Raw genomic sequence first — 72089 nt, forward strand, 5'->3', positions numbered from 1 at the left:
CCTGTCTTGTGGTGTTTGTCTTGTGGCCAGAATTTCTGTGTTTAATTTTTCATAGGACAGTTTAGTTTAAAACTAAATAGAAGGGTTAAATCAAAATGCAGATACTTGTTTTATTCCACTTGGAATACAAAATGTTTGGATAATATCAAAAAATGTGATATACTAAAGTTTAATACATTTGCTTAAGTTAAAAAAAAATTTTCATTGGCCAGATCTTTTAATTAAAAAAAATTGTTGTTAAAATTTGCACACCAACATTCTTTGGAAGCAAGGACATGAAAGGTTAACCCACTCCCCATATTATACATGAGATCCTTCTGGCTACCTCACATTTCTAGCCAGAGGGCTGGGGAGGGAGGAAAGCTATTGGACACCAGAGGTTGTACCAAGTGGACTCCTCGAAAGTGGGTGTGCTTGTCCTGGCTTGTTGCTCCAAAGCTCTGTAATAAAGTCATTTTCCTAGAAGGATGTATGTGGCATACATTAAACAATAAGAACTAAAGTGCTGTATAATGGGCAATGTACATGTGTTCCTTTTTAAACAAAGGTGTATGAGTAAAAAGTGAAAGTTTCCTTTGCAGGTTAATAAAAGCCAAGAAGGGGAAAAGAAATAAAATGGAGGACGAGCTAATTCAACGCTGCAGCTGGCAGGCTCGGTCCAAAGATAAGACACTAGCCTGCCCAAGGACACTACTCACAGCTAGGATTTGGCTAATAGCCAAGAAAGAGGGGGGCTTGAATGTGCCCAAGCAGCTGTGAGATCTGCAACACACTGCCAGACATTAATGAAATGTGTTAGGTCTCTGTATTTACAGGTAAAAGAAGTCCTGCTTCAAGAATCCTGAGCAAACCTGCCATTTGTTAAAACCAGGTGACTGGGTCTAAATAAAGGTCCATCAACAAAAGACTACTCTGGCCCCATGCTGGAAAGGCTCTTATTAAGTCCTGCTAACTAACAACACCGCTGTGAAGTGCCAAAGACTGACTTCCTGGACCCATGCTTCTTACTGCAAAAAGACCCCTCCACCTCGAGATGACTTCACTTCGACTATTGATCAGCCTGTCCCTCCTTCTGGGTTTTTTTTCTTTCCTCCTTTTAAACAGGAAAAAAAAAAAAAAAAAACCAAGGTGAAGTGCTAGTAACCTCTCCCTTGTCCACTGACAAAGCTAACCTGCATTCAGTATTTGCTAAAGAAACCAAAGCACTACAGGGTGACGTGCTAGTAACCTCTCCCCTGTATAATGCAAAACCATGACTGTTCCAAGAAAAAAGAAAAAACACCTGCTCTGCTAAAACCACCAAAATCCAAGGATTCCTGACTGCAAGAGACACTGAGAATTGGCCTTAATGGCAAAAACGGAGCATTGTACATTGGCAGGGAGGAAGTTGCGGGATGTATTCTTGGGAATGCGAAGTGAAGTGGTGGGGTGGGTTTATTCCAGAGGCTGGAACCTGTGCTTGTAGGCAAGTATAAATACCAAAAACGCCTTACAGCCACAAACATTACTCCCACCATCTGCCACCACTCCTTTGCAGGTAAAGATTCCTGGATCCATCATAGCTATGTTAAGTTGGCGCTGGGACCCCCACCTGACCCTGACAAGCCATTGGACGAGCCACTTCACGAATGAACACTACAACCAACCCATGGACTGAGCTTTCCAGCTACTGGGACCTTCACAGCCCACCAGGACTTTTTGTGTTCCTGTTTATTGGACTTACATTGGGGGTAGTGTTTTTTGTATGGTACAGGGGAGGATGTCGACATTGGTATGGTTTGCCTGGGGGGTCCTCTCCCTATTCCCAAGTCCAGTACAAGGATGGGAGGGCAATAGCTTCTTGAATTTAACCCGTGCTATCAAACAGGGTGTAAATCGAACGCAGTGTTGGATTGGTATTCATACCCCCACATATTTAGGTCAGGGGGTCCCGTTGGTAGGGGTACCTATCCCCCTTAATCGAACACTCCAAGCTAAGCTATGGGCAAACACTACATTTAACTGGAATGTTACAATCCAAATATGGTCTATTGATATGGTGGCTCAGGGTAATTATGCTTTATGTGTGTCACGACGTAAGGGCATAGAAAATACAGTTTTTGTGGGGAATTTTGTGGGGTGCAAGGACACCACCCAAATCAGCTCTGGTGCAGGAGGTCCCTTTACCTACTCCAGAACCCTGTGGCCAGTCCCCGAGGGGTCTGGCTGGTATTGGTTATGCAATCACACAGCCTATAAGGTTCTCCCGGCAGGATGGTGTGGTACATGTACCTTAGGGGCTATAGTACCCGCCGTGACAGTACACCAGAACCTGACCCGGGGAGAGATCCGCAATCTAGTATGGAGGGACCGACGAAGTATTCCTTTAAACCCCCTTTCTCAACGGTCCAAAGGCTTTCACTCCTTTGTGCGTTGGTTTCTGCCATGGTTGAAAGTAAGCGAGCTGGAAAAAGCTATAGTTAATATTTCAGCTGCTTTGGAACTAATGGCAAATGCTACTGCAGATGCTCTATCTGCCCTTCAAATTGAAGTCACCCAGCTATCCCAAACTACATTGCAAAACCGCCTAGCCCTGGATTATCTCCTTGCAAATCAAGGCGGGGTTTGTGCTCTGGTCAACTCAAGCTGTTGTGTTTTTGTAAATCAGCACCATAGGGTGGAAACTGACATCCACATCCTCAAGCAACAGGCAGCCCTATTCCACCACATCAGCCTCGACACTACCAGCGCCGGATTCCAGGAGGTCTGGGACTAGCTCACCTCATGGCTTCCGGATGTGTGGACTTGGGGACAGCGTATTTTGTATTTACTTTTTTTTGACTGTTATTGTTTTGCGTTATTTTTTGTATGCCTACAATGCTGCAGTATGTGCTGTCGGCAGTTGCTAACCCTGCAGCGCGGTTACTCAGCCCCGATATAGCTTACTGACGTACAAAAAAAAAGGGAGGACTGTTAAGGAAAAGTTAGCACATGTGACTCCATTTTGGTTTGGGGCCCACCATTGTTTAAATGCCAGCACATCATACACCAGGAGGAGTAATCCTTAGATACTGAATCCATGTGAAAATCCTCCTCCTTGTCTCCAGCCTGCCTTGATTCCCAGTATCTGGTTTTTGTCAGTCTCTAACTCCCTGTCTCTTGGCCTTGATGTGAGGCCTCCCATCCTGATAATAAAAGTTACTGATGCATGGCTTTAGAACCATGCTGTGTAATTAACATACTGGTATAGCACGAGGAATGCACCAAGCAGGGATAGGTGGTAGATAAGACAAAGGTTTGTTTATTGGCTAAGGTTTCCGATGCACGAGGGCAACATGCTTTGTTCAAAAGTATATAACCTTTGTATAATCTGTATTCAGGGTCCCCTCCTGGCTAGCAGGGGGGCACCACGCTCGAGCGTAATAAACTTAGTGTCTTTTGGGAACTCTGCAGTTGTGGACTTTATTTCTGTGCCTCAGCCTAGATTCGAACTGTGCGTGACCTATCAGGTATAATTCGCAGCATTGGTGTGCGTGTCCTATCAGGTGTAATTCGTAGCACTTGTGTGCGTGTCCTACCAGGTGTAATTCGTAGCACTTGTGTGCGTGTCCTACCAGGTATAATTCGTAACAGTTAATCTCTCTCAGTGTTAAACACGTGTGCTTTATTTCTAATTTAAATTATGGTGGCTTTAGTTTCCTGCCATTGATTCTTGTTATCCTTTTAACTGTTAAAGAGCCCTATGTTATAATTTGGCCCTGTATGACCCTAAATGGCAACCTGTGTATTACAAATAGACACAACCAGTGGATCCCATGTGCTTCTAAGTTAACTGGGTCTGGGTGGAGTCTGGTCACTGTTCCTGTTCCATACTCCCAGGTTCAGACCCCTGATATCCAGCTGCCTCTTGATTCTGGAATCGGTATCCCAGACTCCCTGAGCTACCCTAGTTGCTTACACGTACGCCCCAAGAGTCCCATCCCACCATGGTCTCTCTGAGATTCTAGTTTAACCCCATCAGGGACAGCATGGCAAGAAAGCAAGGCCAGGCAGAGGGATTTCTTAACCAGACTCACTTTACTCTTAAAAGCACTCAAGAGTTTTAATAAAAAACGATCCTTGTCTGACCTCACCCCTTCTGGGAGTCTGAGGTTTGTGAGCAACTGAGCCCAAGCACTGTCCTTCTTGTTTTATCTCTCCTTCTCTTCCTGCTTAGATTATGTGATAGTCAACTCCCCAATCAGAGTAGTGTGCTGCTCCTACGTAGGTGTGAGTATCCTCAAAAAAACTGATTACATTCTGTTTAAGTCTCTTTGGCATCCATTGCATTAAATACAAAGGTGATGGGTTATTGTGAGCCTTGGAAAGTATTATGAACTTCAGTGGACTGTACTGAACAATGGGACAGGCAAGAATGAACTTTTGAACAAACAGTGTCAAGTGATTTGCCTGGGGAATCTGTAGGGGGAGGTGACTGCAAATTTCCTCTTCTGGTTGTACAAAACCCCCAGCCTTTTGAAGCTACTCCCTGACGAAATGACCGTTATCTGATGATTACATCTTCCCAGACTCTGAAGATCAAAGGCCCACGCTGTATAAAGGAAAGACTGACCTATGCATGCAGGTTCTTGTTCTGAGCTAAAGCTGCTATGAACTTGTAACCACAGAAAACCCCCTAGATGGAGTTTGAAGGACTGACTCATACCAGACTCTGAGGTTGGAGGTTGTGTGATTGCTTGTTGGCTCATTAGCATCTGTGTAGGTTCTTTTATTGTTATAAGATGTTTCCTCTGTAATGCTTTCACCTGAACAATAAATGTGCCTGCTTAGAAAGGGTTGTGTGGTAATTTATGACTATGGACATTTACAGGCCTTTTAGGGCTTGCTGGGAATAACACAGGATAGTCAGGGAATTGTGCAGCCTGGAAAAACCCTGGTCAGGAGGGATGGAGATGCAGGTCTCTGCCCAAGAGAGGTGACAGCTGAGGAGCCAGAAGCCTAAAGGCGAGTGCCCTTGCTGAACCACAGAGGGGGAATACGGGCACAGTTGCTGTTAGATCCCTGTCTTCCAGCCATGTGCTCAACCTGCCATATGCTCCATCCCTCAGTCCTGCTCACCCAACCTGTTGGCCGCTGAGTAGGAAAACCATTGTCCAGGAGGGTGGGCCAGCTGGTGTGAGAGGTGTCCTTCAGCGTGGTATCAAGCGTCTTTAATGGTCAGGGCAGCTGTCTGAAATGCAACTCAATAGGTTCACCTTGGGCATATTTTGACATGTATTTACCACACAGTACCAAATGGAGGTCATAATTTGATACAGATATATCCCACTCTGTCACACATTTTAGGTTTGTGACTTTTCTTAATGTGACTTTACTTTTCTTAATGCGACTTGTTTTACTTACACATAAACACCAGACTTGGAACAGAGGTGGTCACACACAGTGTGCAGGCTATCACCCAAAGCGAGTACAACTTCTGTCCCCAATCTTGCAAATACACATATGCTTAACTTTACTTCTGTGAGTAATCCCATTGATTTTGCAACCAGTCACGGTAGAAAAGTCAATCTTATGTTTAAGTGTTTGCAGGACTGAGACCTTACTTTATCACTTTTCTTTGAATACTATTGAGCCCAATTTCTTTGAGTGCATATATAACCTGCACTACATTTGTTTTTTTCTCCCTCTCTTCCTTTCATAGCCTTCAGTGGTGGTCTTGGGCATTTTTTGTTTCCATCTGAATTTTCCAGGTTCTTCTTTATGTTATTGGTGGGATCTTTTCGTGTTTGTACAAAAAACAGAATACCAACACCTGGAAAAAATATTCCAGAGCAGTACCTTTTACTGACAAGTTAGCTTTATCTTTAACCAAAGTAAAAATAAAATAAAATACTGATTTTTAAGAGGGGTGGCTTTCCATTGAATAAGTGGTAAATTTCTATCAATTATTATTAAAAGTTTTAATCTCTTAATAACAATGGAAGATAAATATCTTTTTTTTTTAGCTTTAGTACTATATGAACTTGGTTTCATTATGGTACTTAGCTGCTGGAGTGGTATTTATGTGAAAAACAGCTGTCCAATAAGGGCTTTGTCTAACATCTGGGTAGTTACACTATTGGGTGGACAGTTTCTTATGGGATTTTCACAAGTGTCTGAGCAGGCTGGGCACCTGGGGCCAGAGTTTGAAACATGAGTTAAGCACTTAGGGCCATATTTTGTATATAAGCACTCAATGAGATATTCAAAAGTATCTAGGGACTAGATTTACAAGAGGATTTAGGCATCTAACTGCCACTTTAGGCACCTAAATCCCAGAATCAGGTCTCACTGGGATTCACAAAACTCCTGATCAGCTACCTTCAAACATTATAGGCACCTTTGCCTGGCACCTAAGTTTTTGCACTGTAACCCTTCTGCCAGGTGGAGTCAGCAGTAACCAGGGCTGTGTTCAATATCCAGTGTCCCACTCACAAGTATAACACAAACCCCACACCCAGTAATCAGGGAATATTCAACACCCTCCCTTGGTGTCTCTAGGAGGCAACACTTTCCCACTCACAGGCACTGAGTCTGTGTACAGCAGAGAAAACATTTCATGAAAAGAGGAAAGAAACCTGGCACCAATTTAGGAAAACACCACACCCATAATTTGAATATATCTGACCATGAGCAAAACTCCCTCTCCAAGGATTTTGGGCAGTGTCATCTGCCTCCATTTCTCACCTTACGGTGTGAAAATCCAACAAACAAATCCCTTTAAGACACCACTCCCCTCTCCCTCCACTGCCCCCCACACACAGCTGCTGTGCTTGACCAGCGGAGACCCAGAGTTCACCTCCCAGCTGGGGAGGGGAGGGGAGAAATGTCCAGCAATGTCTTAGCTGCCGCTGCCACTGACTCACAATTGATGCTAGGCATTCTGCCTCGCTGCCTGCTGCCGCCACTGCACCCTCATTCATGCCGCCGCTGTCGTTCATCGTGCCACCATTCGCTCCGTCGCGCCGTCGTATGCTCCGTCCCCGCTGTCTCTATGCCCTCACCTTCCGCTGACACCTGCCTGTCTACTGTGACCTCTGCGAGTCGGTCTCTTGGGGTGTCACCCAGCTCTCAGTGATTTCAGCTCTCAGTGGGGGAACCTCCCTGCTAGTGCAAGCTGGGCTGTCTCCTCCACAGAAATGCTGTCCTACAGCAGATCTAAGCACTTAGACCTGATTATCAGTGATTTCAGCTCTAGTGGTCATTCAACAAAACAAAAAACTCTCAGTGGAGCCTAATCAGCTCTACCTTTAGACAAGGGAGAGGGGCAGGTCAAATGGTGCTTATAACTCTTAGGCAGAGCCCACACCACCATGCAGAAAGACCTGTCCCCACCTCTCTCTCCCTTTGTCCACTGAGATCTGGCATCCGAGCCCCCTGCTTAGCGAGTTCAGTCCAGTTTAGGGTAACCCCCTCAATCTGGACAGGCTAAGCAAAGTTCTGCCTCCCTTTACTTGTAGAATCAGAATAACAACATTTACTGAACCCTGCATTCAACACTAAAGTGATTTGTAACCCAACACCAGCCAACATTGATTACTTTGGCAACACAGCTCTCTCTGTTGGCTCAAAAGGAACAAGGCAGGTGATAATCACGTTCATGCTTGGAAAAATTATTTTTTTGTGGTGAATGGAAGGATTTTCTTCATGGCCACTTTGACCTTCTTATTACCCAGACTGTAGATCAGAGGGTTCAGGGTAGGAGTGACTTGGGTGTAAATTCTGGCCACCTTCCTGTCTTTATCCAGCGAGTAACTGGATGTTGGCCAGATGTAGGTGTAGATGATGGCTCCATGTCTAGTTGGCAGCCGGTGTCAAGTGGAGTGCCCCAGGGGTCGGTCCTGGGGCCGGTTTTGTTCAATATCTTCATAAATGATCTGGAGGATGGTGTGGATTGCACTCTCAGCAAATTTGCGGATGATACTAAACTGGGAGGAGTGGTAGATACGCTGGAGGGGAGGGATAGGATACAGAAGGACCTAGACAAATTGGAGGATTGGGCCAAAAGAAATCTGATGAGGTTCAGTAAGGATAAGTGCAGGGTCCTGCACTTAGGACGGAAGAATCCAATGCACCGCTACAGACTAGGGGCTGAATGGCTAGGCAGCAGTTCTGTGGAAAAGGACCTAGGGGTGACAGTGGACGAGAAGCTGGATATGAGTCAGCAGTGTGCCCTTGTTGCCAAGAAGGCCAATGGCATTTTGGGATGTATAAGTAGGGGCATAGCGAGCAGATCAAGGGACGGTGATCGTTCCCCTTTATTCGACACTGGTGAGGCCTCATCTGGAGTACTGTGTCCAGTTTTGGGCCCCACACTACAAGAAGGATGTGGATAAATTGGAGAGAGTCCAGCGAAGGGCAACAAAAATGATTAGGAGTCTAGAGCACATGACTTATGAGGAGAGGCTGAGGGAGCTGGGATTGTTTAGTCTGCAGAAGAGAAGAATGAGGGGGGATTTGATAGCTGCTTTCAACTACCTGAAAGGGGGTTCCAAAGAGGATGGCTCTAGACTGTTCTCAATGGTAGCAGATGACAGAACGAGGAGTAATGGTCTCAAGTTGCAATGGGGGAGGTTTAGATTGGATATTAGGAAAAACTTTTTCACTAAGAGGGTGGTGAAACACTGGAATGCGTTACCTAGGGAGGTGGTAGAATCTCCTTCCTTAGAGGTTTTTAAGGTCAGGCTTGACAAAGCCCTGGCTGGGATGATTTAACTGGGAATTGGTCCTGCTTCGAGCAGGGGGTTGGACTAGATGACCTTCTGGGGTCCCTTCCAACCCTGATATTCTATGATTCTATGATTCTATGATTCTATGGTGGAGTACTACAAGGTGACCACAAGCAGGTGGGAGGAGCAGGTGGAGAAGGCTCTTTGCTTCCCTTTGGGGCTCTGGATTTTCAAGATGGTGATAATGATGAAGCTATAGGACATGGTGGTCAGCAGGAAGTTCCCCATGGCCAGGAAGATGTCAGCCATGAAGATCATAATTTCGCTGAGATAGGTGGAGCTGCAGGACAGTGCCAGTATTGTTGGGAACTCACAAAAGAAATGCTGGATGAGGTTGGGCCCGCAAAAATCCAGGTGTAGCACAAGCAATATGTTGACAAATGAATTGATGGTACCAACAGACGAGACACTGACTGCTAAACAGATGCAAATTTCTTTGCTCATGAGTTTTACATAATGCAAGGGGTGGCAAATGGCTACATACCGGTCATATGACATGACAGTGAGCAGCAGAAGCTCTGTTAGCAGTGACGATGTAAAGACAAAGTGCTGGGTGATGCAGCCTCCAAAGGAGATGGTTTTCTTCTCCTGCATCATGTTTTCCAGCATTTTAGGTAGAACCGAGGAAGTGCACAAAATGTCAACCTGGACTAAATTGGCGATGAAGAAGTACATGGGAGTATGTAGAGGTGGGTGGATGACAATAGCCGCAATGATCAGGGAATTGCTCATGATGACAGCTGTATAAAGGCACAGGAATAGCCCAAAGAACAGCCCCTGGTGGTGAGGATGGTCAAAGAGCCCCTGCATGATGAACTTGATCACTCTGGTGTGGTTACTATGTTCCATTGCTTGAGTGTTCCTTCTATAGAAACAAAGATTAAAGTTTTGGTCAGGTATTGCATCAGAAACTACAGCAATGGGGCAACTGAAGCTTCGAGAGGGGCTGACAGAGGGGGAGTGTGTATTGGAGATAGATAGATAGATAGATAGATAGATAGATAGATTACTTGTCATACTGTAAACACTTAACGAAGCATATAAACAAACTGAACTATGTTAAAATATATTAGCACAATAATCTGTCTCAGCTACTAAATCCATATTCTCCCGACATTTGAGTGGAGAAGGGAAAACATAACACGCTTGATGTTCTCAAATACAGGTGCATGAAGTCATTTGGGCAGTTTACAAAATCTGCACAAGATAGGAGCTCACAATATGATCTTAAACATCATTCATACAACAATAGTCTTATTAATACCTGCTTTGAGCAGGGGGTTGGACTAGATGACCTCCTGAGGTCCCTTCCAACCCTGATATTCTATGATATATTCTATTATTCTAATAACCAAGATTCCACTTTGCAAACTAATTTCACAAATTATGTCTGTTGTAGTATAGGATGGTTTCAGTATATATCACACATACAATGCATAAAAGTACAAAAAACGTAATAATATATATGTTTAGGTGGAATCAAGATGCACAGAATGAAGGATTTGATTCCCCTTTAACTCATGCTAGTATAAATTAGGCATAACTCCATTGCCGTCAATGGGGATGATTCTTCATTTACTGGAATTACACTGGTATAAAACTTGTATAAAGGAGTGGGGACTAGTGTTGTCCAAAATGTATATATATATATATATATATATATATAGTTTTATTATTAGGAATAGTATTTGCATGATTTGACAATACTCCCTACTTAATTACTGTTTAGTCTCCATTTACTGTGTTCAGATGTCTCCAGTCTTATTACTAGTTTACTGCTTCTGCTGATTTTCCTCTTACTCCTCCCAGAATAAAACAGGAGTATCTCCTTTGAAGTCAATGGAGTTACTAAATTGTAAAAATGATGAAAACCAGAAGAGCATCAGGGCCAACAAAACTAACTAATCGTGAGATCATATTAGAGTAATTTATAATAATAGAATCATAGAACCATAGCGTTAGAAGGGACCTCAAGGGTCATTTAGTCTACCCCCAGCCAAGATGCAGGATTTGTTGTGTCTAAACCATCCAAGACAGATAGCTATCCAGCCTCCTTTTGAAAACCTCCACTGAAGGAGTGTATGTGACTTCTCTAGGCATATTAGAGTAATTTTTTTAAAAAGTCACTCATTGCGTTACATTTCAAATTTGATTGCATACTTTTGAGGGCACAGGCTATAAGTAGTCAATCTTACACACCTCAAATCAGTGTTATAATATTATATCTCCATTATCTTTAGTATCAACTACAATTAAATACAGAGGAACTTTCCTGATGTATGTGAATTTACATCAGATTTCTATTGGTCAAACTGAGATCAGCATTTGGTCCTATATTCAAAAACAAGTGGTGGAAATGTGTATTCCTGCAAAGAACTTTTAGACAAATAACAAAAAATAAAACAAAACACAGAAATTAAATTTAGCTCAATTTTCCAATGTGTATAAATTAATAATCATTCAACTCACTGAATTTCACTAGGTGTGGATGCCTAACTCTCTTAGAAACTTTGAAATGCCAGCCTAAAAAGGTCAGAAAACTTCATTTAGAAACACGAATTATGAGAAAGCAAGCAAGCAAGAGGATTCTTACCTCTCGTTCAATACTCCAATACAATGGACCAAATTGTAATTTAAATGCAGAGACTGAGTTATGATTCATTCATCTTCATATATAGTAGCCTTCTGTCAGGAGATTTTGCATCCCTTATGATTCTGGACGAAAGTTAACTCTCAAACAAGGCCTCAAAGGAGAAGGTAAATGGGAGTCACCAAAATCAGTATGAATAAACTTTCCACATTAAGTTGGCAAAATTCCTTTTGATCCTAGGTCCAAATGTCTATTCTGCTGAATTGTCCAGGGAAAGCATTTTTCCATCAATGCCAATTGATGTCCCTGACTGTCCCCAGGTCATACTGATTGTTTGGCTTAATGATTGCACTGGTAGTTGTCACATTTGATCAACAGGAAAAGGTAGTATATCATCTACAATGCAATAAATTGGGGCATCCTTCCGAGATATTTCAAATAAGTTGAGAAGTTTTCCTTTTTTCCCTTACTTTATGAAGAATCCATACTTGGCTTATATATCACCTCAGAGTCATGGTCCCAGACCTGTAATTTTGTCTATAATCAAGGATTATAGATTAATAGATTACAAGGCCAGAAGGGATCACTAATCTGACCTTTTGTATAGCACAGGCCAGAGAACTTCCTTGAAATAATCCCTAGAGCAGATGTTTTAGAAAAAAATATCAAATCTTGAGTTAAAAATTGTCGGTGATGGTAAATCCACAATCTTAGGTATGTTGTTCCAATAGTTAATTACTCTTATTGTTAAAAATGTTCACAATCTGAATTTGTCTAGCTTCAACTTCCAGCCAATGGATCCCATTATACCATTCTCTTCTAGACTGAAGAGCCCATTATTAAATATTTGTTCCCCATGTAGGTACTTATAGACTGTAATCCAGTCACCCCTTAACCTTTTATTTGTTAAGATAAACAGATGGAACTCCTTGAGTCTATCACTACAAAGCATGTTCTCTTATCCTTTAATCACACTTGTGACTCTTCTCTGAACCCTCTCCAATTTATCAACATCCCTCATGAATTGTGGGCACCAGAACTGGACATGATATTCCATCAGAAGTTACATGAGTGCAAAATACAGTGGTAAAATAACTTCTCTACAACTGCTTGAGATCCCCTGGTTTATGCATCCAAGGATTACATTTGTGATTTTGGTTACACCACCTCCTGGGTGCTCATATTCATCTGATTATCCACCACTATCCCCAAACCTTTGTCAGAGTCATTACTTGCAAGGTTATAGTCATCTATCTTGCAAATATGGCCGGCATTCCTCATTCCTAATGTATACATTTATATTTAGCCATATTAAAAATCATATTATTTGCTTGCTCCCAGTATACCAAGCGATCCAGATCACTCAGTATCAGTGACCTATCCTCTTCATTATTTACCATTCTCCCAAATGTTTTGTCACCTGAAAATTAATGATGATTTTATGTTTTTGTCCAGGTCATTAATAAAAAGGTTAAATAGCTTAGGGCCAAGAACTGATCCCCATGGGGCCTCTCTAAAAATGTACCCATTTGATAATGCTTCCCCTTTTATATTTATATTCTGAGACCTCAGTTAGCCAGCTTTTATTCCATTTAATATGTGGCACGCTAATTTTATATCTTTCTAGTTTTTTAATGAAAATGTCATGTGGTATCAAGTAAAATGCCTTACAGAAGTCTATTACATCCAGATTATTACCTTTGTCAACAAACTTGTCATCTTATCAAAAAAGGATGTCACGTTAGTTTTACAGGATCTATTTTCCATGAACCCATGTTGATTGACATTAATTACATTATCCTCTTTTATAATTGCATCCCAGATCAGCTGCTACAAATCTCAACCTTCAAGCTCTCCATGAGGGTTTGACCAAGTGAATTCTGAGGAAGGGGTCTGTCAGACCTGAAGAAGGCTCTCAGAGTTTGCCCACTGACCTCATTTGGAGAAGTCCAGGGGTGAGGTCTGGGTAAGGCCTTTGAGGTTTCATTGCATATTAGTGGTAATATAGGACTTAAACCTTCCACCTAAGCCAGTGGGTGTTGCTGGAAATTGGCTTTTGATGTGTCTCAAGTTGGGCAGCCAGAACAGGGTTCAAAAAAGAACTAGATAATTTCATGGAGGATAGGTCCATCAATGGCTATTAGCCAGGGTGGGTAGGGATGGTGTCCCAGCCTCTGTTTGCCAGAAGCTGGGAATGGGCAACGGGATGGATCACTTGATTATTGCTTGTTCTGTTCATTCCCTCTGGAGCACCTGGCATTGGACACTGTTGGAACACAGGATACTGGACTAGACCTTTGGTCTGTCCCAGTATGGCCATTCTTATGTTTTTATGTTCACTGGATTTAAAGGACTCTTTTGAAAGTTTGCCTTATATAACTCCATTCCCCACTCCAAGCTTGAGTTGTCCGGCTGCCTTCTGGGAATATTCACCGAGTCCGGAGTGCTGATGCAGATGATGGCTGGAGTAACAAATGGTACCATTGATGTCATCCCTACTTCTCTAACATGTCACCCCTACTTCTCCATCGTGACCCAGGGAGCTGCCAGTGCACTGTGCCATGCACGGGGTGCCGATATGGGAGCCCAGTTGACTGAGTCTGCACTGACACCACACTGGGCTCTATGCCTACAGGAGCTATGAGCTTCCATGCACATGGACAAATCCGCATCTTACATAAGTCAGTACATCTCCTTTGACTTCTTGAGGTGCAAATCACAGGGAGGGTGATTACCCATTGGAACAAACTACCCAGGGAAGTGGTGGATTCTCCATCTCTGGATGTCTTCAGATCCACAATGGCTGCCATTTGGGAAGATGCTTTACTCAAACTCAAGTTATTGGGCTTAGTTCAGGGGTAACTGAATGAAATGTAATGACATAGGATGTATAGAAGGTCAGAGTAGATGATCAGATGGTCCCTTCTGCCCTGAAACTTGATGAATCTATGAATTAGAGCTTTTCCTAAGGAAGGACATCGTAAAATACTCTCTCTCTCTCTCTCTCTCTCTCTCTCTCTCTCTCCAAGGAATTTGGTATTTTGTTCATGACACCAAAGGTAACATAAGCAATTAAAACACTAGATCAGTGGTGCCTTTAGATAATTAACATCTAAAGGATTCATAAGTCACGCTCTTCTAATAGCACTGGGAGGTTATTTAACAAGCATTGTGATGCTGATCATTGATTGAACACGGATGGGGTGACCATAGTAAATTTGGGAGACATACTCTGGCCTGTGTTGTGCAGAGGTCAGAGTAGATGATTGCAATGGTCCCTTCTGGCCTAGGAATCTTCAAATCCATGAAAGGGCTGTGACAACAGTAAACATAACTCTTTAAATCCAGCCATCTGCCTAATAGAAGAAGTAGAAAGCTCTTCCCAGCTGTGGCGAATTTAAAGCAGTTCAAAGACAAGTAGAGCTAAGGAGACTGAATTATCTAATTCAAAGGGTAGTGCCATTTATGCATTTTCATACATTAAAGATAAATCATCATTCATTGAACTGTCATAAATGAATTGGAATAGAGGCTTTCTTTCTTTCTTTCTTTCTTTCTTTCTTTCTTTCTTTCTTTCTTTCTTTCTTTCTTCTACTTATCTAATTACTGCAGAATTTGAACTTCTATCTATCTATCTATCTATCTATCTATCTATCTATCGATCGATCTAAGAGACAAAGTGGGTGAGGTAATATATTTTATTGAACCAACTTCGGTTGCTCCCGCTCACCAACAGAAGCTAATAAAAGATAAATAAAAGAAAAAAGATTTAAGAAAATGGTTTAATAAAATACATTACCTCACCCACCTTGTCTCACTGATATCTGGGACCAATATGGCTAGAACAAAACTGCATTTATTTATTTCTAGCTAGCTAGCTAGCTAGCTAAGGTTTTGATCTATTTCAATCTTTCTAGCTATTTAGCTATCTCTGTATGGCTACCATGTAATATCTCTATGCTGTTATAGCTTAAGACTATTATAATTGTCATATATTATCTATACTGGTTTATTTTTGCTTGTCTGGACATGTTATTTAAATATTGAGGAATTCAATTATTTTTCAAGGTTTTTTTTTAAATAGTTAATTCAACTTCAGATATAGACAGCCAAATAGTGCACTATTGTAAATTTGCACAGCTACTTATTCACATCTATTTTAATAGAATTAATGTTCTGTATTCAAAATGATAGACAGATAGATAGATAGATAGATAGATCAGTGGAGTAGACAGACTCAGCTAACATGTGGAGTCAGTGTGTATAGACTGGGATTTCTTGTCAATGGGATTTGGTGCCTTCCTCTTTAGTCTCCCTCAAAAATTCTAGCTGATATCTCTAGTTCAAATGATTGACCTCTCCAGAAGAAATATTGCTATACACCCTTCTCAATGAGACGGGGCCTGATTTTCCTCTTACTCACCTTGGTGTAAATCATAAATTACTCCTTAGTCAAGTGGACAGAGATCATTGGTTTAAAACGGAGAGGGAGAGGGGAAAAAAAGAGTAATGTTTTTATCAATGAAGATAATTAACAATAGGAACAATTTACCAAGGGTCATGGTGGATTCTCCATCACTGATCATTTTTAAAATCAAGATTTTTTCCCCTAAAAGTTTTCCTATAGGAATTGTTTGCGGGGAGTTCTATCACCTGTGTTATACAGGAGGTCAGACTGAATGACCACAGTGGTCCCTTCTGGCCTTGGAATGTATGTATCTCTTCCACAAAGTGCTACTTGAAACCAGCTCTAGTCCCTTCATTGTGTTATGGATACTTTTAAAATTTGTGGTGTAATGTGCCTTGTTCTTATCTCCCTATGTTGATTTCGGTGAAACTCCATTAATTTCACTGCAGTTACTTCTTATATGTACTAGGTTCTTCTAAGTCACTGGGCCAGCTGGCCAGCTGGTAGGAATTGGTGTAGCTGTATTGAAATCAATTAGCCAGGCCCCCAGCTGGTGTAAACTGACATTGCTTTATTGGAATGAATGGACCAAATCCACAGCTGGTGCAAATCAGTGTCTTTCCTTTGGCTTCTGGGTTTCCTTAAAGCTACACTTATTTACATCAGCTGAGGGTCTGGACCAGTGAGATGATTTATATAGACAGATAGGGTGACCAGATGTCCCAATTTTATAGGGACAGTCCTGATTTTTGGGTCTTTTTCTTATATAGGCTCCTATTACCCCCGCCCCCGTCCCGATTTTTCACACTTGCTGTCTGGTCACCCTAACAGGTGAGGAGTAGCAGAGATTCGGAAATGAAGAACCAATCCTCTGTCACAGAGTTCATCTTGGTGGGTCTGTCCAGTTTCCTTGAATACCAGATGTTCCTCTTTGTGGTATTCACCTTCATCTACATGGCCGCCCCCGTGGGAAACCTCATCATCGTCCTCACTATTACTACTAGAAGCAGGCTTCATACCCCTATGTACTCTTGTTCATCAACTTGTCCTTGATAAACCTTATCCATCTCAGTGTCCATCCCCAAAATGCTGTAGAACCTTCTGGAGCACAGGAAGACCATTGCCTTCTTAGGTTGCATTGCACAGATCTGTCTCTTCACTTGGACTCTGGTAAGTGAAGTTCTGGTCCTTGCTGCCATGGCTTTTGACCTCTATATTGCTATCTGCCACCCTTTGCATTACACCATCATCATGAGGAAGGAGGTTTGTGTTGGGTTAATTGCTGGCATATGGATAGTCGGGGTGGCCAATTCTGCAGTCCACGCTGGATTTGTGCTCCAGCTTTCTTTCTGCGACGCAAACGTCATCAACCATTTCTTTTGTGAATTGCTACCATTTCTAAAACTCTCCTGCTCAGACACCAGCCTCAGTGAAACCCTGGCTTTTCTGGCTGATGCAGTCTTTGGGATGGGGAGCTGTGCGATAACTTTAATGTCCTATTACTTCAACCTGAGAACTATCTTGAAGATTCGCTCCACAGAAGGCAAGAAGAAAGCCTTCTCCACCTGCTCCTCCCACCTCATAGTGGTCAGCTTGTACTACTCCACAGCCATGTACACCTATATACACCCCTCCTCAGCCTACTCTCTGAACAGAGACAAAGTGATCACTGTCCTATATTCGGTTATAACTCCAGCGCTCAACCCTATCATATACTCTCTGAAAAACAATGAGGTCAAAGAGGCTAAAAGAAAAGTGAAAGGAGACTTGGGCTATTTCAAAGACAATAATATTATCATCTATCTATCTATCTATCTATCTATCTATCTATCTATCTATCTATCTATCTATCTATCCTACTTATAAGTATAGTATTTATGCACTATACTGATAAGTGTGATTTGTACTTGAAAGTTCTTGCTATTGTATTTACTTTTCAAATAGAATACAATTTATATTCCATTGTTGATGATTTGCTGGATATCCCTGTAATACATCGGGGAACAAAGAATGCAGGTTGGGAGAGGCTCTCATGGAAAGCAGTGACTCAGAGAAGGATATAGAGATCATCACAGGTAATTGTCTCAACATGAGCTTTCAGTGTGATGTGGGGGCAAAAAGGGCTAATCTGATCCTCGGATGTGTAAAAATGTGGGGAAGTGATCTTGCCTCTGTACACAGCATTTCTGAGATCATGGCTGAAATATTGCATCCAGTTCTGGCGTCCACACTTCAGAAAGGATCTGGAAATATCGGAGAAAGTTCAAAAGAGGGCCAGAAAATGGATGTAGGGGCTGGAGAATAAGTCTTATGATGAGAGTGTAATGGAGCTCAATTTACCCAGCTTATCAAAGAGAAGGTTGAGAGGTTGTCATAAATATAAAGGGAAGGGTAAACCCCTTTAAAATCCCTCCTGACCAGAGGAAAAATCCTCTCACCTGTAAAGGGTTAAGAAGCTAAAGGTAACCTCGCTGGCACCTGACCAAAATGACCAATGAGGAGACAAGATACTTTCAAAAGCTGGGAGGAGGGAGAGAAACAAAGGGTCTGTGTCTCTCGGTATGCCGCTTTTGCTGGGGATAGAACAGGAATGGAGTCTTAGAACTTTTAGTAAGTAATCTAGCTAGGTATGTGTTAGATTATGATTTCTTTAAATGGCTGAGAAAGGAACTGTGCTGAATAGAATGACTATTTCTGTCTGTGTGTCTTTTTTGTAACTTAAGGTTTTGCCTAGAGGGATTCTCTATGTTTTGAATCTAATTACCCTGTAAGGTATCTACCATCCTGATTTTACAGAGGTGATTCCTTTACTTCTATTTACTTCTATTTTTATTAAAAGTCTTCTTGTAAGAAAACTGAATGCTTTTTCATTGTTCTAAGATCCAAGGGTTTAGGTCTGTGGTCACCTATGCAAATTGGTGAGGATTTTTACCAAACCTTCCCCAGGAAGTGGGGTGCAAGAGTTGAGAGGATTTTGGGGGGAAAGACGTTTCCAAACAACATTTTCTCAGGAACCCAGATAAAGTTTGGTGGTGGCAGTGGAAGTCCAAGGGCAAAAGGTAAAATAGTTTGTACCTTGGGGAAGTTTTAACCTAAGCTGGTAAAAGTAAGCTTAGGAGGTTTTCATGCAGGTCCCCACATCTGTACCCTAGAGTTCAGAGTGGGGGAGGAATCTTGACATGATGGCGCAGCGGTGGGATTAACCTGAAATCATTTTGAGATCAATTTGAGATTTTTTGAACTAGAAATACAGATTTTAAAAAGGAAATTTTTTTTTCCTTTGGAGCTGCTGGAAGGCAGCTTGTTTTTTCTCTGCTTTGGGGCCAGAGCGGAGACAAAAGGGGATTATCTTTGTGAATTGCAGGTTTTCTTTGCCTGGAGGCAGGGTACTTAACCTCCTGCAGGGAAATTCACAGTCTTGGTAAACCAGAAGTTTTTTTTTTTTTCTAAAAGTAAATGGGGGGGTGTTCTACCCATTTGCCTGGAGACAAAAGTGGAAGGGGCTTTTTTTTTTTTTAGGATTTTGATTTTTTTACAAGGAGCACAAGTTTGAAAAGGAATTTTTTTTTCCTTTGGGCTGCTGGTAAGCAGGTTTCCAAGTAGTTGGAGGTTTTTTACTTTGATTTGGGGCCAGAGCAGAGACAAGGGAATTGTCTTTTTCTGTAGGCTGACAATCACTATCAGAGAATAGGTATTCTATTCCAGCACAGCAAAATTTTACAGCCAAGTTTTGTTTGTTTATTTCTAAACCTCGGGTGTAAAGTTAGTTAAAAACAGAGAGGTTAGGATGACAAAATCCACGTCTCGACAAAAGCTGGAATTAGCCAGATTTCAGGCTGAGGAAAAACAAAAGGAACATGAAAGACAGATAGAACTCATGCGGCTGAAGAAGGAGGAGAGGGAAAAAGAGAGGAAGCATGCACTGGAGATGGAGAAGATAAAGGCTCAGCAGAATATACCAACAAACCCTAGCAATCCTTCTCCAGGTACCACTCCCATCCCAGAAAGTTCCCCACCTACAAGGCAGGCGATGATACTGAGGCCTTCTTAGAAAACTTCGAAAGGGCCTGCCTTGGGTACAACATCTCTACTGACCAATACGTGGTAGAGCTGAGGCCGCAGCTCAGTGGACCCTTAGCTGAGGTGGCAGCTGAAATGCCTAAAGAACACATGAACAAGTATGAACTGTTTAAATCCAAGGCGAGAATCAGAATGGGGATAACACGCGAGCAGTCTCGTCGGAGGTTCAGAGCCCTAAGGTGCAAACCAGATGTGTCATTTACCCGACATGCCTACCACATTGTGAAACATTGGGATGCCTGGATATCAGGAGCAAGTGTTGAATCTCCAGTAAATTTGCCCTTCCTAATGCAAATGGAACAATTCTTAGAGGGTGTTCCTGAGGAAATAGAAAGATACATCCTAGATGGGAAGCCCAAAACTGTAATCGAGGCAGGAGAGATTGGAGCCAGATGGGTGGAGGTGGCAGAGAAGAAGAAAACTGGTCGCAGTTGGAGCTGAGACCAGAAGGGACAACCCCAGACAACACCCTATTACCGGGGGCCGCCCAAAGCCCCACCTACCTCCCAAAGAACCCTCCAGACCCCTTATCGTCCCATCACCCCATTCTCCAGCAACCCACCTCGCCCCAGTGACCAGTAAGCTGGACGATGTTTTCAATGTAAAGAGCTGGGGCATGTAAAGGCCAACTGCCCCAAGAACCCCAATAGATTACAGTTCATTGCACCGGAATCACACCAGAGGTCCGCAGGCCCAGATACCTCCCAGATACCCTTGGAATGGAGGGAAACTGTGAGTGTGGGCGGGAAGAAGGTCACCGCGTGGAGGGACACCGGAGCACAAGTGTCAGCTATCCATGCTTCCTTAGTGGACCCCAGTTGAATCAACCCAGAGATCCAAGTGATGATTCAACCCTTCAAGTCCAACTCTTTCAATTTGCCTACAGCCAAGTTGCCTGTCCAGTACCAGGGCTGGTCAGGAACGTGGACTTTTGCAGTCTATGATGATTATCCCATCCCCATGCTGTTGGGGGAAGACTTGGCCAATCATGTGAAGCGGGCCAAGAGGGTGGGAATGGTCACCCGTAGCCAGGCTAAACAAGCCATGAGGCCTAGCTCTGTTCCGGAAACTTCTATCAGGACTCAGTCAGAGATGATGGACCTGGACCCCAGGCCAATGTCTGCAACAGCAGTAGTGGATCCAGTCCCAGAACCGGAACCAGCGGAGCAACCAGCACCAGACCATTTGACAGCACTGAATCCAGTACTTGCAACCTCAACACCAGAGGGCCCCACCAAACCTGAACCGGCAGCAGCCCATAACCCTACACAAGAGGCTCAGCCGGAGCCTGAATCCCAACATAGTGCACCAGCGGAAAGCGGTTCACAGTCAACGGAAACAGCCCCGTCCCCTACATTGCTTCCAGAGGGACCAAGCATAGGTCCACAATCCAATGAGGAACTGATGTCTCCAGCATCAAGGGAACAGTTCCAGATTGAACAGGAAGCAGATGAAAGCCTCCAGAGAGCATGGATGGTGGCACGGAGCAACTCACCACCTCTCAGCTCTTCTAAGCGATCCAGGTTTGTTGTAGAAAGAGGACTTTTATACAAGGAAACTCTTTCTGGTGGACACCAGGAAGACTGGCATCCTCAGATACACTTGGTACTTCCAACTAAATACCGGGCCAAGCTCTTGAGCTTAGCCCACGATCATCCTAGTGGCCATGCTGGGGTGAACAGGACCAAAGACCGTTTGGGGGGGTCATTCCACTGGGAGGGAATGGGCAAGGATGCTTCTACCTATGTCCGGTCTTGTGAAGTATGCCAAAGAGTGGGAAAACCCCTAGACCAGGTCAAAGCCCCTCTCCAGCCACTCCCCATCACTGAAGTTCCATTTCAGCGAGTAGCTGTGGATATTCTGGGTCTTTTTCCGAAAAAGACACCCAGAAGAAAGCAGTACATCCTGACTTTCATGGATTTTGCCACCCGATGGCCGGAAGCAGGAGCTCTAAGCAACACCAGGGCTAAAAGTGTGTGCCAGGCACTAGCAGACGTTTTTGCCAGGGTAGGTTGGCCCTCCGACATCCTCACAGATGCAGGGACTTATTTTCTCGCAGGAACTATGGAAAGCCTTTGGGAAGCTCATGGGGTAAATCACTTGGTTGCCACTCCTTACCACCATCAAACAAATGGCATGGTGGAGAAGTTTAATGGAACTTTGGGGGCCATGATACGTAAATTTGTAAATGAGCACTCCAATGATTGGGACCTAGTGTTGCAGCAGTTGCTCTTTGCCTACAGAGCTGTACCACACCCCAGTTTAGGGTTTTCCCCATTTGAACTTGTATATGGCCATGAGGTTAAGGGGCCATTACAGTTGGTGAAGCAGCAATGGGAGGGATTTACACCTTCTCCAGGAACTAACCTTCTGGACTTTGTAACCAACCTACAAAACACCCTCCGAACCTCTTTAGCCCTTGCTAAAGAAAACTTACAGGATGCTCAAAAAGAGCAAAAAACCTGGTATGATAAACAGGTCAGAGAGCGTTCCTTCAAAGTAGGGGACCAGGTCATGGTCTTAAAGGCGCTCCAGGCCCATAAAATGGAAGCATCGTGGGAAGGGCCATTCACGGTCCAGGAGCACCTGGGAGCTGTTAATTATCTCATAGCATTCCCCACCTCCAACCGAAAGCCTAAGGTGTACCATATTAATTCTCTAAAGCCCTTTTATTCCAGAGAATTCAAGGTTTGTCAGTTTACAGCACAGGGAGGAGAGGACGCTGAGTGGCCTGAAGGTGTCTACTACGAAGGAAAAAGTGCTGGTGGTGTGGAAGAGGTGAACCTCTCCATGACCCTTGGGCGTATGCAGTGACAGCAGATCCCGGAGCTGTGCACTAGCTACGCGCCAACGTTCTCAGCCACCCCAGGACTGACTGAACGGGCATACCACTCCATTGACACAGGTAATGCTCACCCAATTAAAGTCCAACCTTACCAGGTGTCTCCTCAAGCTAAAACTGCTATAGACCGGGAGATCCAGGATATGTTACAGATGGGTGTAATCCGCCCCTCTGGAAGTGCATGGGCATCTCCAGTGGTTCTAGTTCCCAAACCAGATGGGGAAATACGTTTTTGCGTGGACTACCGTAAGCTAAATGCTGTAACTCGCTCAGACAACTATCCAATGCCACGCACAGATGAACTATTAGAGAAACTGGGACGGGCCCAGTTCATCTCTACCTTGGACTTAACCAAGCGGTTCTGGCAGGTACCGCTAGATGAATCTGCCAAGGAAAGGTCAGCCTTCACCACACATCTCGGGCTGTATGACTTTAATGTCCTCCCTTTCGGGCTGCGAAATGCACCCGCCACCTTCCAAAGACTTGTAGATGGTCTCCTAGCGGGATTAGGAGAATATGCAGTCACCTACCTTGACGATGTGGCCATATTTTCAGATTCCTGGGCAGACCACCTGGAACATCTACAAAAAGTCCTTGAGCGCATAAGGGAGGCAGGACTAACTGTTAAGGCTAAGAAGTGTCAAATAGACCTAAACAGAGTCACTTACCTTGGACACCAGGTGGGTCAAGGAACTATCAGCCCCCTACAGGCCAAAGTGGATGCTATCCAAAAGTGGCCTGTCCCAAAGTCAAAGAAACAGGTTCAATCCTTCTTAGGCTTGGCCGGTTATTACAGACAATTTGTACCGAAATACAGCCAAATTGCCGCCACACTGACAGACCTAACCAAAAAGAAACAGCCAAATGCCGTTCAGTGGACCAAAAAGTGTCAGAAGGCCTTTAACAAGCTTAAAGCGACACTCATGTCTGACCTTGTACAAAGGGCCCCAGACTTTGACAAACCGTTCCTAGTAACCACAGATGCATCCGAGCGTGGTGTGGGAGCAGTTTTAATGCAGAAAGGACCTGATCAAAAATTCCACCCTGTAGTGTTTCTCAGCAAAAAACTGTCTGAGAGGGAAAGCAACTGGTCAGTCAGTGAAAAAGAATGTTATGCCATTGTCTATGCCCTGGAAAAGCTACGCCCATATGTTTGGGGATGGCGTTTCCACCTGCAAACCGACCATGCTGCACTGAAGTGGCTTCACACCGTCAAAGAAAATAACAAAAAACTTCTTCGGTGGAGTTTAGCTCTCCAAGATTTTGATTTCGACATCCAACACATCTCAGGAGCTTCTAACACAGTGGCTGATGCACTCTCCCATGAAAGTTTCCCAGAATCAACTGGTTAAAATCGTCCTTGAGATGTGGAAAATATTGTTAGTCTTTATGTACTTGGTAGGATATTTAGAGATGCATGTGTCTTATTAACTTTGTTTTTCCTAGAGCTCCAGGAAGAAATCCCAGCCAGTTTCACCCTAGCTGAGATTTGGGGGGCGTGTCATAAATATAAAGGGAAGGGTAAACCCCTTTAAAATCCCTCCTGACCAGAGGAAAAATCCTCTCACCTCTAAAGGGTTAAGAAGCTAAAGGTAACCTCGCTGGCACCTGACCAAAATGACCAATGAGGAGACAAGATACTTTCAAAAGCTGGGAGAAGGGAGAGAAACAAAGGGTCTGTGTCTGTCAGTATGCTCCTTTTGCTGGGGATAGAACAGGAATGGAGTCTTAGAACTTTTAGTAAGTAATCTAGCTAGGTATGTGTTAGATTATGATTTCTTTAAATGGCTGAGAAAGGAACTGTGCTGAATAGAATGACTATTTCTGTCTGTGTGTCTTTTTTGTAACTTAAGGTTTTGCCTAGAGGGATTCTCTATGTTTTGAATCTAATTACCCTGTAAGGTATCTACCATCCTGATTTTACAGAGGTGATTCCTTTACTTCTATTTACTCCTATTTCTATTAAAAGCCTTCTTGTAAGAAAACTGAATGCTTTTTCATTGTTCTCAGATCCAAGGGTTTGGGTCTGTGGTCACCTATGCAAATTGGTGAGGATTTTTACCAAACCTTCCCCAGGAAGTGGGGTGCAAGGGTTGGGAGGATTTTGGGGGGAAAGACGTGTCCAAACTACGTTTCCCAGTAAACCCAGTTAGAGTTTGGTGGTGGCAGTGGATATTCCAAGGACAAAGGATAAAATTAATTTGTACCTTGGGGAAGTTTTAACCTAAGCTGGTAAAAGTAAGCTTAGGAGGTTTTCATGCAGGTCCCCACATCTGTACCCTAGAGTTCAGAGTGGGGGAGGAACCTTGACAGAGGTGAATTGATCACACTGTCTAGGAATTTACACAGTGATAAGATACCAGATAGTGGGGGCTTTTCAACCTGGCTGACAAGTCATAACAGGATCCAAGGGCTGGAAGTGAAAGCTGGACAAATTCAACCTTGAAATAAGATGCAATTTCTTCTCTGTGAAGGTGATTAAACATTGGGACAGCTTATCAGGGGAGATGGTTGAGCCTCATTTAGATATCTTTTTGGAAGATTTTTTTTTCAATTCAGCTTCTGAGGGAAAGTCTATGGCCAGTTCATGCGGGGTTCAGACTGTTATGGTCCCGTCTGGCATTGGAATCTGTGATTCTGAGTCCCCCGTTCATCCTCTTCCTTCACGAGCCATGGACTGAACAGGAAGCTCGGAATTGCCCTCAATGCATACATAACACTTGCAGCTGTGTATTAAGAAAATGACTATAATTCAATCACAGGCTTCAGGGCCTCAGCCAGTGGCCTGCAGGGATCAGGAAGGAATTCCCCTCTCCCCCCAGTGCATAGTAGTTCAGAGGTGTTCTGGGATTTTGTTTGTTTGTTTGCCTTACTCTGAAGAATCAGAGATTGGCTACAACTGGAGACAGGGTGGACCAGTGCTCCGAGGATGTGCAGAGAACCATAGAACCATAGGGTTAGAAGGGATCACAAGGTTCGTCTAAGCTAACCCCCTGCCAAAATCAGGATTTGTTGTGTCTAAATCATCCAAGACAGGTGGCTATCCAGCCTCTTTCTGAAAACCTTCAGTGAATGAGCTTCCACAACCTCCATAGATAGAGAAGCCTCTTTCTAGATGCCATGTTTTGCTCACTTTCTCAGGGTCAAATGTACCCCCAGATCTAAGGTGGGGAAGGAGTTTTCCCCCAGGTCAAACAGGCAGGGACGTTGGATGTTTTGTCCTAGCTTTGCAGCATCAGGTGTAAATCGCCGGCTGGGGTCATGTGGGCATGTCTTGCCTAATCCATTCCCTCCAATTGCAGAGACCTTGGGCATTGAGGGCAACTTGGTCTCTGCTGTTCTCTACCTGTGCTGCACAGTTTAGTCTTTGTAGCCTAGGAACCCCTTTGTGCCAATGGGCAAAGGGCACCAGGGGACATAGAATTTTACAGGGATATCGTGGGTCAGTATTTGCACAAGAATTCCACAAAGGGAGGCATGTAAGGTCTCTACTGAGAGCTAGTAGCCCACTGGTCATCATAATCATTGTGAAATGAATGTATGTATTATTTCTATACCTGAAATTATGTTCTTAAAGCCTTAATGTTAAATGCAGACCATCAGGAAGTGACATACCTTGAACAGGTTCTGTTCAGGAAGGGGCAGTAAATACCTGGGATTTACTTTTGGTCACTGTGTACTTTATGCCTCACAATACAAGTCGATTTCCATACACAGCCCCCAGATAATAAAGACCACAAAATCAACAAGAGATTGCAAAATCTGCAGGAAGAGACACAGAGCGGGAGGGTGTCCTGTTTATTACTAGAATCAAAGAATTAGGGTGGTATATGAGGAGAATGCAAGGAGACACACAGTATCCATCATCTAGGGGGGAGGCAGACAGCATGTTTTCTCTCATGAAAAAGGACTCACAGCCTGCTTGATTGAAAAGTGCTGGTGAGCAATACTTTATTGCAGATGAGCGCATCTTATTAAGTAAGTCTAGAATGCATATTATGATTTTATTTTATATGTAACCATTTGTGTTCAGGTTTCAGAGTAGTAGCCATGTTAGTCTGTATCCGCAAAAAGAAAAGGAGTACTTGTGGCACCTTAGAAACTAACAAATTTATTTGGGCATAAGCTTTCGTGGGCTAGAACCCACTTCATCAGATACATCTGATCCACTCTATGCATCTGATGAAGTGAGTTCTAGCCCACAAAAGCTTATGCCCACATAAATTTGTTAGTCTCTAAGGTGCCACAAGTACTCCTCGTTCTCATTTGTTTTCAATATTTCTACTGGCTATCACTTATATCTCTATGCATCTTTAAATAAACTTTTACTTGTTGTCACTATCAATATATCTCAGTGCTGCATGTTCATCGGCCTGGTTGATCTAAGGTTTAACTAGGAAGCTGTGGAATATTGTTCATTTGGGAGCAATGAACCTATGAATACTGCTAGCACCAAGTGCACCGGGGCTGGACACTCCAGGGGGAGCATGTCTATCACTGACCTGCCGAGGGACAGCAGAGCTGTGCAGGCTAAGAGGGGAGTGGCTTGTGTTGCCCGTGGCCAGTGGCATTGGGGAGTTGACCCATGGCTGGCACAAACACGCTCAGGGCAAGTGGTAGTGAGTTGCCTCACTGCCCTGGGTACCCCTGAGAACTGTAAAGTTTTAATCTAACTAAAGGCTCAGTAGATGGGCACCTGGGAGAAGTCAAATGGCCTGTGATATACCAGAGGTCTGGATGATTGAATGGTCCATTCTGATCTTGAAATCTAGGAATATATGACTTCCCATCACTCCTCCTGTCAAGGTTCCTTCCCCACTCTGAACTCTAGGGTACAGATGTGGGGACCTGCATGAAAACGTCCTAAGCTTACTTTTACCAGCTTAGGTTAAAACTTCCCCAAGATACAAACTAATTTTATCCTTTGTCCTTGGAATATCCACTGCCACCACCAAACTCTAACTGGGTTTACTGGGAAACGTAGTTTGGACACGTCTTTCCCCCCAAAATCCTCCCAACCCTTGCACCCCACTTCCTGGGGAAGGTTTGGTAAAAATCCTCACCAATTTGCATAGGTGACCACAGACCCAAACCCTTGGATCTTAGAACAATGAAAAAAGCATTCAGTTTCCTTACCAGAAGACTTTTAATAGAAGTAAAAAAGAATCATCTCTGTAAAATCAGGATGGTAAATACCTTACAGGATAATTAGATTCAAAACATAGAGAATCCCTCTAGGCAAAACCTTAAGTTACAAAAAGACACACAGACAGGAATATTCATTCTATTCAGCACAGCTATTTTCTCAGCCATTTAAAGAAATCATAATCTAACACATACCTAGCTAGATTACTTACTAAGTTCTAAGACTCCATTCCTGTTCTGTCCCCAGCAAAAGCATCCTACAGACAGACACAGACCCTTTGTTTTTCTCCCTCCTCCCAGCTTTTGAAAGTATCTTGTCTCCTCACTGGTCATTTTGGTCAGGTGCCAGCGAGGTTACCTTTAGCTTCTTAACCCTTTAGAGGTGAGAGGATTTTTCCTCTGGCCAGGAGGGATTTTAAAGGGGTTTACCCTTCCCTTTATATTTATGACACCTCCTATGTTTCAATGACTGTCATACTCATGGGAGCATTGTTGATTCCTCTGTGGCTTTCTTTCCCCTCCCACACTTTGTCTTTCTTGTCTTTGGGGCATGGACTGTTTCTCACTGTGTGTTCCTACAGTGCAGAGCTCAATGGGGCCTTGAGCTTGATTTGGACCTCTAGTTGCTGTAATAATGAATAACAATGATGGATGATGTAAACATGCTGGTTAATTTTCATTCCAGGGTACCATCAAGCTCTCAACTTTTCCCTTCTCCTAAAATGTAAACAGGAAGCCCTGGGTTCTGTCCTGGCTCCACCACTGACCTTCTGTGTGAAGCTGGGCAAGTCACCTCCTCACTCCATGCCTCAATTTTCCCTCCTACCCTTTGTCTGTCTTCTGTATTGAGATCGCAAGCACTTTGGTGCAGGGGCTGTCTCTGACTATGCTTCTGTACTGTGGACAGTACAAAAGAAACCTGATCTCAGGTTGGGGTTTTAGGTGCTATACTACTAATATAATAACACATTCATAGACTATCAGGGGTGGAAGGGACCTCAGGAGGCATCTAGTCCAACCCCTGCTCAAAGCAGGACCAATCCCCAATTTTTGCCCCAAATGGCCCCCTCAAGCATTGAACTCACAATCCTGTGTTTAGCAGGCCAATGCTCAAACCACTGAGCTATCCCTCAGTGTATTTATTCATATTCATCATTCTCATTTCACACAGTAGCTGCCCCTGTCTGAATTTGTTTCTCTAATTGATCTGCACCTATTGGACTCGAAGCAGAAATTAATTCAGAGAAGTTCTCTGTACTGTGTTATCTAAGTCAGGCTAGATGATCCCTGTGGTCATTTCTGGGCGTAAAAATCTATAAATCTATGAATTATTATCTCCTTCTATCCAGTGCCTCTTCTGTCTTATTCCTTATCCTTTGCTGCTCTCTCGTGATCTCATAAAGAAAATACAATTTCTTTGATATCATCTGCATGCTCCATCTTTTTTTCTTCACTCTTACATTATGACACTGTGTTTGCCAGTGATAATTCCAGAACACCAGCCTCATTGGGGCACTCTGAACTTAGACTGGATCACAGTGTCCCAGGCCACCTCAGATATTTGCCTTTTTATTCTTAATCCATCAGCAAGCACGGCCCACAGGCCACAATCCTGATAACCCTGAGGCCAATGGGAGCTTGGCTTTGCTCTCCAGGGGGTCATGTTTGGGGCCCATTGTTTGGGATTGCAATGTCTGTCCAGGTAACTAAAGGCTTCAGAGCACAGCAGTGTCTGAACTCTCCACACCCAGTAAGGTAGGGAAAGAGCTTTATCTTCATTCCAAAGGGAGGGGAGCTGATGCACAGATGGCTGATTCCTCAGATGCTACAAAGCCACCTTCCTAGGTGCTGTGGTATCTTAGGGCCTGAGAGACTTTAACAATTTACTGTCACAAAACCCCTGGGAGGAAGGGGGGAGCCATTATCCCTATTTCACAGATGGGGAAACTGAGGCACCAGGCAGATTAAGTGACTTGTGCAGTCACACAGCTATTCCCTGGGGCCCATAGACTTGGATGGATCTACGGCTCCTTTACACCAGCTGGGAATCTTGCCCTTTGACTTCAATGGTGTGATGGTCAATTGACACGAATCTTGTCTCATTGACTCCAATGGAGCGGTGGCTGATTTACACCAGTTGGGTATCTGGACCTGTGGCAGGGCAGGGGTAAAAGCCCTTGAATGCCCTGCCAAAATGCTGGCTAAGCCCTGCTTTCTGATAGGGAAGCCAGGTGCAGGGGCCCAGGCAGCCAGCAGAGAGCCCAGCAGCAGGCCCTAACGAGGGCTGGCTCACAGCAATGATTTGAGCTAAGTAGAGGCAGCTGGGCTGAGGAAGGGACGAGCTATAAAAGCCCTGGAGAAAGCTCAGTCAGGAGGCTAGCCTGGGAGGGAAAGGAGGCTTACAGCTCTGTCTCCTCACCAAAGGCAAGGAGCCTCATGGGCCAGGAGACCCTGGGAAGGGTCTGAATGGGTTTAGCTGTTGGGGGAATAAAAGGGACTACATGTTTGCACTGTAAATAAAGACACAAGGGTGAAGCACCAAAGAAGGCATTGGGACTTTTTTTTTGGCCAGCCAACACAGGGCACAGGCACGAGTAGGTAGAAGCCTGTACGGACCCTGTGACAGGACCATTTACTACAATGGAGCTAGGTCTGGTTGATATCAGCTGGGGATGTGACCGTGTGGACTCCAATGGAGTGAAGGCTGATTTACAACAGCTGGAGATCGGGCTCCATTCACTCCAATGTAGCTAAACTCAGTTTACACCAGTTGGGGATCTGGCCCCACTGAATCCAGTGGAACAAAGGCTGATTTACACTAGCTGTGGCTGGGGATATGGCCCACAAGAACGAAGGTTGAGCTTTTCTAGCCTGCCTAGGGGATTTGGACACACAATTCCCATTTATTTTAGGTTGAAATCATCAACCTAAGCAGCCTGCTCATTGTCCCTCAGAGACTCTGGGAGAAAGCCAAGAACTGAGCTGAGATTTCTGAGTGCCCGCCCAGTGCCTGAAACATGAGATCGGCTTCATCTCCATGCTGCAATGGCTGGGCGAGGGTCTCTGGTCTGCGCTATGTGCTCTGTCCATACAGAGGCCAGATTTTAAAGGCATTTAGGGGCCTAGTGGGAATTTCCAAAGCTCCTGGGCCCCTCAAACTCATTTATTTCAATGGGTGTTAGGTGCTTAGGTACTTTTGAAAATCCCATTAGGTGCCCAAATACCTTTACAAATCTGGCCCTAAGTCTACACCACTGAGCCTATGCCAACAGATGTCATACACTGAGCAGGGGTGGCAGAGCCTTCCCAAAAGTGGGGGAGCCAGGGGCCCCCAACCCCTCTGTGGCCCCACCTCTCCTCTTCCCAATTAGGCCCCGCCCCCTGGCCAAGACAGCACTAGGAACCCAGACCGGGCAGCTCTGGGGAACCGCGGACCTGCCACCTGTCCAGGGTGGGGGGAGCCTGAGAGCAGCCCTCAGCCTGTGTCCCCTTTCTCCCGGGCTCTCCTTGCCAGGGCAGGTGGAGGGTCCACAGCTCCTCACAGCTGCCTGGGCAGTTCTTACCCCGACCCAGCTCTGGCTGGGGGGTGGGGCCTAGAAGCTGCAGCCCAGCCATGGTAAGAGATGTGTGGGCAGCTGTATGGAGCTGAGACCCTCCACCTGCCCTGGGTGGGGAACTCAGGGGGTGGGGTCTGCAGCTCCCCACAGCTGCTTGGGCTCCCCAACTGGGCTCCAGCTGCCAGCCTGTCCGGGGGGCAGGGGACGACTTGGGAGGAAGAGGTGGGGTGGAGCCCATGGCAAAAAGTGGGAGAGCCATGGCTGCCTGCCCCCAGCCCATTCTGGTGCCCCTGACACTGAGAGTTTTGTCAGCATAGCTTTGCTGGTCAGGGGTGTGGGTTTTTAAGCATCTTACATGGTCTTAGAGAAAATGTGATAAAATACGTGTTGAAAACATTCTTTTAGCCTGGAGCACCCTGACCATAAATGCCAAAAGCTATGTGTGTGTGTGTGTGTGTGTTTTTCACTGCCGGCACCTGCAGATTGAGATCTACTCAGCGCTTATATGTGTGACTGCTGCCCCCCGATGGAAGGAATGTGGGTGTGTATTTGTTCTGTGTCTTTTGCTGCTGCCCCCTGCTGGAGTGTATGGGCTCTGCTTAGTGTATATGTGTGCAGGGGCCTTTAGCTGCTGTCCCCTGTTGAAACCTGCAGCAGTGAGCCTTAGAGCCTGGATCTCAGGAATTGGACTCCTGCTATGGCACTGAAAAAATCTGCGTAGACATTTGGGCTCAGGATCTGAAGCCCATCCCCTCCCCAGGCTTCAGAGCCCGAGCTCCAGCTGGACATGAAATGACTGCAGAGCTGTTTTTAGTGTCATAGCATGAGCCCTGTGAGCCCAAGTCTGCAGACCCAGGCTCTGAGAATGGCTGTTAAAATGCAGTGCAGGTGTACCCTCCTTGGCCACCACTGTAGACTAGCGTGCCAACAGGACTGTGTGCATGCACACCCAGGACTGCAATCCTGGCGCGGGCGGAGCTGCAAGTCACAGCTGTGGTGCATTGAGAGAGCTCTGTGTGGGGAAGGGAGTGAGGGGGCAGGGCTAAATTTGACTATTTGTCAGCGTTGTGTTTGGGGCAGGTCAGCCAGGAAAGATGGGGTTGTAACTCATGATTGTGATGTTTTGGTAGTGCTGGGAAGTGGCTTGGGGCCAGGACTAGTAGGGGTATTACATAACAGGACTGAGATACATCAGCACAGCTGTGAAGGGAACCAAGGACTGGGATAGCAGGGGACTGTGGATCAGGACTGAGGGGCACTGGCAGAGCTGAGGGGTGTGGGCAGGACAGCAAAGCCTGTCACAATCCAGGTACGTTGGCTGATCTGTCACTGAGACCTAGAATCCTGGAATTGCCTTTCACTCACTGCACCTGGGCCCTGCTGCTTCGGCTAAGGCAGTAGGAATCTCCGGTTTGTTTACATATCAGTTTCACTGCAATCCACACCCCTGCCCACTACATCCCCTAGCTAGGTGAGACTCTGGTGGAATTTATGAATGAAGGGATCACCTTTCACAGGAGCTGGCCAAACTGGCTTGACCCCTTTCACTTTACACATCAGGGGGCTCCTTGCCATAGGAACAAACCCTCCCTTTCCTTTGTCTAACATTAATCAATGCCTCTGACTTTCCTTGCTAATCAGCCCCAATGGGACTGCTGCCGCGACTTGCATTTTCCAAAAGTGTTTCCATTCTAATGGCCTCCCACAGGACCCATTAAAATGACAAGTAACTTTGTTTCTGCCACTGGCCCTTAATTCCTTGAGAAGTTTGTCAGATCTCCAGGCAGTGCCCAGGTCTCAGCTGAGCAAAACATTTCTCAGAGTGCTGATTAAGACATGAGGATTTATAACAACCTGTGTGTCTTCCTGTAAATCCCTATAGAGCTGCTGGCTAGTTGGAGAGATTTCTCTTTAATAGCTATGTTGCTAACGGGGATGATTTTAATGAGCACATAGTGAAGCAGGGTTTTTTAACTGATTATTATTTTTATCCTAAGCAAGAGTCAATTAAATTAACATGTTTCAGATGACACTGCTCAGGGTTCCTTCACGTTGGGGATCTGCCACTGCAGATCTGCTATCAGACCTATAGAAACAGCTGCACCCTTATGGACAAGCACTTTACACCCTTTGGACAGACTGTTCATTGCCACTTGTCTGGTCAGCTACCAGAGACCAGGACAGCCCCTGTTACAGTCTATCCCCTTGCCACTGATGCCCTTAGTAGAGTGTCACAATCATACTTCAAGCCCCTTGTCAGCTCCAATTCCCACCTGGTTTGCCTGTGAAATTAGCTGCACAGAGTCAGAACGAATATCCTTTAGTTACCAATAATCATGATATATTTTTTAATTCAATTTAGTGTCCATGACTGAGAAATGTCATAGAATCATAGAAGATTAGGTTGGAAGAGATATCAGGAGATCATCTAGTGAGTCCAATCCCCTGCTCAAAGCAGGACCAACCCCAACTAAATCATCCCAGCCAGGTACTTAAAAACCAATAAGAAAATGTCAGCAGCCCCTGATCACTGAAGTCCATTTCCCACAGGGATGGGCCAATTAGCAGTAGATAGATAGATAGATAGATAGAAGCAGGTGAATGTAAACACTATTAGACAAGTGGACAGAGAGATGATTAGACAGATGAACAGATGACATGGCAGATTGACAGAAGAGTAGATGGGCAATTAGAAACGATAGATAATTGGATGGATAAAGCACAGGGGGAGGAAAAATGGACAGACATCTGGATGGACATATAGATAACAGGATGGATAATTAGGTGGATGAATAAATTGACAGATAATTGGACAGAGAGCAGTGAAAATACAATCTCTCTCTCTCTTTCTCTCTCTCTCTCACACACAGGATTGTCCCGTCTGGCAATGTGCTTCAAAACTGATCAAAGGAGGTCATTTCTCTAGGTGAGAACTCAGATGACAGCACCCAGCCCATGACTGTCTTCCCTTAACCTGTTTTCTGAGCCTGCCAGTAAAAAGGCCAATTGATGTTATACATGGATGCTGTGATTTTCATATGGGTACAGATCCACTAATAACTAATGACTGACATAGGTTGTGAAATTCAGCTCTGGATCCTGAGTCTCACAAAGATAATTAAGGGTGTTAATTGGCGATTTCTGTGTTAGACCTTGATGTCCAGGTAACTTCATTCAGGCCCATTGCTGCTATGAATTTGATGGGTAGCATCAAGTGATGGACAGAGAGGCCTGGTCAGAGCTGTAAGATAATCACAACGTCCAACTTCTGCCACAAATATTAATTGAGTGTTCATTCCTACCACACATATACCCAGGAGGATGGACACAGAGCAATGGTATACATAGACACATATAGAGTTAGACACCTGACCTCCCTATGTGCTTATGTAAACCCAATAGGCACCCATCTGCATTTTTAGGTGCCTAAATACCTTTGCAAATCTGGCCCTAACTCCCTTTGATTCCTTTGAAAATCCCAGGCCACAGGCTCCATTCAATGATCACTGAATGAACTGGCGTCTTTCCATTGACTTCAGTAGGATTAGGCCCCAACAGAGGTGTTAGCCAATACATATAAGTTGTGAATATCATACACCACATCAATGGGTATTATGCACACTGTATTAATGTAACATACATTGCATCTATGAGCCATTGACTATAAGTGTTGGGAAGTTATGTTAACTGTATGTATTATGCTCTTCCCACAATTCTGCTCCCCCACGTCGAGTATCCCACAACGCTTTGGAAAACTGAAGCCAGCTTTGGCATTAGGAAATAGGAAGCCTGTCAAAGCCAACAACTTTGTCCTAGACCAGGTTGGGATGAATCTCTACTCCTAACTGGTTTAGCATTTAGTATCCGAAAGAGAGATTAGACAAACACAGAACAAAGCAGCAAGTTTAGGAACAGTTACACACTAGTGGGATGGATTTTAGTGTTGAGTAAAGAGCTTTGTAATTTGTATAATTGTACCATAAATGCTGCCAGCTGGAATGCATCTCTCGAAGCACACCTTCTGTATAAGGTGAACATGCTGCGAGAATATGCTTCCGGGAAGGAGGGTATAAGTATGTCTCCTTTTTGTATTGTACTGCTTTGACTTTAGACAATACATTTAGCTCTGATTGGTTATTTGGTCTCTTGAACATTTTTAAGACTGAGCCATGTGTGTAGTCGGCTACACCTCTGTGTCAGTAGACGTGTGATGGTCATGAACATTTGAAGCTACCTATTCCAACTATAGGTAGGGTGAATGGCTGACAGTGAGTCAAAATGGGGTTGATTCTCAGTTCTGCCATTGAACCAGCTTGTGTCTCAGTGCACACATGTTGCAGACGAGGGAAAATAACATGGAGATTTGTTGCATAAGTCAGTTTTTCAAAATAATTGAAGGGGTTTGGTGCCCAAATCCCCCATTGACAGTCAATCAGATTAGGGTGCTTAACTCCTTTATGTCCCTTTCCTAGGGTGACCAAATTACCTCGTATTGAAGTTAGGCTTACTGGCCTCTAATTGCCAGGATTGCCACTGGAGCCTTTTTTTAAAATAAATGATGCCACATTAGCTATCCTCTAGCATCCAGAATGGAAGCTGATTTAAGTGATAGGTTACATATCACAGTTGCAGAGTAGCATCTGTGTTAGTCTGTATTCGCAAAAAGAAAAGGAGGATTTGTGGCACCTTAGAGACTAACCAATTTATTTGAGCATAAGCTTTCGTGAGCTAGTTAGTAGTTCTGCAATTTCATATTTGAGTTCCTTCAGAACTCTTGGGTGAATCCCATCTGGTCCTGGTGACTTATTACTGTCTAATTTAACAATTTGTTCGAAAACCTCCTCTGCTGACAGCTCAATCTGGGACAATTCCTCAGATCTGTTACAGAAAAAGAATGGCTCAGGAGTGGAAATCTCCCTCACATCCTCTGCAGTGAAGACCGAAGAAAAGAATTCATTTAGATTCTCTGAGTGGCTTTATCATCCTTGAGTGCTCCTTTAGCACCTTGATTGTCCAGTGGCCCCATTGATGGTTTGGCAGCCTTCCTGCTTCTGATGTACTTAATTTTTTTTTTTTTTTTGCTATTGGTTTTTGAGTCTTTTGCTAGTTGCTCTTCAAATTCTTTTTTGGCCTGCCTAATTAAACTTTTACACTTGACTTGCCAGAGTTCACGCTCCTTTCTATTTTCCTCAGCAGGATTTAACTCCCAATGTTTAAAGGATGACTTTTTGCCTCTGATTTCTTCTTTTACTTTATTGTTTAGCTATGGTGGCACTTTTTTGGTCCTCTATTTTATTTTATTTTTTTAATTTGGTGTATGCATTCAATTTGAGCTTGTATTATGGTGTTTATAAAAAGTTTTCCTGCCTTTGATGGCATGTACCAGGTTCTTTGAGTTCCCCTGCTGGAGGCCTTGTGGTCCTGCAACACCCCAGAAAAGGAGCAGTGAAGATAGGTCCTGCGGGCTTGCCTAGAAAGACTGCAGGGAAGTAGCCAATCAGAGCGTAGCAGGCTCAGTTAAAAAGAGCTGCAGGGCCTGAGAAGATCTGGTGCTGGCTGGGACCAGAAGGGGGAGGAAGGACTTTAAGGCTGAGAAACTCTCTGGACAAAGAGGTTTGGACGAGACCCTGCTCAAGCAGGGAACAGACAGAGAAACCTGAGGTACAGATGAAGAGGGAGGGATTACGTGGGAAGTGGCCCAGGGAATAGCAGCAGCAATGGAGTTAAAGGAAGCAGCATGTGCCTGGTTCTGTGGATGAAGGGATAGCGGTGGACGTGTTGTTCCTTGACTTTAGCAAAGCTTTTGACACAGTCTCCCACAGTATTCTTGCCAGCAAGTTAAAGAAGTATGGGCTGGATGAATGGACTATAAGGTGGATAGAAAGTTGGGTAGATCGTCGGGCTCAACGGGTAGTGATCAATGGCTCCATGTCTAGTTGGCAGCCGGTATCAAGTGGAGTGCCCCAAGGGTCGGTCCCTGGGCCGTTTTTGTTCAATATCTTCATAAATGATCTGGAGGATGGTGTCGATTGCACCCTCAGCAAGTTTGCAGACGACACTAAACTGGGAGGAGTGGTAGATACGCTGGAGGGTAGGGATGGGTTACAGAGGGCCCTAGAAAAATTGGATGATTGGGCCAAAAGAAATTTGATGAGGTTCAACAAGGACAAGTGCAGAGCCCTGCACTTAGGACGGAAGAATCCAATGCACCGCTACAGACTAGGGACCGAATGGCTAGGCAGCAGTTCTGCAGAAAAGGACCTAGAGGTTACAGTGGACAAGAAGCTGGATATGAGTCAACAGTGTGCCCTTGTTGCCAAGAAGGCCAATGGCATTTGGGGATGTATAAGTAGGGGCATTGCCAGCAGATCGAGGGATGTGATCATTCCCCTCTATTCGACATTGGTGAAGCCTCATCTGGAGTACTGTGTCCAGTTTTGGGCCCCACGCTACAAGAAGGATGTGGAAAAATTGGAGAGAGTCCAGCGGAGGGCAACAAAAATGATTAGGGGACTGGAACACATGACTTATGAGGAGAGGCTGAGGGAACTGGGATTGTTTAGTCTACAGAAGAGAAGAATGAGGGGGGATTTGATAGCTGCTTTCAACTACTTGAAAGGTGGTTCCAAAGAGGATGGATCTAGACTATTCTCAGTGGTAGCAGATGACAGGACAAGGAGTAATGGTCTCAAGTTGCAGTGGGGGAGATTTAGGTTGGATATTAGGAAAAACTTTTTCACTAGGAGGGTGGTGAAACACTGGAATGCGTTACCTAGGGAGGTGGTGGAATCTCCTTCCTTAGAAGTTTTTAAGGTGCGGCTTGACAAAGCCCTGGCTGGGATGATTTAGCTGGGGATTCGTCCTGCTTTGAGCAGGGGGTTGGACTAGATGACCTCCTGAGGTCCCTTCCAACCCTGATATTCTATGATTCTATGATTCTATTTGTAGGATCCTGGGTTGGGACCCAGAGTAATGGAAGGGCCCAGATCCCCTTGCTGGCTACTGGCAAAGTGGCCAAAGTCCCAAGAGGGGTCAAGTTTCAGGCTTGGATTTAAAGGGTTCTAGGATGGGGCAGAAGACCCTGCAGAGTGCCAAGCATTTGTTGAACTTTGTTACCCCAGGAAGGGGACTGAACTTGAAGGAGTGACCTGGAGGGAGAGCTGGGGCAAAAAGAACCATTAAAGGCCAAGAGTCTCCAGAGAGAAAGCCCAGGGGACACTACTATATAACAGCGCAGCACACACTTAAAGCTAGCTCAGAAGGGGCTGAGGACTGAGCCCAGAAAGAGGGCTAAAGACTCTAAGAAGAGCACAGGGACAGGCTCTGTCAGACCTTTTACCCCGGAAGAGGTTTATTAGTGCCTCGAGACTGTGTGTGACTTGGCTGGAGGGCTGGGCCACTGAAGAATGCTTGTTTGTTTCAGGGAAGCCTGGCTGTTTAAAAATAGCCAGAGGTTCGCGAACCAGCTGAGTGGCGGCGAACCAGCTGAGCAGCGGGGGACAGCAGAGCAGCACACAGCAGGAGTTTGCCTGGGATTGGTGAGTATCCGAGTGCGTGTTTGCTGAGTAAGTATCCGAGTGTGTGTTTGCTGGGAGGGCAGGGTGAGAGCCTGAGCGAGTGCCTGATTGGCTGGTAGCCTGCAGGGGGCGGGCATTGGGACTGTCTGTTTGTTTGTTTCAGGGAAGCCTGGCTGTTTAAAAATAGCCAGAGCTTCGCGAACCAGCTGAGCGGCGGGAGCAGCGGGGGACAGCAGAGCAGCACACAGCAGGAGTTTGCCTGGGAGTTCGCCTGGAGTGAGCCCAGTGAGGCTTACATCTTGCCAACTTCTCTGAGGAAGCTCATAGTAGGAAGGTGATATGGAAGGGGGGGTTCAGCTATTGTGACCTGCACTGGATGTGCCATGTTTGTCTTTCTTCCACAGGACAGAAGCGACTTTGTCTGTACAAAGTGCAAGCTGGTCTCCATACTGGAAGAGAAGACTGAAGGTCTGGAGCAACAGATAACGACCCTGCATTGCATACGAGAAACTGAGGATTTTCTGGACAAAAGTCAGGATATGCTTCTACGGGCACAAAGCTCTAAAGATTTAGAGCAGGTTGCACAGCGGAGCCAAGAGGCCAGTGAAGAGGCTTGGCAACATGTTACCTCCAGAAGAAGAAGGGGGAATGTCCGGGTTTCAGCAACGCAGACGCAGGTAACTAACCGCTTTCATGTTCTCTCCACAGGTACTAATGCGGAGAGTGGACCAGATGATACGTCTGAGGGAAGGGAGCAGAAGGAGACTCTGCTGGTTGGAAGGCATGAAATGCACTATCCTGAGATGGGCGGTTCCACGACCACCACTCCCAAGAAAAGGAGGCGGGTGGTGGTGTTCGGGGACTCTCTCCTCCGGGGGACTGAGTCATCTATCTGCCGCCCTGACTGGGAAAACCGAGAAGTCTGCTGCTTGCCAGGGGCTAAGATTCGTGATGTGACGGAGAGACTGCCGAGACTCATCAAGCCCTCGGATCGCTACCCCTTCCTGCTTCTCCACGTGGGCACCAATGATACTGCCAAGAATGACCTTGAGCGGATCACTGCGGACTACGTGGCTCTGGGAAGAAGGATAAAGGAGTTTGAGGCGCAAGTGGTGTTCTCATCCCCGTGGAAGGAAAAGGCCAGGGCAGGGACCGTCGAATCGTGGAAGTCAACGAATGGCTATGCAGGTGGTGTTGGAGAGAAGGCTTTGGATTCTTTGACCATGGGACGGTGTTCCATGAAGGAGGAGTGCTGGGCAGAGACGGGCTCCATCTTACGAAGAGAGGGAAGAGCATCTTTGCAGGCAGGCTGACTAATCTAGTGAGGAGGGCTTTAAACTAGGTTCACCGGGGGAAGGAGACCAAAGCCCTGAGGTAAGTGGGAAAACGGGATACCGGGAGGAAGCACAGGCAGGAACGTCTGTGAGGGGAGGGCTCCTGCCTCATACTGAGAATGAGGGGCGATCAGCAGGTTATCTCAAGTGTTTATATATGAATGCACAAAGCCTTGGAAACAAGCAGGGAGAACTGGAGGTCCTGGTGATGTCAAGGAATTATGACGTGATTGGAATAACAGAGACTTGGTGGGATAACTCACATGACTGGAGTACTGTCATGGATGGTTATAAACTGTTCAGGAAGGACAGGCAGGGCAGAAAAGGTGGGGGAGTAGCACTGTATGTAAGGGAGCAGTATGACTGCTCAGAGCTCCGGTACGAAACTGCAGAAAAACCTGAGTGTCTATGGATTAAGTTTAGAAGTGTGAGCAACAAGAGTGATGTAGTGGTGGGAGTCTGCTATAGACCACCAGACCAGGGGGATGAGGTGGATGAGGCTTTCTTCCGGCAACTCACAGAAGCTACTAGATCGCACACCCTGGTTCTCATGGGTGACTTTAATTTTCCTGATATTTGCTGGGAGAGCAATACAGCGGTGCATAGACAATCCAGGAAGTTTTTGGAAAGCATAGGGGACAATTTCCTGGTGCAAGTGCTAGACGAGCCAACTAGGGGGGAGCTTTTCTTGACCTGCTGCTCACAAACAGGGAAGAATTAGTGGGGGAAGCAAAAGTGGACGGGAATCTGGGAGGCAGTGACCATGAGTTGGTTGAGTTCAGGATCCTGACACAGGGAAGAAAGGTAAGCAGCAGGATACGGACCCTGGACTTCAGGAAAGCAGACTTCGACTCCCTCAGGGAGCGGATGGGTAGGATCCCCTGGGGGACTAACATGAAGGGGAAAGGAGTCCAGGAGAGCTGGCTGTATTTCAAGGAATCCCTGTTGAGGTTACAGGGACAAACCATCCCGATGAGTCGAAAGAATAGTAAATATGGCAGGCGACCAGCTTGGCTTAATGGTGAAATCCTAGCGGATCTTAAACATAAAAAAGAAGCTTACAAGAAGTGAAAGGTTGGACATATGCCCAGGGAAGAGTATAAAAATATTGCTCGGGCATGTAGGAATGAAATCAGGAGGGCCAAATCGCACCTGGAGCTGCAGCTAGCAAGAGATGTCAAGAGTAACAAGAAGGGTTTCTTCAGGTATGTTGGCAACAAGAAGAAAGCCAAGGAAAGTGTGAGCCCCTTACTGAATGAGGGAGGCAACCTAGTGACAGAGGATGTGGAAAAAGCTAATGTACTCAATGCTTTTTTTGCCTCTGTCTTCACAAACAAGGACAGCTCCCAGACTGCTGCGCTGGGCATCACAACATGGGGAGTAGATGGCCAGCCCTCTGTGGAGAAAGAGGTGGTTAGGGACTATTTAGAAAAGCTGGACGTGCACAAGTCCATGGGGCCGGACGAGTTGCATCCGAGAGTACTAAAGGAATTGGTGAATGTGATTGCAGAGCCATTGGCCATTATCTTTGAAAACTCGTGGCGAACGGGGGAAGTCCCAGATGACTGGAAAAAGGCTAATGTAGTGCCAATCTTTAAAAAAGGGAAGAAGGAGGATCCTGGGAACTACAGGCCAGTCAGCCTCACCTCAGTCCCCGGAAAAATCATGGAGCAGGTCCTCAAGGAATCAATCCTGAAGCACTTACACGAGAGGAAAGTGATCAGGAACAGTCAGCATGGATTCACCAAGGGTAGGTCATGCCTGACTAATCTAATCGCCTTCTATGATGAGATTACTGATTCTGTGGATGAAGGGAAAGCAGTGGATGTATTGTTTCTTGACTTTAGCAAAGCTTTTGACACGGTCTCCCACAGTATTCTTGTCAGCAAGTTAAAGAAGTATGGGCTGGATGAATGCACTATAAGGTGGGTAGAAAGTTGGCTAGATTGTCAGACTCAACGGGTAGTGATCAATGGCTCCATGTCTAGTTGGCAGCCGGTGTCAAGTGGAGTGCCCCAGGGGTCGGTCCCTGGGCCGGTTTTGTTCAATATCTTCATAAATGATCTGGAGGATGGTGTGGATTGCACTCTCAGCAAATTTGCAGATGATACTAAACTGGGAGGAGTGGTAGATACGCTGGAGGGCAGGGACAGGATACAGAGGGACCTAGACAAATTGGAGGATTGGGCCAAAAGAAACCTGATGAGGTTCAATAAGGATAAGTGCAGGGTCCTGCACTTAGGACGGAAGAACCCAATGCACAGCTACAGACTAGGGACCGAATGGCTCGGGAGCAGTTCTGCGGAAAAGGACCTAGGGGTTACAGTGGACGAGAAGCTGGATATGAGTCAGCAGTGTGCCCTTGTTGCCAAGAAGGCCAATGGCATTTTGGGATGTATAAGTAGGGGCATAGCGAGCAGATCAAGGGACGTGATCGTTCCCCTCTATTCGACACTGGTGAAGCCTCATCTGGAGTACTGTGTCCAGTTTTGGGCCCCACACTACAAGAAGGACGTGGATAAATTGTAGAGAGTCCAGCGAAGGGCAACAAAAACGATTAGGGGTCTGGAACACATGACTTACGAGGAGAGGCTGAGGGAACTGGGATTGTTTAGTCTGCAGAAGAGAAGAATGAGGGGGGATTTGATAGCTGCTTTCAACTACCTGAGAGGTGGTTCCAGAGAGGATGGTTCTAGACTATTCTCAGTGGTAGAAGAGGACAGGACAAGGAGTAATGGTCTCAAGTTGCAGTGGGGGAGGCTTAGGTTGGATATTAGGAGAAACTTTTTCACTAGGAGGGTGGTGAAACACTGGAATGCGTTACCTCAGGAGGTGGTAGAATCTCCTTCCTTGGAAGTTTTTAAGGTCAGGCTTGACAAAGCCCTGGCTGGGATGATTTGATTGGGGATTGGTCCTGCTTTGAGCAGGGGGTTGGACTAGATGACCTCCTGAGGTCCCTTCCAACCCTGATATTCTATGATTCTAAGACCCACCTGAGCAGTTTAACAGCCAACAGAGGGATCGAGAAGTAGAGAGAGTGTACAGGTTTTAACCGAACGAACAGGAAGTGCTCATGAGAGGTGTGTTCCACATCACAATGTCATTTGCAGGCATTTCACTTTTGTGACTGTACCTTTTAATTTCCATTTAACTAGCCTCCTCATTTTTGTTTAGTTCCCTTTCCTGAAGTTAAAGGCTACTGTGGTGGGCTTTTTTGGTATTCCCACCACCCCCACAAGGATGTTAAATTTAATTATATTATGGTTGCTATTACCAAGTGGTTCAGCTATACCCACTTCTTGGATCAGATCATGTTCTCCACCTAGAACAAAATCAAGAATTGCCTCTCCCCTTCTGGGTTCCAGGACACTGAATAGGAGTCAAGAATGTGATGCCGTTGCAAACTACGCTAATAACATTTGGGGCTGTATTAACAGGAGTATTGTATGGAAGACATGGGAGGCCATTGTTCCATTCTACTCAGCACTGATGAGGCCTCAGCTGGAGTAGAATCATATAATCTCAGGTTTGGAAGGGACCTCAGGAGGTCATCTAGTCCAACCTCCTGCTCAAAGCAGCACCAATCCCCAACTAAATCATCCCAGCCAGGGCTTTGTCAAGCCTGACTTTAAAAACTCCTAAGGAAGGAGATTCCACCAACTCCCTCGGTAGCAACCCATTCCAGTGCTTCACCACCCTCATCTCAGTCCCAAACTGACCAAAGGAAGGGGGGTGACTCACTTGAGAGTCCAACAGATCCTTTGTTGCTGCCTAGGCCAGTGTCCTTTGTTCCTGTGAGGCTGGGCTGGGTTTGTCCCATACATGCCCTGATGAGGTGTGAACTGCCCCTCTGTTCTTGGAGAGTTTTTGCCTGGGCTTGTTTTAAGCCATGAGTACACGTTTTTAGCCTCATAACTATATACATGAAATTACAACCTATAACATTACTGTAATATTACTATAACAACAATGCTCAGTGCATCATGAACCTTCCGAAGACACCCGACATGATAAATTTTGCATTGGATACCACACAATCATTTTATAACGATGAACATGGGGTGTACGGGGTTCCCATGAGGTACAGAACGTCACACCAACATTTCTATGATTCTATGATTTAGGGTCCATATTTGAAAATGAAATATTTTTGTTTCAATTTAAAATTTGGAAAGAAAAAAATGATTTTATGTCATATCTAAATTAAATAGACAGTTTTGATCTTTGCCAACAGAAATTTGAGATTTTTGTCAGAATTGATGTTTTCCTGTGGCAAATTTTGAGTTAAACAAAAACACATTTTCTGGTGTTATAACTTTTTATGTGTGGGGGGAGGAATAGCTACCTCTTCTTGGCTATCTCTTTGGCCTCCTGTTGGATCTAGCCAGGGAATAACCTCAGGGTCTTTCCTCAACCCTCATCTTCTAAAGACTGATCCCAGAACCTCCAATTCCATAGTCTCCAGCAGGTAGTCACATAACACTTGGTTAGCTGGCTTAAACTTCATAATATGCTTTGTCTGGAGACTACAACTCCTAGCAACCTCTGGGGTTAAATTTCTACATCCGTGACACACAAATGTGCTGACCTTGCTACACAAGATGCCCACTTCTGTGTTACCTCCTGCTAGGCATTGGGGTTAAAATTCTGAAAAGCACCAAAGGGATTTTGGTTCTTAAATCCCATTTCAAAAGTTTCTTAAGGCCAGAGTTTTAAAGGTATTTAGGCACCTGGTGGGATTTTCAAAAGCACCTGGTTTCAACGGGTGTTAGGTGCCTAGATGCCTTTGGAACACCCACTAGTACCTAAATCCCTTTAAAAATCTTACCCTTGCTAGATCTTCAAAGCTATTTAGACTTTGAAAATTGCAGGTAGATGTCTTGAGGGATTCAAAAAAGCACTTAAGCAAGTTAGACACCTAACTCCTACTGCTTTCAATGGGGTTAGGCACCTAAATCCCTTTAAAAGTCTGGCCTTTAGACACTTGTCCCCATTTTACCGTCTGTTTCAGATACACGGCTCCAAGGCACAATTCTTCCCTGACTCGCTAGACATGGTGCAGCTTAATTTCCTCTGTTACAGGAGTGCTCTATATCTGTATATATTGAAGTGGAGAATAGATTAGGTGCCCATAGATGGTGTCACATATATGAAGCATATTTCCTTAGTTTTGTAGGACCAATAAAATTCATTGTTGGGGTTTCCTCTGTCCAGCTCTTTGTATCGAGCAAGTGGAATGGGTCGATTTTTGGCATTTGCCATTACTTTACAGCTGGGGAAAATGAGGATGGGTGGGGGTGGGGTCTTAAGTAACACACCAAAGCTCCCAATGTTAAGCAAGTATTTGGCAAAGACAGGACTAGAACACTGGTCTTCAGGCTACCAATACTGTGCTTTCACCAGATGACCAGCCTGACTCAGCAGGCACATTCTAGGGAAATCTGTGAAATTCTGTTGAGATCAAATATCCCCAGTGTGCTGGGGAGGTGGAAGCAGAGTACAAAACCAAGTCCTCATGCAGCCAGTGTGAACTGCAGCTCATTAGCAAGGTAGGTAGGGGTAAAGCCAGTTGGGTGGTGATGGAAAGAGAATCCCACCAATCTCAAAATCTACAGCATTTTCCTGAGTCTTTTGGTTTTGAAGAGACAGATTCTCATTTGTACTAACAACACTTCACACCACTCTGGCAGTAGAATGGGAGCTTAAAACTGGAATGAATCATACATGTCACACTCATTTTAAACCCCTTTATACTGCTACAGTGGTGGAGAATGGCCTTGATGTAAATATGAACCAGGCGTGAAATATTCCTCTATTTAATATATATTTAGGTTGGGGAGGGGGGAGGAAAGGAAGATATATCACACTTTGATGCACCATTTTCCAGCAGGCATGCTATTGTGTGTCATCCGGAGAAAAAAAGATTGTGAAAGAAAGAAGTTTGTGTTGACAGGCTGCACTAGAAGACATGGTAAGTTAGAACCACAAGAGAGCTACAGCCTATCCTGCAATCATCGTTTAAAGTAACTGTATTGTGAAATAGGTTAGCCATTCTTTATAATGAGCTACCTGAAAATTGCCATTCAAAAAGTTTGCGTTCTTGAGGAGTCAACACACCTGTACTGAAAGAATCAGTGTATCTTTTTCCTTTTTTTAATCTAGTATAAAATCTAGGATGGATAAAAGGAAATAGTATTTTTTTGTAAATTTTATAACCAATAGAGCCAGTTGGTAAATTATTGTTTTACTTCCAAAAAATTTACAAAAATAAAAATATTTTCATTTTTACCCATTATTCTTTTATTTTTGTCCAGGTTTTTCTCAAAGAAAACCAAAAAGTTTTCAGTTAACCAAAAGTTAAACATGTTCTTTAGTCGCCAAAAAAGTCTTGTTTTCATGAAAATCCCCCCCAAATTTTATTTGTTTATTTACTTGCAAAAATCTGTTTAATCAAAAGGTAAATATTCGTTGAAAAAAGGTGTTGAGGGAAATTTGGCTAGCAGCTGTAATGCATTAACCTGTTAGTCTCTAAGGTGCCACAAGTACTCCTTTTCTTTTTACATTAACCTGTGGAATTTATTAGTATAGTAACTTTACTGAGGCAAATATAAAATGATAGGTAGATGGATAGGCAGGTAGGTAGATAGACCTATTTCCAATCAGTGCACAGAAGTGGGAATATCAGCTCTCATGTTCTATCCTCAGCTGACTCTGTGATTTGAACAGATCATTTCCCATCCCTGTTTTAGTTTCCGCACCTATAAAAAGGGAAAACCCACACCATTCACTCCTTAAAGCAGGTCTTTAGTGTGAAAGGCTTGTTGTGTGTATTAATAGCCATGCTTTGCAGATGTAAAGATCTGCACAAGTGCTAAATATTGTTAGCCGTGCAAGAATAAATTCAAATTAAAATGGAGAGGGTGAGCATTACAACTAGGATTTTCAAAGAAGCATAAGGGGTTAGTGTCCTAGCTTCTATTGCACTAACTCCCTCTGACCCACTGGAAAATACCAGGCTACAATGACTATCAATAATTCTTTCTTTCTTCTAGAAACGGATGGCTGTCTCGGTTCAGGCAAGAATATCCTTTGTACAATGTAGCAGAAATACCTAGAGTTGTAGGGTGGGTTATACATTGTGCCTTAAGCATTTGGCATTGGGCAGTGATTGGAACATGATTCCTAACTAATTAGACAATTGTTCTGGTCTAGCCCAGGCTGTAAGGGTTTGAATGAAAGCTGAGTCCAGCGGAGGTGAGTGAAAGAGGAGGGTTGTTATGCGGAAGGGAAACGGGATGCAACTTTAATGTATTTCTGGGAAGCTGTTTCTTTGTCATTTGTTTCCACCTGTTTGTCTGGATTGTCTTTTACATTGTAAGCTTTTCGGAGGAGGGAAAGTCTTCTGTGTTGTGTTAGTGCAGTGCCCGGAGTAATGGGGTCCCAACCCTAGCTGGGACCTTAAGGTTCTAACAGACGACACAAAAGATTTAATAAACTTAATTTCTGTAGTTATTTACACCAGCTGAGTGTCTGGCACACTGATTACAATGGAGCTAAGTTGATTCACACCCGCTGATGATCTGACTGTAACTTGAAGTCTTTAAATCAAAATCAAGGACGTCAGTAAGTCAGCCAAAGGTTACTGTCTATAACAGGAGTGGGTGGGCGAGGATCTATGACCTGCAATGTGCAGAAGATCAGACTAGATGATCATGATGGTACGTTCTGGCCTTAAAGTCTATAAGACTAGAGCTGGTTGAATTTTTAGGGATGAATATTTTATTCACAAAAATAATGATGTATTGGGACAACCAAAACTATTCATGAATTCAGGTTGAATTCATGGAATATCTTTGGCCAAAAAAAGAGGAAAACACTGAAAAATTTCATACTGACATTTTCAAATGAAACATTTTCACTTTTTTTCTAAAGGACATTTTGTTTAGAAATTGAGCTAGATTTATCAAAAACAATTAAACAGTGTGAAAAAAATTCCCAAAGATTAAACAAAATAAAATAAAATATTTTTGGCTGTACAAAATATTTTGTTTCACCTGTAACCATTTTTTTTTTCAGTTTTTCATTTCAGCGAGAAAGGCTGGAAAAAATACGTCTTGGGTTGATCTGAAATGAATTTTTCTTTTTTAAATTTGGCATTTTGGCCACCAAAATGAAACATCGGTCATTCACTCAGCTCTAGATTTGATCACTGATTTGTTACACATTTCATTAGGGATATGTTGCCTACTGGTTAGAGCAGGGAGGGCTCATACTGTCTGGTTTCATTCTCCTTGCTGCAGTTTTAAATCTGGACAAAACATTTGGTGGCAAAAATGTCAGTGTCAGTGAGTTCAGTGATGTCAAGGCTCTTGCAAACGCTCACCTGTATAACACCAGGTGTGTGGTTTTGTTTAAAATAACCCTGGATAACTGTGGGTCTAAAAGCAGCTTTGCACATCCTTCCGTTATCAGTCAGTGGACAGAAGCTGCATTTGCAAACATAACCAGCATTTAAAGTACATCCAAAGAGACCCTCTGATGAAATGAGATGATGAATGGCTGGAATCCCCGATGAACTAAGCAGTCCCTACTGCCACGGGCAGCAACCTCTCATCTGTACTGCTCGGCAGCTTGTAAGACCTGAGCGATTTTTATAGCTTAAGAATATCTAGACATGCACACACACAGCTACTTGGTATTGATGCCTGCTTTAATGCTTGTTTCTGCCTGCTACTCCTAGGTGGGAGATAGCAGGGAGTAAGTCTGTTTCCAAGGTCTGAGATTTTGACAGGCGCCTAATAGTGCTAGGAATTAGGGCCCCCTATATCTGTTGTTTATAGGACCTGTAGGACATTTTACAGTTGACAATTAACCAGACATATGTTACAGCTGTCATCTTGGTTGACTCCAGTGATTGAACCAAGGACCTGCATAAGTAAAGCCATGAATGCCTATATTTTGAGTGAAAGAACCAGGGATCAATAAGGATAAGTGCAGGGTCCTGCACTTAGGATGGAAGAACCCAATGCACAGCTACAGACTAGGGACCGAATGGCTAGGCAGCAGTTCTGCGGAAAAGGACCTAGGGGTGACAGTGGACGAGAAGCTGGATATGAGTCAGCAGTGTGCCCTTGTTGCCAAGAAGGCCAATGGCATTTGGGGATGTATAAGTAGGGGCATAGCGAGCAGATCGAGGGACGTGATCGTTCCCCTCTATTCAACATTGGTGAGGCCTCATCTGGAGTACTGTGTCCAGTTTTGGGCCCCACACTACAAGAAGGATGTGGATAAATTGGAGAGAGTCCAGCGAAGGGCAACAAAAATGATTAGGGGTCTGGAACACATGACTTATGAGGAGAGGCTGAGGGAACTGGGATTGTTTAGTCTGCAGAAGAGAAGAATGAGGGGGGATTTGATAGCTGCTTTCAACTACCTGAAAGGGGGTTCCAAAGAGGATGGCTCTAGACTATTCTCAGTGGTAGAAGAGGACAGGACAAGGAGTAATGGTCTCAAGTTGCAGTGGGGGAGGTTTAGGTTGGATATTAGGAAAAACTTTTTCACCAAGAGGGTGGTGAAACACTGGAATGTGTTACCTAGGGAGGTGGTAGAATCTCCTTCCTTAGAAGTTTTTAAGGTCAGGCTTGACAAAGCCCTGGCTGGGATGATTTAATTGGGGATTGGTCCTGCTTTGAGCAGGGGGTTGGACTAGATGACCTCCTGAGGTCCCTTCCAACCCTGATATTCTATGATTCTATGATTTCTAGCTGGGCCTGTGACAGACTCATAAACTCTGCAGCTTGGGCACAGATAGGTATTCATAAAATGCACTAATCAGTGGATTAGTTGCACACACACAGTTTACTGTTTGATGCTAATCCAGGACCATGAAGATCTGTGTGCCATAAAGATCTGTTTTTAAGACAGAGATCTAGTTATACGTTATGTGATTGTCAAAAACAGGGGCCTAAAATATTTAGGCAACAGTTCCTATTGTAATTGGGTGCCAAAATTGGGTACCTATTGAGTACTGGGTGCCAAACTCCCTTAGGATCCATTGACAGTTCCATCCAGGGACAATAAAACACCCATCATTCCCCCAGTGTTGGAATACTTGTCAAAGATCAAGCCCTTATAAAGCCCAGTTGTCTAACTAAAATGAGCTCCATATGACAAAATTTGACTACGGGTTTAACTATCTTTCTTTTATGGGTCCATTTATTCCATCAGGTGAAACTCCCAGTATCAATGAGCAAGGAAAATCACACCAGAGTGAAGGAATTCATCCTTCTTGGATTCCCTGGGTCTCAGTATTTGCAGCTGTCCCTCTTCATACTCTTCCTCTTCATGTATGTCCTGATCATCACTGGTAATGTGGCCATCATCTTCCTAGTCAGGACCCACAGATGCCTTCAAACCCCCATGTACTACTTCCTCTGCAACTTTGCCTTCCTGGAGATCTGGTTCACCACAGCCTGTGTCCCTAAGACTCTAGCCAATCTTGTGTCCCAAAGCAAATCCATCTCCTTCACCAGCTGCCTTCTGCAGATGTATTTTGTCTTCTCCTTTGGCTGCACAGAATACTTCCTCTTGGCTGTCATGGCCTATGACCGCTATCTGGCCATTTGCTACCCATTGCATTATAACGCTATTATGAGCAGCACTCTCTCTGTTCAGCTGGCCCTTAGTTCTTGGGTGGGTGGTTTCCTGGTTATTTCTGTGCCAGCAGCTCTGATTGCCAGATTGTCCTTCTGTGGCCCAAATGTCATCAATCACTTCTTTTGTGACATATCTCCCTGGATAATTCTCTCCTGCACTGACACCTACCTTGTTGAGGTGGTCTGTTTCATCATGTTTGCCATCGTCATCCTAGGGTCCTGTGTGATAACCCTGGTATCCTACATTTATATCATCTCCACCATCTTGAAAATCCCCTCAGCACAAGGTCGGCAAAGGGCCTTTTCCACCTGCTCTTCCCATCTCACAGTTGTGATTATATGGTACGGATCCACTGTTTTTCTACATGTTAAACCATCCATAGAGACCTCATTGGAACTGACCAAAATAGTCACCATCTTGAACACAATTGTGACTCCATTGCTAAATCCTTTCATCTACACATTGAGAAACAAAGAGGTCACAGAGATCTTGAAAAAGGTATTCAGCGGGGGGACTTGAAGTCATTGTAAGATGTCCTGATGGTCACTGATTGTAGTAGAAAACATGGAAAGAGACAATGTCAATTACTTTAATAATCTATCAAAGCCTTAGCAAAGTTACTAGGGTCACGTCAAACTCATGTAAAAGTATCATCAAAAACATCACATAAAACTTCTGGATATGTAACTTTTTATTAGTAGTAGTTCTATTGTCTGCATTATTGTAGTGTTTAGGAACCAAAGTCATGGGCCAGTACCCCATTCTACTAGGTGCTGTACAAATATAGAACAACAAGATGGTCCTGCCCCAAACAGCTTACAATCTAAATATTTGGCAAAAGACAACAGTCTTATACTGACAGATAGATGGGGGAGAGCAAAGAAGTAATTAAATGTGTAGATGATACAAAACTACTCAAGATAGTTAAGTCCAAAGCAGATTGCGAAGAGTTACAAAGGGATCTCACAAAACTTGATGACTTGGCAACAAAATGGCAGATTAAATTCAATGTTGATAAATGCAAAGTAATGCACATTGGAAAACATAATCCCAACTATACATAAAAAGTGAAGGGGTTTAAATTAGCTGTTACCACTCAAGAAAGAGATCTTGGAGACACTGAATATTTCTCTGAAAACATCCACTCAGTGTGAGTGGCAGCCAAAAAAGTGAACAGAATGTTGGGAATCATTAAGAAAGGGATAGATAACAAGATAGAAAATATCATATTGGCTCTGTATAAATCCACGGTATGCCCATATCTTGAATACTGTGTCTAGATGTGATCACCCCATCTCAAAAAAGATACATGGAATTGGAAAAGGTGCAGAAAAGGGAAACAAAAATAATTAAGGGTATGAAATAGCTTCCATATAAGGAGAGATTAATAAGACTGGGACTTTTCAGCTTGGAAAATAGACAGGTAAGTGGGGATATGATAGAGATCTATGAAGTCATGACTGGTGTGGAGAAAGTAAATAAGGAAATGTTATTTGCTCCTTCTCATAATACAAGAATTAGGGGTCATGAAATGAAATAAATAGGCAGCAGGTTTAAAACAAACAAAAGGAAATATTTCTTCACACAGCAGAGTCAATCTGTGGCATTCTTTGCCAGGATGTTATGAAGGCTAAGACTATAACAGATAAACTTTTGAGAAGTTGTATAAAACTTTTTCCATCTGAAGGATGATCCTTTTTTGCCATTTTTTGCTTGCATAGTTGGCCCACGAAACCTAACAAGATAGACTCGGTCATGCTCAAATCCCAGCATACCAAAGATATTTCCATCCCATACCAAGATTGTAAACTGGTGGATATAGGGCACAAGGGGCCAGGCAGTGGACCAAGAGTGTGTGTGCGCCCAGTGGTTGGACTCCTGGCACTCAACTTTGATGGCACAGATGGAGCACACTGGAAACAATCACCATGTAACTGGCTATTCCTGCTCCATTGAAGGTATGCATGAAGACCCTTTCCCGGAGGCAATGGATGAAGAGTAGGGCTGCTGGGTGGTGGAGCTGCCTCTCTTGCCTTTAACAAGCTCAGGGAAATAACTTAATCTCAACCCACTTAGGCAAATCCTGTGGGAATTCCACATCTGTATTCAGAGAACATGATATCCCTACATCTTCTGAAAAGCTGGAAGAATAAAACAGCAGGAACTCAAGACATCTCACATACAGGGCAAGATTTTACTCTTTGTCCGGATTCACGTTCATTGTAACTATCTCCAACAAATTTCAATGGAATTATTCCAGATTTACAGCAGTGTAAATGAGGACAACTTCACCAGATTTGTGACACAGCACCCTAGAGATCCCATATTCACCACTGTCAGATAATTATGACGTGTTTTGTACAAAGTATGCCCTGTGAGGTATCATTTTAAAAGTCTTGATCTGTTCAACATAAATTTACTGTTGGATTTATGTGCTATCATTGTGTGTGAAGTTATGAAGTTTAGCTACGTGTGTGTTATTAAAATATGTTGTGAAGTTGGGAACACCCACAACCAGCCTTTCAGGCACAATAATGAATAAGCCAGACTCACTGATGACCCATCAAAGGGAATCCACTTTCTCAACGGCCATTCCAGAGACTTCTCAGAGAGAACACATAGACGATGGAGACTGCTTGACCAATCAATGCCACTCCTTGCATGGTGAGGTAGTACTCAAGAACCTTCCGAATCTCTTCCCTTGCCATTAATCACATTGACTATGGCTGAGATTTACAAAGAAGCTTAGGGCAGTTAGGCACTAATGGGAGAAGATTGCCTACTTCTCTTAGGCTTTGGCTACACTATAAAGATTTCCTGGTGTCCTTATGTTGGCTAGGAGCATGAAAAAAATGCTGCCACTATATTGAAAGAACAATTAGTGTGGTGGCAGAGCTAATGTCATGCAGGGAGGTGGTGTAGCTATGCCGACAAAAGAACTCCTTTTGTCAGCATATGCTGTTTCTCCACTAGGTGGCACTGTAGAAGGGGCACCATCACCTCCAAAACTCCTCCATGCAGCAGAGGGTGGTTCTGCTGTGGCCTACCTCAGTTTCCCCTCCTTAATGAGGTGACAGTGAGGTTACTTAAAGAACTTGTCCAAGGAGCAGCCAAACACTCTAAAGAACTTGTCCAAGGAGCAGCCAAACACTCTACTTCACAGCAGTTTATCTCCCTCTAATAAAGCCCTCTGACAGGAGCACTTGTACAAAGGTTGAAAAGCTCTGATCTCAGAGCCTGGATAAAACTTTAAAATCCAAAACCAAAAATCTCTAGATTCCAGAAGCAGCTTCTTCTGCTGTACAGATTAAGGCTTCTACACTGCCTGCAGAGCTCTGCAGTCTTCCCCGTTTGCTTATGATTTCTGCCAGCCTTTCTTTGTAGCCTTTCTCCTGCTTGGTGAGGGTCTACCCCAGGCCTCCTCGTCTGTTATCCTTTTGCCTACGTAAGGCTCCTGAGGAACTCCCCTCCTTTGGAGCTTCCTTTCTTCTGTGGTAACTATCCCCAGGTGGACCTGGGTTGACTCATCCCCTTCAGTGAAGCCTGTAACAAGGAGGCTAGGCATCTGACTCCCTTAAACAGCCAGCCCTGTGACATGCTATGACGGCACTGCTCTGCCAGTTTTCTCGTCTAGACAGTCTATCTGGTCCCTTTTGAAATCCCAACCTATGTGCGCAGTAAGGCACTATTCATCATAAATAAGGGTATCAAGGTCTGGTCCAATCAGCACTGTACAAAAAAAATTGCAAATGTGTATGTATCATTCCTAAACCATTGCCTAACACGCACATGTTTTATTTGGCTTTGGGACAAAACGTGGGGTCTTTCTTTGCAGTTCATGGAGGATCGGTCCATCAATGGCTAGTAGCCAGGATGGGCAGGGACGATGTCCCTAGCCTCTGTTTGCCAGAAGTTGGGAATGGGCGAAAGGGGATAGATCACTTGGTGATGACCTGTTCTGTTCATTCCCCCTGAAACACCTGGCATTGGACACTGTCAGAAGACAGGATACTGGGCTAGATGGACCTTTGGTCTGACCCACTATGACCGTTCTTATTTTCTCATGTACAAAGGTTTTACTCTGTGCTTACTCGGGCAACACTCCCATTGATGTTAAAGGGGAGTTTTGCATGCTAAGGCTTGAGTTTCAAATGAGCCCAGTGGAGTTTCAATGGGATTTGAGCACTTAACTTTCTCAACCTCCTCAGAAAACTCTACCCTAAGTAACAACTGAGAGCTAGATTCTATCACCCTTCATCATGATTTTAGTGGGACTACTCAAGGAGTAAGGTGCTACTCACTGAGAGAAAGGGTGGCAGAATCTGGTCCCAAGGAAGGACCTCTTTTCATCCACTGTGGGAAAATCTAAGTTACATGTGTCAACTAATGGAATTCTCCTGCTATTTGACAAGGAATTCAGCATAGCCTTGCGGATGATACACTGGGTAGGGGTTCTGCCAGCAACAGACTTGTTCATTGTGTGCCCTTGGCCACCCCACTTTCACGTCCTGGCCCTCAGTTTCCCTGTCTGTGAAGTGGAGGTAATGATACCAGCAGAAGTTTGTTAGGAAATGGAATTTCCATTCTTTGCGCACTCCAGAAATGTCCTTTCACCCCTAATCAGAACCAAACACTAAAATGTACTGAAAAATGACATTTCTAAAATATTTCATTTTAGAAACATCACAATTACCTTACTGAAATAAAATGTGGTGATGAGGTTGAAATATTTCTTATCAACTTAAGCGTTCTATTACATTATATGATAAATTATAGTATAATATATGTAATATATATAAATTATAATATAACACAAAATTCAGAATGATACATTCAATGTGAAACATTTTGACCAAATTGAAACAAATCTATTTGCTAATTTCTCTTTAAAAGATGTTCCCATGGAAAATGTTCATTTCACTGAACTTGCATTTTCCAATAGAAAACAATAACACTGGAAAGCTTCCTCTCAGCTGTAATAGTAACTTGCTTTGAAAAGTGCTTTCAGATCTGTGTGTGTATGTCTGTAAAATCTATGACCCTTAGGTTTAGAATTTTGCAACTGATATAAAAATGGAACATACATAATTTTGAAAGTGATACCAAACCACAGTGGGACCATTTGGGTATTTGTTGCAAAACTAGTAATCATGAGTGAGGGTGGGCAAGTGTCCTGGTTGTGTTGTTGTGTCTGAGGGATTTTGTGTGGATTTGTGGGAGAGGTAAATGAGGCAGGTGTGCTGCGGTGAGGGGCTAAGCTTGTTTGGGGCTATTGTGTGTGCTGGTTGTGTTGCTTGTTAGTGACAATCTCTGCCCCAAAGAGATTACCATCTAAATAGAAACGACGCATAAAGGGTGAATGAAGAAACAACTTATCCAAGGTTACACAGCAAGTAAGAGAGAGAGCTGGGAACACAACCCAGGTGTCCTGACTTCTAGTACAGTACGCATCCCACTGGGCTATGCGTCATAGGCACTGAATTTTCCTTTTCCCTGGGGGTACTCCACCCCTGTTCTGCCTCAGGGCCCTGTCCCCAGGCCACCCTTCCCCCAAGGCCCTGCCCCCGCTCCACCTCCTCCCCCAAGGCCCCGCCCTTGCTATGCCTCTTCCCGACCCCACTCCGCCCCCTCCCCAAAGCCCCCGCCCACCCACCACTTGCTGCTCTCCGCCCTCCCCCAAGCCACTCCCCAAGCTGCCAAACAGCTGATCAGCGATGCTGCAGAACAGCTGTGGCTGATGAGTGTTGAGTACCCACTACTTTTTTTGGAGCACCCACAGAGTCAGTCCCTATGCCTTGCTGCCTTTCACTTAAATACTTGAATTATGCTGTAGGGAAATAGCCTAAATTGTACACTGAAACAAGACAGCAGGAGGCTATCTTTACAACTGGGCAAATCATGGATTTTTCCTGTTCAACCAACCAACCAAATAATCATAACACTCTTTGCTTGATTCAGAAAAGAGAAGTGAATCCAAATCTTTTATCTCTTAGGAGAGTACCAAAAGCACCAGCTATGGTGGTATTCTCCCTCGGTTTCTCTTTGGCCCAGTGGATATTTAGATATTTGTTCAATATGGAACAGCATCAGCAGGAGAGATTCAGAGCAAAACATCCCAGAATGGCCTGTAGCCTCATGGCTGGGATGCTTATTTGTGAAAGGGACTCTGAGTTCAAGACCCATCTTTATAACAGGCATTCTGTCCTCGGTCTCTCACATTCTGGACAGGGGCACCTGATGGTTATAAGAGATAGATGGCCTGAAGATTATAAGAGGTAGCTGGCCATGAGGACCTTTTTCACACTCCAAATTAATTGGGTCAAATTCACAAATAGTTTCTGGTTGACTGAAATTGAATTTTTCTGCAAAGGAATTATTCATCTGAAAAATTTCCTTCCTTCCTTCCCATTGTCCACTGGGCACTAGAAAATATGGCATAGGGAATAATCCTTACTGGACAGAAAGGGTGGGTGGAGATGGAGAAATGTCTTACTGGGACTCGCTCATATCTAATTTCTATGGGTCTGTAGCGGGGCAGTTGCCCCGCTCCTGAAAAAGATAGGCTGATTGGGTGTGGCTGCAGCTGTGGCCACTTCACCAATCAGGCCACAGCAGGCCCTGATAAAAGGGCTGAGCATGGAGCTGGGTCAGACTCTCGCTCTCTCTCTGGAGAGAGAAGGACCTAGCTGCCTGAAGGAGCAAGGGTACCTGAGGCTGAGCAGTGCTGGGGAAGGGCAAAGAAGCTGGGGAGCTCCAGCCTGGCAACTCCCCAGGCTGTGACCTTGGTTAAGGCCTAAGAAGGTATTGGGGCTGCAGAGGGGCAGCCCGGAGATAGGCAGAGGCAGCTGGTCCAACCCCCTTGCCAATGATGAGTGGCCATTATGGACTGCAGTTTGCCCCAGTGAGAGGGGGCTAGATGACAACTGGCAGTAGCTACTGAGGCAAGGTGGGGATAGAGGGTTGGGGGCTCCCTGGGCAGTCCCTGTGGGGACTGCTGGGGAAGAACCCCTAGGTAAGGGGCACCAGGGTCCGGGAGGGACACAGGGGCCTGAGGCAGGCAAGACACCAGTCACCAAGAGGTGCTCCGAGGACTAAAAGAGTTAATTCCCAGGATGACCAGCAGGAGGCACTGTGCTGGTGAGTCTTCATCACTAGGGGCTCATTGAAACTGACCTATCTCCCTTAGGCTCCTTGAAAAATTCCAGCCTAAGCAGCAATTTTTAAAGAAATTAAGGTTTCTGGTGGGATTTTCAAAAGCATCTACATGACTGACATCTTTTGAAAATCCCACCAGGTGTCGAAATGCCTTTAAATACCCACCCCTAGACCCCTTTCTTTGTCTGAATGGTCTAGAGAAGGAAGATCAGGAGCTTCTCATTATTCAAGAACAAGAGAACTTTCAATGAAATTTAAAGGTGCCAGCTTCAAAATTTCTAAGAGGAAATACATTTTTCACATAACATGTACTTTGTCTGTGGAACTCACTGCCAGCGTAATCCATCAAGCCTAAGAATTTAGCAAGATTCAAAGAGGGATTGGACATTTACTTGAACAATTATATGCAGTATTATAACAGTTAATGATAAAATATTTGGAAGCGATGTAAAAAAATTTTCATAATTCGGAGTGTAAACCAGTGTTAAACTATTAGCGCTCAGGACCAGAGCTTATGTGGGGGGCAGATTAGCCCATATCTGTTACTATGGGATTCTTACACCTTCCGCACCTAATCTAGCCAATGAGGATGCTAAAGCCAGGGGTATGTCCTAAGCACCAACCCTCTCATTGAGATAGGCACCTAACTCCAGGCTGCAGGGATGTGCCTCCCTCTGGCTGGGATTCTCAGCTGTGAACTCTCTTTGGCATTAGGTGTCTACACATCCTTTGGAAGGAGGAACACTGTGAATAAATAATTTTTAAAAGGCATTGTCATAGAAGGACGGGATCCTCAGTCACCAGCCTCTCTTGTGAGTACTCCAACCACCAGGTGACAGAGTCATCCTCACATTCGCTCTCTCTCTCTCTCACTGGCCCATTGAGTCTTTCCTTACTGATTCACAGCGGAATAGCTTCAACCAGGAGGGACTGAGGGAGCTTGGTATCAGAGTGTCCCATAGCCCAGTGTTTAGACCACACACCTGAAAGGCAGATCCTTGTTCAAAACCGTCCTTCTACTGAAGTGGGGACTTGAACCAGATTCTCCCACTGTATAGGGAGATTTTGGCATACTAGCAAAATACCTGGACCACTATCGATAATTGGAATATCGATTGTCATGCTCATGGCCAAAAGGAGCTAAATCAGCTGGTTTAGCAGGCCTCTGCAACAGCCTTACCATATCTAAGCAAGAAGCCAGGAGGGGAGGGGATCGAGGGGTGAGCTGACCCTTTGTCCTTCCTGATGTCTGTTCAAACTGCTGAGATATGTATTTTAGAGAAACAGGATGCTTATCTATATCTGACCTTTGGGATGTGTTTGTGAGGGCCATCAAAACACACGGGCTCTGCAAAAAATACCTCCGTCTAATTGATGGTTTAGGAAAAACCTCTTGCTTAACCTTTGAAATTGCTTGCTTAACATGTTTTTTTATTGGCATATTATTGTTACACTAACCCAAATAAATAAGGGGAAGAAGTATGAGGTAGGTGGACTCTTCAGGGACACAGTTTAGGGTCTCCCACGGCAGCTGAAAGATGGGCCAATTGGACGGCTGTCATACCACTCAAAGACTACTCCAGACTTCGGTAATTATTGATTTTTACTAACCTGTTGCGGATGTGTGTAAGTGCTTGAGACAAAAATAAAGTGCAGCTTTAAGTGAAAGCACTCTTGTATTGTACTGTTTGTGCCAGTCACCTATCAGTCGAACGGCCGTGTCTCCATTAATTTATTTCCTGCCACCACCTCGACAAGTGTAATAGTTACCAAAAGCTTTGGGTGAGTACCCCTTGAGCAAAGAATTACAAGGGATGTTCCCCCCAGATCAGGTCCTGCAGCCATGGTAGGCAGAGGAACACCAGTCTTCCCCCAGTTTATGAACTGTACTGGGGCATAGGTGTCTTCACTCCTGGTGTGGGGCTGCATGCACAGAAGTGGAAAGGTAGACATAGATGCCTAGGGACCTCCAACTGTAGAAATGTAGATGCTGAATGAGTTTAGGTGCCTACATGGTATGGGGGCACCTGACTGAGGGGTTCTCTTTGAATCCCAGTGGGGCCTGATTCTGGTATTTATGTGGCTGAAATGGCAGTTAGGTGCCTAAATCCCTTTGTAAATCTGGCCCCTACTGAGATTTTCAAAAGTTCCTTAGCAAGTCAGGTGCCTAACTTCCATTCAGATCAGGTGATTGACTCTGTTTACTTGCTTTTGAAAATCCTACTAGGCACCCGTCTGCATCTTTAGGTTCCTAAATACCTCTGATAATGTGGCTCTTAGGACCAGATTTTGAAAGGTATTTAGGCGACTGGTGGGATCTTCAAAGGAATCTAGGGGCTAAAATACATTGAAATCAATGGCTAAAGGCCTGTTTTTGAAAATCCCACCACTCACCTAAATATCTTTCAAAATCTGGTCCTTACTTTATTAGAATAAGAGACATTTAGTGCAATGAGCCAGATCCTCAGAAGATAGATAGGGCACATTCACTTCAGGGGAGATACACCGATTTACACTAGCTGTAGATCTGACCTATAGCCTCCAATGGATCCACACTTCTAGACATAGGCTTGTCAAAAATTATTATTTGTTCAATAATTTTGACAGATAATGTCCATATAATATCAAAAAAGAACTTGGTAAATTCATGGAAGATAGGTCCATCAACGGCTATTAGCCAGGAGTCTGGATTCAGACGGGTTTAAAAAGCTCACAACATAAAATAATTTCATAATTATTAATTACTAATATGCCCTTACTGTAGCATTCATGCAAGGTTCATGCACTTGGCAACATTCAGGGCATACCTGGAGTGTTGTGTAGGAGCAGTGCACACACGGCTCCTCTCAACGGCATGAACCTTGGAATCTCGCCCAGATGACATGAACCGTGGGAAGCCTCCCAGGACTGGGCTCAAGGCCCGAGAGCAAGGAATGCAGTAGATAGAAATTGGTAAATAAGAATATTATACAAAGCCAGTGTATTCCTTTTATCTGTTGGAGTATGTAATGCACGGGGGGAGAGAGAGAAATAAAGGAGAGGGTGGAAAAGCTGACAGGCGGACCAGCCCGTCGGCAGACCAGCCTGCTTGCTTGCTTAAAGCCTTGTCCTATCTTGTATTTGAACCGCAACACTTACTTATTTGAGGAGATGACTGTCCCTTTATCTATCTATCCATATACCCACCCTCTCCTTCTATCTATCTATCTATCTATCTATCTATCTATCTATCCTTTGAGAATCCCAGCCTTACAGTGCTGTAGCCATAGGCCTTAACGTAGCCTTATATTAATTTACTTTGGTCCTGGTACGTCTCCATTGAAATCAGTGGAGATACACGTCTGTAAATTTGGTAGTACAGTAGTTAATCATGTCCACACTTCCTTCATGTCCCAGGTGTCCTCATGGAGTTGATGACATCACTGTGCTGAGCTGTGCAATAGAAATGAAGTCTGGATTCTATGAGCACCCTCAAAGGTGAAGGGAAATCACTCACTGTCTTACAGGGCTAGGGCCCAAAAAACTCTCACCTGGTATAAGCTGAGGTAGGCACAAAGACTTCAGTGGAGCTATGGAGACTTATCAAAGCAGAAGAGGTAGTCCTTTCTCTAAACACAAAAGCAACAGTCCCTTGCTTTTCTTTCTTTCTTTCTTTCTTTCTTTCTTTCTTTCTTTCTTTCTTTCTTTCTTTCTTTCTCAGACACTTCCTCGTCTCTCCCCTTAAAGTAATTTCTTAATTTTATTTTCAGTGGCTTACACTTCCATGGGAAGTGATTTCTGTACTTCAGCTGAAGATCCTCACTGGAGTGAGAGAAGATAGGAGCCCAAATGACTGGACAACAAGCGTATACAATTCACATAAAGTAGAATAAAAAAATAGAAAAAAAGAATACATTTATAAAAATTGAAAATAAATTCAAAATAGTAATAAATAAAATACAAAAATATTAACAGACTTAAAAAGTAAAACAATAAAAACAGAAAAAAATTAAAGTAATAAAAAATGGTAAAATACAAAAAAAAATAAAAAGAGAAATAAAATAAAAATTAAACTATATATAAACGACAATAAAATAAAAACAGGAAAAATAAGTAAACTATATTAAAAAGGTAAAAAATATAAATATTCAGAAAAAACACACAAAAAAAGAAAAGAAAAAAGAAAGTAAAAAAAAGAAGTAAAATTTTAAAACTGAGGGCGAGAGTCCATGGGACTTGTGCGCCTGTATCATAGGTGAGGAGAGCTTTGGTGTGTGCTCCCATGTCCCCATCTCTCTTTCTCTCTGTCCTCCAGTGTCGACAGGGCTGGACAGCAGTCTCAATCCGGCCATGCGGCCACCCCAGGCTGGGAGTGAGGGGCGGCGCCCCCCCAGGCTTCCAGACCAGTGTTTTCCCCAGGAATTGAAATGGGAGGGGGTTGAATTTACGGGGGGGGGGGGGGTAGTCAGGGCCAATGAGGGGTGAGACCGTTAGGGTGAAAGTGGCTCTATGGCACCGTAGTAAAAACTGAAAAATGTTTCATGACCATTTTATTAGATTTAACTCATGTTTTGAAATCATCACAAAAATTAAAGTTGGCTACTCAAGCCTTCTATGAAGCACTACATCTTCATCCTTCTTGGTTTCTTGTTATAAATTTGCACAACTCTGTTAATGAACTTCTTGAATGCAATGCGTTCATCTTTTGTGGCTTCTCGTGTGTCCACTACTTCCATTCCTTCAATTGATATGCTCATTAGATCATTCACATGATCAGGCAGAAGGCGACTTCTTTCAGAACACAAAATTCTATTCAATGAGGCAAAAGAATGCTCAGCTGTAGCTGTTGTGACTGGGAGTAGCAAGAGATGAATTCCTACTTCTTTCATCCCAGGAAACATAGCACAAAGATTGGGTCAAGCCACTAGTGATGACAAAAAAGAAGCTGAAATCAAGTCTTCATTCATTTGTCGTACGATATTCCACTGTGAGTTCAAATTCTCTATTCTATCCTGAGCACATGGCAGCCCCATTGATGGTAGTGCCTCACTCCACTCAACTGTCAATGTTTTATAGGACAGGGATCTGTAAAAGCTATGCAGAGGTTGAGTAGAATCTATAAGTCGCCATTTTTAAGAATCAAGTCTGTGTACTTTTTCAGTTGTCTTAAACACTTCTTGTCCTCTTCACTTAAGGATTCAATATAAATGCCTTCATTATTCAACTTCTGGACTGAAGTCTTTGCTTCTTCCAGTACTTTTTCAATGGATAGATCTCTGCTTGATCCAAATGTAGCTTCTATTGCTGGACAAAGATCTATTACTGTTGTAGCAGATGCCTGGATGGCATTGTTTAATGACCCAAGTTGTTTCAACAGTAGACTTACAAGGGAGAGAATGGCAATAGTCTTCTCTGAATGTAGTAGCAAAAGTAATCCACCAGCCTCACTACTTAGATCCATCCCATCTTGGTAGATACTTTCCAAAGCCAGTAATAATGGCTGGCATAATTTTAAGACAACAGCCAAGGATCACTCATGAGAAAGCCAGAGGGTTTTCCCAGGTTGGACTAATTTGAACTTCCGTCCCAGCGTATCTTCTATATTTTCCAAGATATTCAGTCTTTTTGGATTCTTGCTGAAAAAAGAATATAATGAAGACATTAAATTTATAGCTTTTTAAATGTCTTTTGAAGAGTCTGCAGCTCATACTAGTGCTAGTTGGAGTAGATGGCCTTTGCAGTGTGTATAGGAGAGATTAGGGTTACACTTTTCTCTGAGCAAAGCTTGTACTCCACCATGTTTTCTAAAGAAGTTTGCAGCTCCATCAAATGCACAAGCAGCCATCTGCTTGGGGTCCAACTGACAAGCATCTAACTGTTTTAAGATGTGGGTTGTCACAGATGCAGCCAATGTGTCTTCTATAACTCGAACATCTAGAAATGCATCTACTGGCCTACACGGACATCAAGATAACGTATACGACGACTTAATACTTGATGCCCATTTGCATCAGTGCATTCATCAGCCATGTATGCAAATTTTTTTTGTGGTGACAGAGTTCTTCACGTTTTCAACTGTTGAGTCTTTCACTGTTGTACCACATGCTTCTAGCCAGTCAGTTGAGTTTCTTGCAGAAAGATAGTGAGCAATTTGCTGATCTTGTTCAGAACCAGTGTTCAACTTCAGGATGAACAATTGACAATGCACTTAACATTGGCCTCCAATTTATAGTGTGTGGTATCTCGCTCTTAAATAGAAAGTATGATGCCACAGCCATGTTTGTTTGCATGAACTGTGTTGTGTCTCCAGCATGCTTAACAGCCTCATTAACACTCACCAGTGTTGTCCTTGGTCAGTGGAGACTCAGAGCTCAGAGTTCATGAATTCACCTCCCAGGTGGGGGGCAAGAAGGCACCTTGCTTGTTCCTCCAGCTGCTCAGTGTTTACTCTTGCCACTGTTGTTCGTCATGCCACTGTTCACTCCATTGCTCTGTTGCCAATGACCCTGCACCGTCACCTTCTGCTGCCACCTGCCACTGTGACCTCTGCGAGTTGGTCTCTTGAGGTTCCACCCAGCTCTCAGTGATTTCAGGTGAGATCTCAGTGTGGGAACCTCGCTGCTAGTGCAGACTGGGCCATCCCCCAGCAGATTCTAAGCACGTAGACCTGATTATCAGTGATTTCAGCTGTAGTGATCACTTAACAGAACAAAAGACTATCTATGGAGCCTAATCAGCTCTGCCTTTAAATAGTGGAGAGGGGCAGGTCAAATAGTACTTGTGACTGAGGCAGACCATCAAGCAAAACACCTGTCCCCACCCTCTCTCTCGATGCCCTCAGAACAGTTCTACTGCCCTTTACTCAGACAATAAGAATAGCAACATTTCCTGTGGATGCAGGGGAGGGACCAATTGGGGTACAGTTTTCCCGGACATTTCCTCTTATTTGAAAAATCCACCTGGACAGAGGGCGGAGAATCAAAAGAGAGGTCATGTCTGGGAAACCCCGGCCATATGATAACCCTCACATTATCTAGCTGGCCAAGGGAAGCGAGGCCCTGCACTCAGTGTGATGGCATTTCTCTGTCTGTGTGATAAATGAAAGGGGCAGGTTAGCTCCCTTTTATGGACCCAGCCAGCCAGTTAGCTATAAAATCCCTCTTAGTAGCTGTTCTCTACTTGCTTTACCTGTAAAGGGTTAAAAGAAGTGAGTGGGCACCTGGCCAGAAGAGGCAATGAGAAGGCTAGAACTTTTAAAAATTGAAACAATACTCCCCTTCTGTCTGTCTGTGGTGGTTCTTCCAGAGCGAGGGAACAGGAAAAAACTATGCTGTAAGAAGCTTATGGCCAGGTATGAAAAAATCATCAGGATCATATCTCGAAGGATCGTACTCATTTAAAACCCCAGATATGAAAGTAGATCAGGAAATGTCTAGGAAGACGCAATTAGGTTTATTCCTTTTATTTCTTTATGGCTTGTGGACTTCTCTGTGCTAACCCCAAATGCTTTTGTTTTGCTTGTAACCTTTAAGCTGGACCTCAAGAAAGTTATTCTTGATGATTAATCCTTGTAAGTGTTTTTTTTAAAAGATCTAGAAATAGCCTGAATTTCCAGATGTTTTCTTTCTTTTTGTTTTTAATAAAATTTACCTTTTTTAAGAACAGGATTGGGCTTTTGTGTCCTAAAAGGTTTGTGCACATTATTTAATTAGCTGGTGGCAACAGCTGATTTCCTTTGGTTTCTTTCTCAGCTCTTCCCCGGAGCTGGGGGTGAAAGAGCTTGAGGGTACCCCACAGGGAAGAATTCCCAAGCGTGCCTTCCTGGATTCTCAGAGGGGTTTTGCACTTGGGTGGTGGCAGCATTTACCAATCCAAGGTCAGAAAAAACCTGTAACCTTGGGAGTTTAATACAAGCCTGGAGTGGCAAGTATTAATTTTTAGAGTCTTTGCGGGCCCCCACCTTCTGCATTTGAAGTGCCAGAGTGGGGAATCAGCCCTGACAGTCTGTCTGTCTGTATTTATCTAACATGGCAACTTTTGAAAATCACATCCAATCAATTCCAAAATGTCAAGAAATGTCCTAGGCCCTTATATTCCTTTCTAGTTTCACCTTAACTGTCAATTTCCTGGTTTCCAATGCTTCCTTTTGGGGTAATTACAAATTCCTTCTAATATAGTTTACTCTAAATTACTAATACACACTATCAGCCTTTACTGCATGTGTTGTGTGTAACTGGTAATACTCTCAAGGTTGCACAGGTTATGTTGTCTTGGAATGACAGAGGTTGAATCTGTTTAAATACAGACTTGCAACCAGGGCCCCCGTAGACATTGTATTATTTTAAAAAATGTTTAGGTCCTAATTCCCTGGTAATCCCCTAGTTGCTTTGGGCTGCTCCTGGGCTGCTCCTGAGTGATGCAAAGCAGCCAGAGCACACTGCCCAGTGAAACTGACATTACTTAGATTGTAAGATGCATGGGGCAGGAACTGTCTTGTTGTTCTCTGTTTGTATAGTGCCTAGCACAATGGAGTCTTGGTGAATGGTGATCCCAGATGCTAGGAAAATACTACTACTGATGATGATGATGATGACGACGCATGGCTGTTTTGAACTGTCAGAAAAGTGTGAAGTACCTACTTTTGAAGATGGTGCTGTGGTTCCTGAAGCTGCGAGAGGGGCTACAGGCAGATGCATAGATGGAGTGATGGTCGGATGGGGGCTTCGGCCTTGAGCTTATCCCCAGAGTGACCAGGAGGAGGTGCCATTCTGGTGGTGAGCAATGTGCTCCATTGACACAAGGGGAAAATATTGAGCAGAACTAACAAACATGAAAACACTCAAGAGGCGAGAGTAGCTGAGCAGTGTTATTTTTTTATTCAGTGAGCTGACTGCCGAAGTTTTGAATGTTGAGGAGAAAGAGGGACATGTTTCTCAAGAAAGTTTCCCCATTTTTCAGTCAGCTCTATTCATTTTTTGTGAAGAGTGTGAAAGAAGAAATTCCCCCAGTGAAAATGGGAGACTTGTTATCGGGGACAGGGGATATTCCACGAACACCAGGCTGGTGGGAGGTCCTCTAGGGGTGAGAAGGTAGCTACAATCTAGCCCCCATGTTTATACAGTCCTTTAAATAGTAAAAGATTCTACCAGCTATGGTAAGGGTGATCAGCACCCACACCCTTTAACTGTGGCTGGACCTGATGCTTTTGAGTTAATCGTGCCTCTTTATCAACACAAAAAAACTGCCCAAAATTGGAAAAAATGGTTTTCAGATGTTTTTTTTTTGATTTTCCAATAAAAAATCAAATATTTTTGAGGCAAGAAGAGACAGACCGGGAAAATGCAATTTTGCATCAAAAAAAGTTTGGAAAAATGTGGATGCCCCACCAATTCTTTTGGAACCTTCACCTTCACCTTCACAAATCTGGTTTAGGCCATGTCTACAACAGTGAGTTTACATTGGCATAGCTGCACTGAGTGGTGGTAGCTATGTTGGTGGGAGATGCTTTCCCGCTGACATAGCACTGTCAATGTCGCTGCTTCTGGCAGTGTAACTTATGTCGCTCAAGGGGTTGTTTTTTCCACACCCCTGAGCGACATAAATTATATCGACAAAAGTGGTAGTGTAGACATAGCCTTATTCTTATCTGAGAGTCACTCAGGGACTAATCCAAAGCCAAATGTAGTCAGCAAGAGTCTTTCAAATGATGTTGATCAATGGGCTTTGGATCAGACTCTTTCTGACTCCAGGACCCCTTAGTGCCAATGGGCAGGGGCAAAGGGGGTGTATAGGATTTTACAGGGATCCCCTGGGTCAGATATATACAGAATAGTTCAGCAAAGGGTGACACGTGAGATCGCTACGAGCCAGTAGCTCACTGGTTGGCATAATTATTGCAAAATGTATGTATGGATAATATTTAGAGTTATGTATCTATACTGAAAATTATTTCTAAGGTCTTGGAGCTGAGGCAGGTTACCAGGAGGCAACATACATCAGAAATGTCCCTTTCAGACAGGAGGTAAAAGACACATATCTCCCTGTCTGGTCTTTTGTGTATTGGGTATTGTCTGCCTCACAATAGAGGCCTATGTGCATACTGAGCTACAGACAAAGCAGAGATTGCAAAATCTGCAAGAGAGGAAAGAAATCTACAGGAATAAATGAACAGCAGAGGGTGTCCTGTTCATAAGTAAAAACAAAAAGATTGTTCTGGTCTATCCTGGAGAGAAAAGTGACATGCTGGATTCTTCATCTAGGAGTCAACTAACAGGGGGCTTGTGCCATGAAAGGAGGGTCACCACCAACCGTTGTGTAAAGCACTGCAAGGATTTGGGAGAGAAATACTCTACAAGACACGAGAGTATCTAGTCAATTAGCTCTAGGCTCTAGAATGTGGGCTATAATTTTATGTTACATAATGTAATCATTCATTTCTGAGATGTCTACTTGCTCGCACTTGCTTTATGCTTTGTCACTTAAACTTATACCTGACACTTAAAAATATTTGTAAACATCTGGCTCCAAGTGCTGATCAGTCTATTCAGCAATTATCTTTGCTAAGGCCAGTTGTAAAGTGAGGCTGATTCCCAGCAAGGGGAAATTTAATGTTAATTTTTTACCATTATTAACTAAGTAGCTTCACTTGAGTGAGTCAGATGTAATGAAAAAAACTGACCATCATTTGGTGACTTGTGGTGGTCAGGTCAAAATTCAGAATTGGGATTCATGAACAGGAGACTGTCAAGTTAGAGTAGAGTGGTTATTTTACCTCTGTATATGGCCCTGGTGTGACTGCTGCTGGAATACTGTATCAAGTTTTGATGCCCACAATTCAAGAAGAATATTGACAAATTGGAGAGGATTCAGAGAAGAGCCACACAAATGATTAATCTAGCAGACAGAGGTCTAACACCATCCAATGGCTGGAAGTTGAACCTACACACATTCAGATTGGAAATAAGGTTTACATTTTTCACAGTGAGTGTAATTAACCTGCTCGATGAATTATTTTGGGGAAGTTCTCTGCCCAGCGTTATACGGAAGGTCAGACTGACTGATCACAGTGTTCCCTTCGGGCTTTGAAATCTATGGCTCTAGTAAAAAGTGTCTAAGCCAGTAAAATGCCCATATTCCACTGAGTGGGAGGAGGTAGGACACCAGATAAGATGAAAAAAACCTCTCATGGCAGCAGCTGGATCTGTGGATAAACAGAATACTTGGGTCAGCTCTCATAAAAGGAGGGGTTAGGATAAAAGTGAATTTGTACACAAGGAAAATCAGATATTCAGACTAATGAGGGCCAAATAAAATGCTAGATAAATATAGAAATGATGTTGGCTATACAGTTGAAATGCCAGGCAAATCATTTTCCTGGTCAAGATTCTTGACCCAACTGTTGGGCAACTAAATAGCAGGGACAGCGGAATTCTCAATACCTCTGGAATTAAGGTAGAGGGATTAGTTAAAAATGTAATTTATTTTCTTCAGTTAAAATTGCCACATTTTCTCTCCCTTAGATGCAATCAATAGAAAACATGGAGTGGGGAAATCAAACCAAATTCATCACCAAATTCATCTTCCTGGGATTTGGAAATCTCTCTAAACTGCAGATCCTTCTCTTCCTGCTGTTTTTAGTTAGCTACCTTGTGACGATGGCTGCGAACATCCTCATCTTTGCTCTAGTTGTGGGTGATCAACAACTTCACACCCCAATGTACTTCTTCCTGGGGAACTTGTCGTGCTTGGAGACTTGCTACAGCTCCAACATCCTGCCCAGGATGCTGGCCAGTCTTCTGACTGGAGACAGAACTGTTTCTTTTAGGGGCTGTATTGTACAAATGTATTTCTGTGGTTCTCTGGGAGCTACAGAATGTTACCTCCTGGCAGCAATGTCATATGATTGGTATTTAGCAATATGTAAATCCCTGTATTATGCAACCCTTATGAATAGCAGGTTCTGTCTCCTGCTAGCACCCATCTCTTAGCATAATAATATTATTGGTGTCACAATTAACTTTCTGTGGCCCCCAATGAAATTGACGATTTCTTCTGTGATCTCACCCCTGTGTTAAAATTCTCCAGAGCGGATAACCACCTGATGCAACTTACAGTGTTCATGTTCGCTTCGATTTTCACTCTCCCCCATTTCTGTTCACGGTTATAGCCTATGTTGCTATTATAGGCGCCATCCAGGAATCTTGTCTGCCACGGAGAATCAAAACGCCTTTTCTACCTGCTGGTCTCACCTCCTGGTGGTTACAGCTATCTATGGGACCTTGACACACAAGCCATAAGGGCAGTGGTTCTCAAACTTTTGTACTGGTGACCCCTTTCACAGAGCAAGCCTCTGAGTGCGACCCCCCCCCCGATAAATTAAAAACACTTTTTAATATATTTAACACCATTATAAATGCTGGAAGCAAAGGGGGGCTTGGGGTGGAGGCTGACAGCTCGCGACCCCCCCATGTAAAACCTCGCAACCCCCTGAGGGGTCCCGACCCCCAGTTTGAGAATCCCTGCATAAGGGGGATGCATGCTGGTGAGCCACACTTCCACAATCCTCCTTGCACAACGGCCCTGCCATGTGGGGCAAACCCACTTTTCAACTATGAACTCCAGAGGCGTGGAGGCGTCTAACAATGAATCACCTGGTGTGTGCATAGGCTGTGTCTGCACTACAGATGCCTGTCTACACGGTAGATACACCTAGTTCTGCAGAAGAATTATTCCACGAAATTAGCGACTGCCTCTCAGGGAGGTGGGTTAACTCCATGGAAAACACCCTTCTGCCAACGAAGGAAGTGTCTACACTAAGGTGCTACAGCTAACCAATAGCTATACTGGGAGAGCCCCCGCGTCTAGACACAGCATATGCTGAGAGAAGGAGTTTTTCTGCTGGTGTAGGAACAGCACCTCCTGAACAACGTTAGCTGTGCAAACAGAAGCCCTCTTCTGTCCACATAGCTTTGTCTACGCCAGAGGTTTCGTTGGCTAAGCTGTATTGCTTTGGGGTTGTGGTTAAGGGTAGACCAAGGCTTTGATCACATGATCAGTCTGCATTTGGAAGGGGTCACCTGACAAAGGAAATTGGAGGTTATAAAAGAGAGAGTCTCTCACCAGTTATTTAAGAAAGAAAGTAGAATGACACTGACTGCAGGGGTCAGAGGTAGAGATTCCATGATTCAGAGAAGGAGCCATGAACTGCAGGAATGGGAATCCTGGGTACCCTAAAGGACTCCTGCCCAAGTTCTAAGAATGCCTCAGATGGGTGAGGAAACTGAGGCAGGGAAATGCATGTAAGTGTTCTATTGTTTCCTCCACCACAGTGTATTTCTCATGCAATGTAAGTAAAGAATAATTGTGTTTAGAGACTTTTGCAAAGCCTGTGCACCTCTTTGCTTCACCTGTCACCTGCCCTTGGAGGTATCCGTAAACTCAGAGCTGCTACATGGGTGGAGTTCTGGGATGGGGTGTGCTTGATCTACTAGGGCATCTGGGGCATCTGGGGCACAGCACTGGTCCTGGGGGCATAAGGCAACTGGGCCACATCATTCATTTCCATGAAGGGTTAGAAAGGAGAAACCATACTGCAGCATGCTGAGATCCAGAAAACACATGTCTAGAGAACTGGGACCCAACACAGCAGCCTGGCGAATACCCAGTCTTGGTTCCAAATGAACCATTTTTTTCCTGGATTTTTTTATTTAGCCACTGAACCAAAAAAAAAATGAATTTTTTGCTCAGTTCTAATCATCAGGCACCTAATATCTCTAAAGCCCTGGCCATACATGGCTTACGAGTACAACACCAACTGGCACTTTGATGATTTAGGTAAAAATATGTATTATCCACACCATCTGTACATTAGTATACACTAGGCACAAATAGTATAGCAGTTATATAGCTTAAACTGGCCTACACCTTAACTCTACTCCTATCCTCTTATGATTAGTATCCCACAACTCCTTGCATTATCTTAAGTCAGCTTTGGCTGAAGTAGATCAGATAGTTGTCCAAATCAGGATATATAATTATTTTATTATACCAACAGGTAGGAAATTGTTTTCACAGGCCTGT

The 72089-nt window shown here is 44.1% G+C and overlaps 1 protein-coding gene and 2 pseudogenes across 1 annotated transcript; 2 read left to right on the forward strand and 1 right to left on the reverse strand.

Moving 5' to 3' along the window:
- Positions 1-7631: 7631 nt before the first annotated feature.
- LOC141997765 (olfactory receptor 13G1-like) lies at positions 7632-9596 on the reverse strand (annotated as a pseudogene).
- Positions 9597-16600: 7004 nt separating this feature from the next.
- Positions 16601-35865, forward strand: LOC141997766 (olfactory receptor 13G1-like; annotated as a pseudogene).
- A 14600-nt stretch (positions 35866-50465) lies between these two features.
- LOC141997520 (olfactory receptor 6F1-like) lies at positions 50466-51395 on the forward strand. Its single transcript, XM_074969895.1, has one exon. It carries the CDS (start codon positions 50466-50468, stop codon positions 51393-51395), a length of 930 nt encoding a protein of 309 aa, XP_074825996.1.
- The last annotated feature ends 20694 nt before the right edge of the window (positions 51396-72089 follow it).

The sequence above is a fragment of the Natator depressus genome, chromosome 13, assembly GCF_965152275.1.
Source record: "Natator depressus isolate rNatDep1 chromosome 13, rNatDep2.hap1, whole genome shotgun sequence".
NCBI classification, from domain to species: Eukaryota; Metazoa; Chordata; order Testudines; family Cheloniidae; genus Natator; species Natator depressus.

What these genes read in the sequence shown, in the direction of transcription:
- LOC141997520 (XM_074969895.1), top strand. Translation starts at nt 50,466, where the DNA reads ATGAGCAAGGAAAATCACACCAGAGTGAAGGAATTCATCCTTCTTGGA.